We start from the raw sequence: 72,089 nt of genomic DNA on the forward strand, positions 1-72,089 counted from the left end.
TGGCGACCGCACATCGACGCGAAAAATCGTGATTCGAAGAAGAAACAATAATCTGGAGTTCATCGCTGACATACACCGTTCATACGACGCTCTCCAATATCCGCTAATTTTCTGGAAGGGACAAGACGGATATTGCATAAACATTAAACAACGAGATCCTATCACAGGTAATTCATTCATTATGAACATCATTACTCATTTTGAATTGAGAAAATGAATGGTTGATGTTTTTTTTGTTTTTATCGGCGGTCATCGTCTACAGCGCTCTATTCCTCTTTCTGTCATATATCCCATCCCCACACACTTACGATACATTCGTTATTTTTTTATTTAACAACCAAAATATTCACTAGAAATAATTTATATGGCAGAACAACGTTTTCCCGGGTCAGCTAGTTTATTTATAAAAACGTGTACATGACACCTACATCTACTAGAGAAAATAACAAAATAAAACTAAAACAAAAAAAATAAAGTAACATAGTCCCTTCATCCCTTGCCGTAATGCCAGACCAATGATTATTTTAAGATGTTTGATACATCCATATGAAAGATGGGTACATAACACCTTCATCCACGTAATAAAAAGACTTTGTCATAAAATGTAACATAACACCTTCATCCACTTGTGTCTTCAATTACTGTATTGTGTTATAACGAATACAGAGTATGTATTTATACTAAGAATTTACAGTTAATACCATGAAATACAAAAATATTCCATAATCTAAGACGAGATTTTTTAAAACCAGGGAAAACAAAAATAAGGAAGAAGGTCGCCTTCTGTGTGAGGCTATTAAAAGGTGTAATTCTCAAGTGTTGAGATACACGGGATTAACTAAAACACGTTATTTTAAATTATCACATTTGCATTTAAATTTGTTACGTACAAGGCCTGAACAAAAACGATGCATGAGTGCGAGTGAGAAAGTATTCGGCACCCTTACGATCTCTTTGACACGCGCTAGAGTAAGATAAAAGGTCTACATTTGTGTAAGCTAGTTTCCAAAAATATCGTCATCAAATCGGGGCAAAACGCTTCACACAGCGTCGATAACTTGCGAGCTCTAGTTGCTAAAATTGATATTTTTGTGTTAAACATAAAGTCAGTGGTAAATATTTTTAGTTAATTAAGTAGAAAGAATGGTTCTGTGTGTTGTCTTAAAATGTGGTAGCCGTACTGATAAGCAAGAAGATGGTATAACGTTTCATAGGTAAGTTGATACATGTTTGTGATAATTTATTTGTATTTTATTATATATTTTAATATCAGTGACCTAGTGTTTTTTTGAAATAACTTAAATTATAGATATCTTTATCTAATGGTTGCATTTTGACCGCTTAAAAATACTATATAACGTAAAAAAATAGAAAATTATATTTTAATTCTGAGCGTCTAGTGCGAGCACTTTGGGCGAGCACTAGCGAAATGGTCTATGGTCTCGAACATTTGTAGACGAATGCGTTTGCTCGCTCACAAACCAAACGCAAGGCAAACGGCTTCATTTAGCAATGCAACGGGTGGCGTCTAGATGTATCTATAGTCTAAGGTTACGTACTTGAATCGCGCATCCAATATTTTATAGAAATATTTGAGGACGCCCTGCGGGTTTTGTATTTATTGTGTGACCATCAGTAATAAACCGAAACTGTCTAGAAAGCTTTGGTCCTTGGCGACTGGCTTTCGCATTTCTATTTCATTAATCTGTTCTTAAAATTACAATACTGCAAAATGTTAAGTATTCATACACTGTATTAAATTCCGACCATCGTATTCCGCCACTGGGTGCCCCTGATAGACAGAACATTGGCCTTAAGAGAGTTATAATTTGTATAATATTTGTTCACATTTAATTGCTTAGCAACACTTAAGTTTTAAGTCTAAAAGCAATTACTTATTATTATCTATTTAAACATCTCGCATAAAACCTTTTTTTCAATTTAAAGCCTTTTTTATTCTCGTAGTAGGAAAACATTTAATTCAATTTTATGGTTAATCAAACTTTGTCAAACAGTCATAAATTAACTTATATATATTTATTTATATATATATATATATATATATGTGTGTGTGTGTGTGCCTTGGTTTATATATCTGTCAATATGTTTACCCATAGCGCATGAGAGAAAACATAATTTATGTAAATGTGTAAGAGAGAAAAAAACAGGGACAAGACGTATTAAAAGGGATAAAGGGAAAACATACACGTAAATGCAAATTCTAAATTTGAAAAATAAACTGATACGCAAATTAATGAATTATTTATTGTAATCGGGTCGTGATAGAAAAAAAAAAAAAGAAGGATATTCTCATATTAATTTGACAGATACTGACAATGAAGTACTATAAGATCTACCATGATAAATTGGCATTTCAGCGAGGGCGCTAGTATGACATTGAGAATGTTGCCATAACTAACAAAAAAATGGTTATTAATAAATTTTTATTGGTAGTAAAATTATGTATAAATATTATTAAAATAAAAAATTAACACAATCAAAATAAAAACGCGTTATTTTTTTATAACACGAGGAAGAAATGCATAGTTGGAAAAATCAGAAGTCGTCTTAGATGCTTCAATTTTAATTCGGCTAATTGTCCTACTTGATACACCTGAAATATAGAATAATAATATATAATATACCTAGGTATATCGTAATTTAATACATGTCGATAATTCTGTCGAGGTCATATTATGGAATTCGAACTTGTAAATGTCAGTTTAATTAATATACTAAATTTCTTTATAAATGCATTTACTTACACAAATAATAAGTAAGTATTAATTTATATTGCTATCCGACATTAATATTTTTTTAAATCATAACTTTGAACAAAACTAAAAAAACAAGAAATTACTTGCGTTGTAATATAAATGCAACTTGGTAACACTGAAAATAAATCTTTACCTGTCATGGTGGCTGCCCGTTGTATTGCATTGTCGGTAGGAATAATCAATTCTTTTTGTCTTTTTTCGTCATCGCAGAATTGCAATACTTTTAGAATGATGTCTCTGGCATTCCCACGAACTGTTTTATAACTACTTGCCATTATGCACTATACTTATTTCTTCTGTATTTTCAATAACACAATATATATCCCGAATTTGGCATGCTGACGTTTCACAATGTAAACATTTGACTCAGTCTGGAATACATTTGTCATAACGCCCAATCAGTAAACGCTACTGCGGAGTTATTTTCGGATTGCGCTTCGTCTGCATTCATTTCTTCGTGGAGACACATGATACAGGTATATTTTATTTATCAACACTAAATATAATGTGTTTTTGATATTTTGACGCCATGAGAGCTAGATGCAAGCGCAATCCATAATTCGAGAAACATGTTGTAAAATTAAATGGCGTTTGTGACAAATTTATCCTCGATAGACAATTTTAGTTTCAAATTCGACCGGCTGACGACTTACGATGGTAGATCTATATCCAGTAGGTTTATAGAAAGTATTAAATGTCATTACAATTCATTTATAACCGATTGAAGGAAAGGTAAAGGAAACACGATTTTGAAAATGTCAATGTCTATAACTCGATAAGAATATGATCGATGCAAATTGAAAATATTTTGGTAGTGGATAGATCGAAGTGAAAATGTTAAAAAATGAACAAAGTGGCGTTTATTGCTTGACCATAACCAGCACCATAGTTCCATTTACAAGGGCAGACTATGTATATTGATTTGCAGACAGTAGTTTCTTCACATAGCCACTGTATGTAATACGATCATTGTGTGTAATATATCAGGCATTCATATTAATTTGTGTTTATTGAACTAAGACTACAATAATTATATTTTACAGATGGTGTTGGTTAGTTTTTAAAAATCGATTAAAGCTTGCCTAAACCAAACCATAATTGTGTTGGTATGTTATGGGCGATTCGACAAAATAGTGCACACTGTTTCATTCATACTTATTTGTTTTCGTTGAATTTAGAATACATATTACACCCTGCCTAAACCAAACCATAGTAGATGAAAAACATTATTCAATCTTTATTTTATAATATCCAAAATTATGTATGGTTTAATGACATAATTTTAGATATTTTATAGATAGACGATTATTTTTTACTACTTTCTATTATGGCATGGTTTTCGCAGTGTTTAATTGGAAATTTAAAAACTAACCAACACCATCTGCAAATTGGATTATTAGCTCAATGAAAATATATACGTATGACTGACAAAGTCAAAGCATCTTCAGGCGCTGTGTACACTTACCAAAAGGCAAATAAACACTGAGCACGAATACTATTAACTCTAACTTATATAACCAAGTAATTCAATAAAGTAGGTAAAAACTCCATTAGCTACCTATCAAGTCAAGGGTCACAATAAAAAATATAACAAACAAATTATGAATAGTTGAAGTGTTAGTAAAAAAACCTCCTATCTTATTAATAATAATACATTCGATAAGCATATTAAAATAAATCGTTAAAACCCAATAATAAATCATTAGTACTTATAAACAATAAAAATACTTTACTCAAGAAGTGTAAAATCGTCCATTCTAGGTACAATGGAAACGTATTGGAAATTAATGGAGTTAGGAGTTAACTAATAACAATAAGATATTATAATATATATGATACTAGTCGTTAATGCCAGCGCTCCATTGGCGAGCCACCAGTCCGAGGATAATAAATCGTCCGATTTGTCTATGCTCTGCTACTGATCAACGAACGAATAAAAAAGTCAAGCTGTCAAAAGCGTTATAATAATGTCTTCCGATAATCCTATAATTATTTTGTATTATTCATACGTAGACTTGCATAAAATAATATAGCAGTAAAAATAACTCAAGTTTTACGTTTTCTTTTATAAATTTCATAAACACAAATAAAAAAATAATTGATAAATCTCTTATTTTCTAATGTATAAATTAACAAATTATACAATGAAAATGTTTAAAACAACTACAGATTTTTTTTCGGTCCGAATGATCGCGTATTAATGTCAAATCGAATTTGCACAGTGATCGACGGACGAAGTCTGGCAACTCGGAGAGTAAAATATCAAACATGTTTGAAATCGAACGAGCCTGGTCTGCGGATTAAAAAGTCCGCAGATCTGGGGTGCTCCACGCGAAAAAAAATCCGAAGACTGTATATCGTCTGACTTGCGTGCCAATGGAGCGCCGTCATAAAAGTTGAAACAGGCGAAACCCGGGTCGCAAAAAACGACTCAAATGTCATAGTACGAAAACTTAAATCCATTACAATTTAAATTCAAATTTCATCAAGTATGAACCATCGGTCGATAGTATTAATATTAAAAATGTTAATGTTTAAAATGCGAATTCTTCGTTTGTATTCTTTTTTTAATGTGTAGGTAAACTGGTAACTACCTCAGTCATTGAGATATTTTACATTAGTACAATGAAAAAAATATTAACAGCACTGTTTTTGCTTCAAGCTTTCGAAGCTTTCTGAAGTCATAAAAGAAACTGCGACCTACTTTTCGATCAAAAGTTCATCTAAAGAAAGGGTAACTCATGTGCCAAATAAATCGACGTCAAAAATTCAAGATAGAACTAACGTTTTCTACCAAACTATCAGTTACAAAGAATACCCGTTTCTTCCGATATCTTTATGTTCGATTATCTGAAGCCATTCTTTGTAGAAAGAATGCATTCAAACCACCTAGTCAAACTGGTACAAAGTAAAATAATAAATTATACAGGTGAAAATCTCGAATCTCTCCCAAAATTCATTCAGTGGAGTGCTATCCCGCTCTATAAAATCTAAAGGGACTGAGAATATCATTGATAATATTTTTTTTGCAAATGAATAAAAAAAAACTGTGCCTATGTGTAAATGTACTTGTGGTGTCCCCCTTAAGCGAGAAATATATTATGGTGCATATCGCGGACTATCACGTGACGTCACAGTAAGCTGCCGCTACTAGAAAAAAATGTGTAATGTCGTTTTTCATGGTGTTTAAAATGTTATCAGAATGATGGTCCGACCCGTAGCACATTTTTATTAACTTTTAAACGAACATTGTCAGTTGGAAAAATCTGCCGAAATCACCAAAAGAACAATAAGGTCACATCACGTTGAACCGCACTGCATCGACACCTGCATGACGTTTTGAGCGTTTTTATCATTTTCTAGATGTCTACACTTTTTCGAATCATGTCAAAATCACGCTTTTGTTTTTAGTGGTTGGCACTATGTATTTTCTTTAAGAATATTGTCAATTATCTATAGTTTGCAGGTTGGATTCTGTTCAAAATATTATTTATGGATATATTGCAAGTAATTTTAACGTACGCACACGTAGAAACTGTTAAAATTAATGAATAATTAATAATAATTCAAAATACTAATACATTAGAGTTGGCACTCTCTATAATTGAATTTAGAGAGGTGGTGACCGTTCAAAATATTCTGCAAAATGATGAAACCATAGACTAAATGTGTCACCATGACAGCGTGACAGTGACGTGACATGCATCTCAATTTGGTCACAATTTTAAATTCCAAAATTAGAATGTGCAGTGAAAGTAATTCGTAACAACAACTACTAACAATATACATATTGATAGACTAAGGATTGGGTCCTGACACAGAATATGTTTATTATGATTACTGCAGGACTGGTTGAATAATTAATAACTAGTTGCGGAGAAAGATATTTATTTTACGATCATGTATATAGACAGTGTATAGTAGCCACAAATTTACACAGCCGATACAGATGTTGGCCGACTCATAATGATATGGTCCGAGTGTTAAAACTGGGTAATCTTTCCAGGTAGTGTGGGAGGTCCGAATGGCAAATCTTCGCCGTAGGATCTTATAGCTGAGTACTTACGGCCTGCCTTCTCGAAATTGGGACAGGTTCCTTCAAGTAGGTAATCAATTACAAATATTACACGTCATGAGTTTGACATAAACCACCGCCATCTTTAGATTAGTAAAGTCTGAGCATAACTTTTTGCACAAGCAACAAGTGGTCCACTTTTCAGCTGTCAAAATCAGATCCCAGATTGCTTGACATATTGATTCGCCCTTTCTCGTTTCAAATTGAATTATAAAAAATTCTCAAATCAAATATATTGACTATCAGTGCTATTAATTAATAATATACATTCCTGTTATTCATCAGCTGTCAAAGTCAGACTAGTCCTTCACACAAAAACCGGTGGTAATATCGATTTCCAAAAATTATATAGCATTGATCTATGCATTACATTTGTAGAAGGTGTGTTAATGCTAGTGTATTATTTATCATGTAACTTCGTTATTCAAATCAAACCATTCCCTGTGTGAACTAGACAGACGCTTCAGTATGAGCACTCTATAGAACAATGACAGTTCAAACTCCCTGTTATAATAGAAGGATGCGAACGGCGTGGTGACATAACTTAGATCCTTCCAACTTTATCCATGAAGAATGTATCTCCACATTAGTTAAACTTGGTAGACTCCGACGGAAGGGTCATCTAGCAAAAATGGATAGTGCCCAGTCACCGAAGAACATCCTGATGAGCAGGCACGGTTGTAGGTTGGCGGCTGGCCCAAACATTGGTGATTGGCTAGTGTCAACAAGGATGCTATAGCGGCCGGGCTCGTGCAGAAACCTGGAGCAGACAGATAGAGGGATTTGGAAGAAGTTTTTGGACCCGCCCTGGTTATGGTTTGAGACTGGGAATACAATAATCTGGTTTGATTTTGGTAGCTGTATTATATAAACAGAATTTGTTGGTTGTTTTTAAAAACACGTCTACCTTTATGGGATTCCACAGTTAGACGAGATATCCCTAAGTTTGCTGACAACACCGAGTTGAGTTCCATTTAATTGAGGCTTTCCAGCGATTAGGAATGCAGAAATTATATAATTTGATTTTTACGGCGAATTGGAAATCTGTGCTATTAAAAATATAATATATATACGACAATTTCAATATTAAAAATGTTATATTTTTCCTGGAAGGTCAGAGTTCTATTTTTCGCTGTTCTGTTTTGTCACTGTTCTGTTTTATCATGTTCTGTTTTGTCCGGTTATCCCTTTGTGATTATCTATCTAATGTAATGTAATACCCCTAAGTCGCAAGGTATATTTAAGTAATAACTAATAACACTAGTCAATAATATAATTATTTATTTTACAAAAATATTATAACTATAAAAATCACAGGGTTTATTTTTTTTAAATCTGCGGACAATGATAAATAATTATACATGCCTTCGCATTTTAACACATAATATATTTTATACATTTTTTTCCCTAATCTTAATTAATTTTGAAGGCACTTAAATTTATATATCATTGTAAAATACAATTTGGGGAATATTTATTAGAAAATAATATTTTCCAATTAAAAACATTCCATTTTATATGATTGTAACATTTTCAATAGATTCATGAACGATTCAATCATTTTCTGTTCACTTTATAAGTATTTGCTTCAATATTACACAACACGTGCTTCGTTTGCATCGTTAACATTACCAAGCACGACATTATTGTGTAATTAAAATAGTCCCGTGTAGATTAGCAAAAGAAAATGATAAAAAACATTGCAATCTCCATTTAAAACGTTACAATATATTTATCTGATATTAATCACGTTCACAATGACGAACATTTTTTATTCAGTTGTTCATTAAAATATAAATTTGAATAACTTGAAATTCTTTTTATTTATATCAAATCTTATTAAGGTATGGTCACAATATTGAAGCTTGATTTGATATAAATAAAAAGTATTTCAAGTTATACACATTTATATTTTTATAACAATCGATGTTTTTTAAAATAAATATAAATAATTACAAGATAAAAAAAACTTTTTATACACAAAGTTTTTAAATTTTCAGTTGAATTATTATGCTCAATATGCTCAAACTTGTACATGATAGGAAGTAAATAAAAAAACAAACAAACAAATATAGAATACTGAAATGTCATTTTGACATTTCATTTTGATTTCCATAGTAACGCACGTATAATATTAATAATTTAGTTGCTTGGAAAATCCCCTTAGCAACCAATAGTCTATTACTTTTTACGGATTTTTCTGAAATAACTTTCCATACAAAACAGAATTAACTGAAAATGAATTCAATTCTGCTTAAAGAAGGTTAAAAAGTATTAAAAGAATGCATTGGCATCGTGTTCTGATATATTCTAAAAGTTTCAAATGTCTAGCTAGTCGGGAGTTAGTTAAAAATAGATTGCAAGATTTGTACTGGACAAACAACCACCGGACAAACAAGAATACGAGCTAATAAAAACGTTGTAAAATATTAAAACTATGAATTAGTCAAAAATCTGTACGGGGAAAAAATTAAAACTTAATAAACTCATTTTAATAATAAATATGACCATAAATAATTATGATGTAATAATAACGTAACTGTGTACGTAAATATGTAACAAATTCGTATTAGTTTATCATTGACATAAAATAATGATTTGTCTATAAAACCGAATAGAAATATTCACGAGTAAGCCCTATCTAGATTCGTATCCGGGAATTTGTACATAAACAGTTCACCGCAGGACAATTATTCGTGCGTCGCAGTACATAAAACATGAGTTCGTGTAACATCTCATCAAATGACGAGTTCTTCGTTGAACATTTCACCGTGGAGTATATTTGTACGTATGCCACAACATGTGGAGATGTCTTTACTAGGTTAGGTTAGGTTAGGGTTAATCTAATTGGAGCAGTACTATTTGCAAACTATCGCCGCATTTGTAAGATACGTACAAATGTATTCCACGGTGAAATGTTCAACGAAGAACTCGTCATTTGATAAAATGTTATACGAACTCATGTTTCACGTACTGCGGCGCACGAATAAGTGTCCCACGATGAACTGCATACGTACAACTGACATGTAACCTATTTTATTACTATAGTAAGTAATATATATAGTATAGGTAGTAACTAACCAACTAACCATCTAGCTTGCATCTTACTCTAACTTATAGTCAGGTCATGACGACTTTCTCTGTCCGCTAATACATGCATTTTTTGCAAGCTTTAGGAATAGGAGTGAACTCACATGAACAAGAATAAAATGAAAGATGGAGAATAACAGTGTGATGATACTTAAATTTGGCGAATTTCCTATTAAAATTAAATATTTAATTTACAATAACTACCAATATTTTGAAAGTAATAATTTGTTTTACCATACGCTTTGGATATCGCGTGTATCATTTATGTTAGGTACTCAGTAAACTTTAATGTTTTACTTGTACTGTCATTTTTTCATATTCATATATAATCAATTTAATAGTTTATATAACCATATATAATTATCATTATTACAATTTTTATGCCGTTATAATAAATTGTTGTATAAAATATTAAAATCAACATAACATAATTAATGGGACTTTAGAATTACTCGCAGCGCATAGAGGTGATAAAATGGACAGAAATGGAAGTGTAAATAAAATAATAAAAATATTATTATTTCCATTAAGACTTATTTTTATATTTGAAAAAATCCATTGCTTTTAATTTTTTTTTAATTATTTACCATCAATGACATTTCTATCGAAATATCGCTTTGTTTATAACAGTGTCTGCCAAGCTGTGTGTCGCGAAAAAACTGAGAGAGTACAGAAACAGTAGAAAACGTATTTGCATATTTTAAATATTTACATTTGTTAATTATTAATTAATATACGAGTGGGTCATCAATCATTTAGCAAGTTACGACACCAAAAGTAGAAGAAAATATTTAAAAGAAATAAAAAACCATTTTCTGCATTTTGGATTTCGATTTTGAGTCAATATCCTCGATTGATACTAAAGCCATGATCTATGTGATAAGTGATTACATAATATGGTAGATATAGTATCAGTGACGTCCCTAGACAAAATGCCGCCCCTGTGCAATGCCAAAATAACGCCCCACTCTTTATACAGTATTTTTTATCACCCGTGCACGTGTTGTTTCTGGTCACCATGGACGTCAAATGGCAACGGAAGTAAACTAGACATCGCGACCCCGACAAAAATACAGCCCAGTTAAACCTTTTATCTTAATTAATACATTTTGTTTCCAACCAGTGAACTGAATTTTTTTGTGGAAAGATATTTTCGTTATTAGGTACTAAGTTAGGTAGCTATTTCTATATATACATAGTAATGCCAATTAAGAGGGCAGTAACCATGTTTAATGAAATCGCTTCGGATATTGATATATTCCACTTACGTGAGGGTGAATTTAGGTGGACGTTGTTTTATGAGTTTTTAAGATAGGGTCTATCAAAGTTCACTCTGTGTGCTTCCATCTACTTTTATTTTGTTACTTATTTTATTTATTTTCTTATTTTATTACTTATTCTCTGTATTTTTATTTTTAAAAATTATTAACACTTATTTTATGTCATGTCGTGAACGCTTTGAATTTATAATTTGTTATGTTCATTATATGTAAAATAAATAAGTTTGATTTGATTTGATTAGTAAATGCCAGGCGCCCGATCGGCTGATTTCATCAAATAATTAAAAAAAAATCTATTCCAAATTGCAAGGTTACGTGGAGGGTGCTCTACGTGTTTCTTTATCTACTTTAGTGCCGAGTTTTAACATAATTCTTTCTCAAAAATAATTCTATTCTTCTCACTATATAATAAAATTATTATCAATATTATCTACCTATGCATTGTAATATTATTATATTGATAAAACAATATTATTTTATTTTTACCTATAGAAAGATTTATTTCTTATTCATATTAATAAAGTATATTTAATATTTGGGTGGATTGGGTGTGCCACGAAACAAATTCCCTTTCTCCGGTGTGCTTTCAGATAAAAAAGTTTGGCAGACACTGGATTTAATCTATCAATTCATACCTCGAAATAATTCAATATGTTTAATAAGAGAAATTTCAATAAACTATCTCTTTATTTTTTTTATCTGTCGCGAATATAAATTTGAATTTCGAATAATTTATTATAACATGTACCCAATATGATATTTTTTATTTTTATTTTTATATACTTATTATTTTTCGAGGTTATAGGGTAATTAAATAATTTTATCAAGAAGGCAATGCCCTCTGGGAGTTACATCTTGAATGGGTTAATTGGATGGTAGCATGATGTAATATTATTTAATTGCCAGCGAATTCTTTTGATAAAACTGCAAGTAAAATGTATTTTGATTCCGAGAAAACATATAATTACTTCGCTGGCTATATACTTACTTAAAGATAATTACAATCTAGCCTTGTTTTGAATTAACAAAACAAGTGACGAATTCACAAAAATATAATTTAACCCTAGTTAACCCGTCAAGGTTATTATCAAATATAAATGGGTGGTTCACAATAATTATGGATCAAGTCTAAGACTGATCTGAGACATTTGGACCTACAGCTATAACTCCTTTTGTAAAATTCAGAAATGTTTTCACTGTATAGTATATATTTACCATATTTTCATAGTACATGGATCAATTTAAATACATCGTCGAAACATTAAGTCAAAATGGACATGATTTACTTTCAATTTGATGTCTTATTAATAATACTAGTATTGCCATGTATGCGGAAAATTGGAGAGCTACGATTGTGATATTAACACACAATATATACATATATTTTATCTAGCTACTGAAACTAATTTTATGAAAATAATTGAACTTGATCCATAATTATTGTGAACCACCCCAATATACATTAAAACATTGAAAAAAACCTTATCTCTATAGACATAACCAAAACATATCGAAGTGGAATTGAAAGCCGACAATATTACATGGTAAATTAATAAGAGAATCACTTCATAGCACAAAAAATGATACTTTGGTTTCAAATATGCTATCATTGTGGGCTATTTATTTATCTTATTTATTTATTTTTAAACATGTGGACAACATGACATGAAACATTGTTATAAAGAAGAAAGAAAGAAAAGTAATAAAAAGGGATAAAAATTAAAAAAAATAAAAAGAGAACATAATATAAACATGCAAAAGCAGTGAAAACCCAATTATATATCTATAGAAGTTCAAAGAAGTACACCGAGTATACAAAGGAGACCCTATTTTAAGAATTTACAAAATAGCGTCCACCTAAACTCACCCCACGCAAGTGGTATATATTAACACCCGTAGCAATTTGGTTGAACATAGTTATCGCCCTCCCAATTGGCGTTACCAGTGGCAGGTTGGTTCTGCACCTTAGGAGAATGGCAGAGTTCACATTTATACCTCGTATAACTCGAAAAAAAATATGTAGCTAAATAAAGATCTCTTCTAAATTGTAGACTGCAGTTAGTATGTAAGCATACCTAAGAGAAAGTCAGTTGGATAAAGTGCATGAGGTACTGGTTATGTTAGAATATGAAGGCTCCGGATTCGATTCCCGGTGAGATCGCAATAATAAATTGCTGTGGTTTTCCAAAGCCTGGGTATTTATGTAATCATTTCACTCCTGCTACTGCACTACTTTCATTGAATTTTATCACAAATTGAGAATAACACATTGCCCAAAGCATAACGAATTCCCTGTAACTATCAAAAAGGCCTATAATATAACCATTCAAACAAATACTTCCCTACTAATTATTGCACATAAAAAAACTGATATGATTATGTGTAATTCGCTGCCATCTTTAATAATAATTATTTTTAGTTACAGAATGTGATTCTAAGTAAGAAAGTTAGTATTTGGAATTTATGATTTTATTTTATTTGTATCACGGGGAGAGCAGTGACGTCCCGTGGGGGTAGGCAGATTGAGCGTTGCTTGGGGGCGGCAGTTACTTGAAAGGCGGAAAATCGAGGAGAATCATTTGGTATATATAGAAATAGGTAAGTACCTAAACTTAATTACGAAAATATCTTTCCATTAAAAAAATCCGCTTACTTGTTGGACACAAAATGTATTAATTAACATTAAAATGTTTAATAGGAGTGTAATTATTTTAACGGGTTCGCGATGTCTAGTTTACTTTCGTTGCCTTTCGACGTGCTTGGTGACAATAAACGAGACCTACAGATTTTCGAATAATAACAGTCTGACTTAACGCAAAAATGCATGAAGCCACTATATTATCAACTTCAAAAAATCCCCACTTTTGGGGATAAATTTAACTTTGTATGTTTCAGTGGTAGGTACCTATAATATTTTGTTGGTAATTATTCGATATTGGAGTCACGAAAGGATGATAAACAATACTGTATAAAAAATGGGGTGGCATTTTCGTACTGCCTAGGGGCGGCATTTTATCTAGGGACGTCGCTAGGGGAGAGGCTCTAAATCAGTCAGTGCATCCGGTCGCAAATTATGTAAGCCCACTGAGATGAACAGACACCTATGTAAATTATTGCAGCAGATAAATACACCGAAACGATATACTTTTGCATATTATTTAGATGAGCATATACCAGTGGCGAAGGTTAGAGGTAGGTTTGTCGTAATATAATAATTATAGTCTCCATAAGGTCTCCATATTTTTTGTATACGCCAGTAGCGAAGGGTGGATGTAGGCTTTTAAGATCCACCATAAATCGTTCACATTAAACTTTGTTTGTAATAAGTATTTGTTTTCATTGAAATTAGACTACTCTTTACAGAAATGATGGTGTAGGTTAGTTTTTCAAATTCAATTGCACCCTGCGAAAACTAAACCATAATAGATAATAGTCAAAATATACTCGTCTACCTATAAATATCTAAATACATATCTTTTATTCTTCTTTCTTTCGACCATGTCCGATCCTAATAGGATCATATGGGCCTCCACAGAGTAGAGGTTTGTATTAACAGATTTTGCTTTTTACGAGAAATGGCTGTCAGCCACTTGCTCAACCTATTAGGTCCATACCCTGACAGACACAAATTGAAAAACAATATGTGTACTTGCCAGATCCAGGATTCGAACCTGGGACCCACGGCGTTATAGTCCAACGATTAAGCCGCGCAGCCACCGTGGGTGTTTTATAGATAGAATAATATTTTTTTATCTATTATAGTTTGGTTAGGCAGGGCTTAATGAATTAAAAAAAATGAACCAACAATATTTTATAATATCTATTTTTATTATTTTTATATTATATATTATTAATATCTATCCAACGAAAACAAATAAGTATGCATGAAAAAGTGTGCACAATTTTGTCGTATCGTCCAAAATATACCAACACTATTATGGTTTGGTTTAGGCAGAGTTTAATTGATTTATAAAAACTAACCAATACCATCTGTAAATTATTGTAGTCTTAATTCAATAAAAACAAATACGTATTACAAACAAAGTTTAATGTGCACGATTAACGGTGGATCTTGGAAGCCTACATCCACCCTTCGCTACTGGCGTATACAAAAAAATGCAAAATCAAGTCATGTATGCACTGTATCAAATATGGAGACTATAATTATTATAGCACAACAACTATGGCTGTCGAAAAATCGAAATATCGAAAAAGTATTGAAGAATCTATAAAAAAGTGTCAATACTTTTTTAACAGCCCTGGGGTCACCGTATATTTTTTCTCTGTCTACCAGTCAGTGACGTCCCTTGACAAAATGCCGCCCCTAGGTAGCACCAAAATGCCGTCACATTTTTTTTATACTTATAATTTTTTTTTATAATCCTTTCATGACTCAAATATCTAAGAAATGTGTTGTATGTATACATTACTTACAACTTCTGCTTCAATATACATTATTACAAGTCCACGCTTTCAGATACATTTAAAAATACACCTGACAACTTCCAAAACTCGTGAGTGACTGGCAAACATTTTAAACAAAATTAAATAAAGTGTGTATCTACCTATAATTCAAATATAATTCGTAAATCTGTACGTGTCATTGCCATTCACCAAGGAAGTGACATCCAAAAACAACGGAAGTAAACTAGACATCGCAAACTGGACAAAAAAGTATAGTCCGATTAAAACTTGTATAGTAATTAATACATTTTGTTTCCAACCAGTGAGCTGTTTTTTTAATAGCAAGATATTTCCGTTATTATCAAGTTTAGGTAGTTAGCTTTATATATATATTATTATGTCTAAAGATCGATTTACCGCCCTTCGTGTGACTGCCGCCCCCAAGCGACGCTCAATCTGCCTATCCCCACGTCACTGCTACCAGTGTAACTACACTTGCCATCAATAGTGTTGTAGGTATATATTTTATTTATCATAGTGTTCCCTCAAATGATAGGAAGCCCAAACTCTTTGATAGATATTAAAGATTTACTGCAGCTTTTAAAATATGCGGGTGTCGATGACATTTTCTTCGAAACGTTGATTGAAGAATATTGAAATAGATTGAATCCTTAATTGGCACAATCAGACTCGATTCGTACAACATTTATTATCTGAATGTTTTTGTTAGATACTTCGTCTGCAGACATCCAAATTAATAAATATAATATATACTATTCATACAGTGGAATGGTAGTAAAATATCCGGCTTCAAAGCCGTGGGTCGTGAGCTCTGTGACCGCCGCAAATTGACACATTGGTTTGTTAGATGCATGTTTGAGTCAGAAATTTGTAAAAATGGCTAACATGACAACCAGAGTCTTTATTACAATGTACCAAACACGAGTGGAATTTAACGCGCCAAGATTATCGAGCCAGATAATGCTATATTTGACAAATACATATAAGTAAAAATATATATCCATGAACAGAAATCGTAAGTTTAGTATGGCACACGTTCATAACCACATGCCGTTTCAGTCTATGAATGGTTTAAATGACTATGTTCAACCAAATCACTTTTAGTGTTGATATATTCCACTTGTGTTAGAATGAGTTTAGGCTAATGTGCGATGGTTTTATAAATTCTTTTCTAGTTTTTATTCGGTGTACTTCCATGTCGGTATTTCTTTAAGATCTTTATATTTTACCACGTTTTTATTAGCTCGTATTCTTGTTTGTCTAGTACAGATTTTTTCTTGAATGTCCAAGATTTATATTGGACGATTGAAGATTTTTAGCTAACTTCCCGACTAGCTAGACATTTGAAACTTTAAGAATATATCAGGACACGACGACAATGCATTCATTTAATACTTTTAGCCATTTTAAAACAGAATTGAATTCATTTTCAGTTAATTCTATTTTGGATGGAAAGTTATTTCGGAAGAAATTCGTAAAAAGTAAAACATTATTATTAGTTGCTAAGGGGTCCTAGCAACTAAATTATTAATATATTCGTGCGTTACTATGGAAATCAATATGAAATGTCAAAAGACATTTCAGTATTCTATATTTATTGAGTATTTCTATCAAGTACAAAAAAGTATTTATTAATACATAGAATTGTCAAGTTTATATAATTCAACAGAAAAATTAAAAACGTGTTATATAAAAAGCTCTTTTTGGCTTTAGTTTTTTTAGTTTAGCTAAAGTTTATATTTTGAATTTATTCTTAATTAAAATACTTACGTTCATTCGTCTCGTCCTTTGTTATATTTTATTACCACGTTTTTATTAGCTCGTATTCTTGTTTGTCCAGTACAATTTTTTTCTTGTTTGTCCAATACAAATCTTGCGATCGATTTTTCCGACTAGATAGACATTTGAAACTTTTAGAATAGGTATATCAGAACACGACGACAATGCATTCTTTTAATACTTTTAGCCATTTTTAAACAGAATTGAATTCATTTTCAATTAATTCTGTTTTGTATGGAAAGTTATTTCGGAAAAAAATTCATAAAAAGTAAAATACTATTATTGGTTGCTAAGAGGGTCCTAGCAACTAAATTATTATTATATACGTGTGTTACTATGGAAATCAATGTGAAATGTCAAAATGACATTTCAGTATTCTATATTTATTCAGTATTTCTATCAAGTACAAAAAAGTATTTATTAATACATAGAATTGTCAAGTTTATATGATTCAACAGAAAATTTAAAAACGTGGTATATAAAAAGTTCTTTTTATCTTGTAATTATTTGACTTATGTGCCTTTTCTTTTCGCACTTATTACAATAATTAATAAATGATCGCATTATGATAATACACACGGATGGCGACATGCGTATTATAATATTAATCACTGCAATATCATCAATAAAATACCCCACATTAAATTCATACTAATCTCACACACAGGCGTACAGATGAAGATTAAATGATGAAGAGGTATTAATTAAAGATTATTGAAATAATATACTAGTTTATAAGCATTCATTAAGCATTCCACTACGAGGAGGGTATTGTAGTGTCCCTCCATCAGCAGCAGTGGCTAAGGATGAAGGTAGACTGTTAAGATCCGACATAAATAGTGCATTAGACTTTGTCAGTTATACGTATTCGTTTACATAGACAATTTAGGATTGTTTTTGAAATTCCATTAAACCCTACGTAAACCAATAGATAATAATCAATAAATAAATATTCGCCTATCTATAAAATATTTAAAATTATGCTATTAAATTAAATATAATTTTAGATAGTTTATAGATATAAGAATAGTTTTATCTTTGCTTTAAGTAGGTCTTAATGAATTAAAAAAAAATAACTAACATCATAACGTCTCTGTTCTGGCAGAACACACTAACTGGAGAATACTAGTTTTGAGTAATTTGACTTTGAAGTTGTTAAAATGTTTGAAATGGTCTGTCATGTGAGTTTATTAAGTAATCGTAAAAAGGATGACTTTAAAATAAAGACTGTGTATTTATTAAGAAGGTTTCCAGACGGTAAAGTTTGAAATAAGGAACATTTTGGTATAACTAACTCGATATGTTATTTTTTCGGATTAGTGTTTTCTGCCAGAACATTGACGATAATATTAATTCTTAATTCAACGAAAACAAATAAGTGTGTACTATTTTCACATTTAAATTCAATTACATATTATTGTGAACCTAACGAATTATAAATTCAAGACGTTCACAACGTGACATATAAATTGTGTTGAAACAGTATTAAAAAACAAAGAAAAAATTGTAGAAAGAGTAAATACAAAAAGGAGCATAGAGGTACGTCGAATTAGCTTAGTACACCCTATTTTAAGTATTAATAAAACATCATCCACCTAAACTCATCCTCACGACGTAGATGGAATACATCAATATCCGTAATTTGATTAAACAGAGTTATTGCTCTTCCAATGTCGAGAGAACAGACAACACTAATGCTTCGGATTTCTAAAATAGTTGTCTATGGGTCTGTGGGTCTATTCTATACCTACACAAGGCGGCTATCGGTGACCATCGACGGTAGTTTATCATATTTGTGTACTGTGGCGGCTAATTATTACAATAAGTTAACCGTCTAAACTGTCATAAAGTGCTATGTTTTAACAGCACCTTTCTTGGCTGTGTTAACGTTTAGAGCGAGATCATTGACGGATAGCTTAAATGACACAGCACTCGCCCGGAAAGTGAAAGATGTGATCTTGAGTCCCAATTAGCATATTTCTGAGGTTTTTATTTTTTTATATAAGTATATAAAAAGGAATCTGACATTCTAAAATCTTATAATGTTCAGAATTGAATAACTATTAAAAAAATACTTACTTCGATGTTAAAAAAACATCATATTTAGAGATAATAGAGAGAGATAGACAATTTAGACGGCTAAATTATTGTAACAATTATAATACCTACTTCAATACATAAACATGATAAACTACCATCGATATCCGCATTGTGTATAGAATAGACCCACAGGGACACATACCTCAATAGTACCAAAAACTGATATATATTTGCGTTTAGACTACATTATATAAACATAGCTAGTTTGATAAAACCATGGATAGTACCTATCCTATTAGCTATTGTAGATAAATTTGCTATTATATGTTGTTAACTGTAATTAATATATACGGCATCAAGGTGGCAAATGCATAGTTGTCCCGACGTGCAGATCACTGTATCACCAAACAATCCTAGATCCAATAGAAACAATAGAAGGAAGGGTAGTAATTGTTATAGTATTAATTCATATAAAAGACAACATGCAGGTTGAAAAATTGTATTTTCAATAACAATCAACAGTTCATGAAGTAGTAGGTAAAATTATTATTAATTATAGATTCACAAAGATTGTCTACTCGCACAGAATATGGGTTATTAACATATTATTATTATCTATGTACATGCACGCATGAAACAATGCCAAGTTTAGTTATCTAAAGTTTACAGATAAGGTTTAAGGTTTTTCAATTAAAAAAAAATTATGATGTCAAGAGCAGTACACTTTACAACTCACTTTAACGACTCCTCGATGCGTAAAATCAAGTACAATAGGGTATCCAAGTTTTAGTTTTTTTTTTTTACACTTTTTTTTATAACATTGAATAAGAAAATTAATATTCCAGTATTTACAAAATATAAACATGACGTCTTATTTTACGATCGGTTCACACAAAGTTTTTTTATCTTAATCATCCTTTGGATACCTGAAGCCCTGGACCGTTGACTGGTTTGGAGACCCCCTCTGTGACAATATTTTTTTCATCGCAATTTAGGTATTAAAAATATATAGTTAGTTAAAATGCGACAAGTTTGACTTGATGCGCCTTGGCGGCGGCGCTAATATTATAGCTCGTTATTTAAGTATTATGAGAGTAATTCCAGGATTGGTAGATAATATTATTATTCCCCACTTCCTTGACAAAAATGGAATAATAATATTATAATACCTACAATGACATGAGGTATTTTTTCTTATTGAGTTGGGATATTTTTAGTTATATGGCAATATTGAAATGTCAAATGATTCGTCATGTCATCGCCGCGATTCTTTCGTCAAAATTAATTACTTAGCTCTTTTTGTCATTTTTTTTTCTTTTCAGTATGACTTATAATCTTCCTACCATCATTTTACATTTTTTTTGCATTATTAACACATCTAAATGATGTATATCAAATGCTTTATTGGCGAGGGGGATGAGTTTTAATACACCAAATAGCCGCGCATCAAGTTAAACATTTTGCATTCTCAGTTTCCAAGGATTTGATTATTTACAATTTACATGTGTGAAAAATACACTTTTGTGCTTTATGGCGTAGCAACCGCCTCGCCTGCTTCATGAAAACACTCACTGAAAACAGTCACTGATTCACTGCTTTATAAAGACCTCCCCTAAATCATATTACACTAATTTTGGTTGTTAGCTTTTTGCAATTCGTCGATATACGAGGTTTTCATCCAATCATGCGACACCGTTCCTGCGGTTTGGCGATATCTATCCTTTCGTTACATCGATTTGTACGTACAACACGCATCTGTATTTTTCATTAACTGTTTTTGTTTTGCACATCGGTTGAACACTTTTAGAAGGAAGTACTATTCGGGATCTATTCCAATAACAACTGCGAGAATCCTCGTCACATATACGATACGTACATCAAGTATCAATAATATTCTTCTTCGTGAGGTGCGATGGCGAGGATCACTTTTGAATCACCGAATCAGTTTAATAACCAATCATTTACTTAGTTAAATAATAGTCTTTATAAATATATAACATATAAACATGGTAGGTAGCTACATCGGTGCTGGTCACCGAGTAAATTGATTTCAAATTTAAATATGCCATTTTAAATTCTTTATAAAAGCTGTTTTTAACATTATGTAAATTAGGTATAGTTTTCAAATGATCCATTATTACTATTTCAAGAAAATCTGCATATTTATTAATAAAATATTGAAGGTCTAAAAATCCGACCAAAACATTAAAATTTCATACTTTGTTACTTGTTTTTAAACATTGTTAACATAATGTACACCATGATCATAGGATATAATCCAATGCTAGGAATAAAATGTTTATAACTTTTCATAGAAAGCAGTTAGGTAAGCGTTTTAATTTTGTTTCTAATATAAATGGCTCCAAACTAGATTTTAATTATATCACAAACACTATAGTACTGCTAACTATTATTTAAAAGTATATTACATTTGTTTACTATATACATAGTTTATTTTAATTAACGTTTTTCTGGTTTTAGGCAGTCATCATTTTATGTACTTATTGAAAATAAAATAAATGATTAATTATTATTTAATGATAAGTATATCATTGCATTGATAACAAAATTATAAATGTAATAGTAATACTGTTTTAAGTAGGATATTTTTAAGGCGATAGTTGTGACTAAATGTCACGAACTTTGACTCCCTAGTGCTTATTATCTCTGAATGTTGTTGTAATTTGAATCAGCAGAATACTGCGCATCAGTTAATGATTGCATATATCTTAATTTGACAATGATTCCTCCGACTGAATGGCTCCTCCAAACTGATTCAGCAATTCCAAAATAACTCCATTCGTCCACCCAAATCCACTTTGAACAACATACTCTCCACCGCCTCCGAATTCACCAGGCTTTTCTGCATCATATTTTTCAAACATCTCTTCGTTCTTCTTAAATCCTTTATAATTAGCCCTAACCCAGCGTTGAGCTAAATCTTTTGCCATGGTTTTGCCTTCAGTGACTCCAGACGAATCCAAAGCTTGGATCACCATCGATTGAAGAGGAGGCCAGGCATTTGGGAAGTCCCATTGTTCTCCTGTATGGTCTAAAGATGTAGGAATACCTCCTGGGAAACCAAGTCCTGGAGATTTTTTAAGATACTTAATAATCTTTGGTCCGTACGTCAGTAGCTTGTCTTTGTCTACACATTTCGCCCATAATGGCGCTACATTTGTTGGGTAAAAGTGCTTTCTCTGTTTTCCATGCACCACATCGTAGTCATACCAAATACCGTCTTCGTTATTCCACAGAATGGAATCTATGGAATCCCTCCAATACCTAGCGAGAGACCACCATTTTTTGGCACTTTTAAAATTATCAACTTGATTACTCAGATCTCCCAATGTCTGAAGAGCTGCAGCATACATGGAATTGAGATCAACCGGTATTATCTGTCGTGTATGGATATCAGTAAGGTTTCCTTCGTTGGATCCATCTGGTTTAACAAACCATCTGGCTGAGAAATCCCATCCGCTTTCAGCGGCACTTTTAATATCTGTATAAAATTCCTGCTTTAGTTCATCAGTTTTCATGAAATTGGCATTAGCAAAATCTTCTGCATACGATTCGGGTCTAGGTCCTGAACTTGGTGCGTTATATCTCAACAAATGACACGTCTTTCCATCTTTGTTTATTTCGACCGTTTTTTTATCCATCCAGTATTCCAACTCTTTTTCTAAAGTTGGCAACTGTTTCTTGACCCAACCAATATCACCTGTTGCAGCGAGATATTTTGAAACCATCGCTGTCAGAAGTGGAGGTTGACTTCTTTCTGTGTAATATACTCTACTTCCATTAGGAATATGTCCGAATTTCTTAATTAAAAACAGGAAGTTTTCTATCATACCTCTTGCCGTATCAGTCATACCGCTTAAAATAATTCCTTCAATTATCCAAAAAGAATCCCAATAATAAATTTCTTTAAATCTACCCCCAGGGATAATGAATCCGTTGGGTAACGAAATAAGACTATATCTTTCAGGGTTCTCCGCGACTTCCGGACTAACTTTACGTGCAAGTGTGGGCCAAATACCGACTAAATCCTTTGCAAACTTTTTAAAAGTGGCATCCTGAATTCTTTCCAGGAAAGGAGGATCAGATTCAAAATCAGTCGGCGTCCATTGCATGAGCTCATTGCCTGCGACAAAATGTTGATTGACGAAAATCTCCAATTGGTCCCGTGTAGGGTTTAGATTCTTTCTATTGAATTCTTCAAAATCTTGCAGCGTTTCATTTTCAGACTTGAGCATCTTGAGATCAACAAACGATTTGGAATCTGGGAAGATTCTGGCGACCTGAACGGCGTGCAGAAGTGGGCCTTGGCAGTAAATGTTGCTGGAGCATGCTGGAGGAATCGCAGACTGGGCGTGGGAGTGCGCGATGCACGCAGACACCAGCCCGAGCATCCGCAGCAGCGACGCTATCCTAGACGACATCGTATTCTAAAGTGTTTTCAGTCGATCTGTTTCTCGGACGTCGTGTAGTCTTGATCCCACCTTGAGAAAAAGAATAATTTATTACCGCTGTGATAACATTCTGTTTAGTATTCAATAATTGACATCAGAACACATTTTCATTGACAGAGACTGCAATATTTCAACAATCGGATTTCCGTACGCGAATAAAAATTGGCCTTGAATAATCAATTTATTATTACTGTATTTTACACGGCACGAATAAAATGCGAACACTGCGAGTGGAATATTTCCCGCGACTCTTGCTTCGCGCGAAAAAACTAATAATTTATTCTTCTTTTTATCGCGCTTTTTTTATAATTTGAATTTTTGATAGATTGGCGCGAAATGGACCGTCCATTCGTGTCTGTCTTGCGTCGCGGAATAAATAATTGATGAGCAACCGCCAGATCGGCCGATCCAACGTCAACTGAATGAAATTTCAATATATTGTCAGTTTATAAGTACTATAATAATTATTATTATGTTATTATCACTGAAACGTGTACAATAAATAATAGTTATCAGCGACCGTTTGCTCAAAACGTAGTTTACATTTCGTACATTGCATACTTTTTTTCCAAAACGTATTAACTTAAATCACAAACAATATTTTTGATCTCGGTGTCATGTAGAAACATATTTATGAAGTTTAGTTTTGTTTTAAAAAGTCTTAAAGTTTTAAATTATATTTAGTTCCGATCCTGAGATTTTAAAGAAAATCGAAAGTAATGTCAAAATTCATTATCAAACGTCGTTATTGTCTTATAAACGTCGTAAATCCAAAAAAAAACTTTTCAAAAGACAAAAGTAGCAGCGTCCAATTTTTGTTTGAAATATAATTACGATTTTTTTCTAAAATAATTAGTTATGACTTTGTAATTTGTGCATAAAAAATATACAAATGTAAATACTGAAAATACGAACATACAATAATGGTAATATAACTTAGGTATATTAAATTCTACAAGATGTTTTAGGTAGTCTTGATAATTATTGCGATAAAACCGAAATAGCTATCGACTTATATATATATAAATATAATTTATATTGTCATTTTTAAAATGGAATTAAATGCAGACTCGATTAATAATAAGTGACTTATTCAATATAAATCTATTTGTTTAACAAAATTTGATTTACGAGTTTTAAAACATAATAAGGTTACTTACGCCTTTTTATGACAACATTCAAAGACACGTGTGCCGTGTATCGGAAATAAAGAATTTAGAGTAGCTTTGAGAGCTATGTCTGAACAATCTGTAGATTGTGTATATATATATGGATATATATATATATATATATTTATGTCATTATGATACATTGCATTGTCTCATCATGATCACATTAAATGTATTATTAGTATAAATGCTAAATGGATATTAATTCACCTAATCAATTATATAATCAGTATAGCCATATTTTATTCGATTAATCTAGTTATACATATAATATTATATATTAAAATATAGTCGGTAAAACTTATCATTGGAGTTGGCAGTTTTCTCGTAATTGTGGGTAAATTGAGACGTTTTGGGATATGTATTTTCCACAATATAGTATATTATATTATGATAATTATATATATATAATAATATATTTATGTCAAAATTCATTAGCTTTTATTAACCAATATACTCTTATCCTGAGAGTGAACATTTCGTGGTAACAAATAATAAAAAATGACAACCATCCAACTATTATGAGATGGATCCACAAAAAAAATTAAATAAAATTGTTTTGGCACATGTTATTCTCAAAAATAGAATTTATTGTATTTAAAGTAGATACACGACGTCGAAAATTTGTTTTATATGTTTTTTAAATATCCGACAATATTTTTCAAGACCCTACTAGGACAATACAATTATTTGTTTTCGTTACTAATACATTTAAAATCAGAGTAAAAATTGAAAAAAACATATTTACTAATATCCACCGGTATAAGTTGTCAGCTGAATGAGGGCGCCATATGGCATATGCTAACGTTTGACATAAATATCATTCAATACTTTTTTATACTGTGGTGAACTTAGTTCTAAATTCGAACACCGGACGATTTATGATAATTCTATATATACATGTCATGACATAAAAATAAAACATCGGAAACATACCCACAATGTCATTTACCTAAATTGATTTCAAAGCAGATCGTATTTTGATTGGCGGAATTTGAATTAGGTACCTCAGATAAAAGATGCACGGAAATTGAATCAATCTGAGTTCGACTCCCACTCGGTCCGACCTTTTTTCCTAAGATATTTTTTAATATTCTCGTTTAAAATTATGTAGGTAGGTATTCTAATACAAAAAAATAATAATGACAAATTTTTAAAAACTGTCCTCAATTCTTTCGCCGTATATAATTACTATCTACATACCTGTTCATAGTTTTATCCCTATCACTACCGCGGTATCATACTCATTAATTATTAATAGACAAAATGCTGTTATTATAGTTATAATCGTGATGTAGGTGCTATTATTGTTAAATATGTGCATATTATAGCCAGCAGCGTACTGATAAATAAAATAATGCCGGAGTAAATATTATTTTACAATAATATCATTGAGCCGAATGTAGTTTCTTTATCAAAATCATTGAATCGTGTGACAATTCACTTTCTATAGTAGCAACATGAGCAGAGCAAAAGCAATTGGTATTGCCTGCTGGCCATGGCCCCCACAAGGGGGGGGGGGCTGACAGGTCTCTAGCCTGGGGCCCCGGCGAGGCGAGATGACCAGATAAGTGAGATAAACACACATAAAAAATTTGCTTAAATAGTAAAAAAAGTAAAAAAAAGCGCTATTTTCCTTCAATAATATTATTATTTAAAGTTATGTGATTGTACGATACAATTTTTAATTGTGTATCAATACTTGAAATCTCCATAATTCAAATGGATGTATTAAAATATACAATAAAACACTAAACATACACATTAATTTTACCGCATACACCATTTGGAAAACGCTAGTGTAAAGCGTCACACTGCCTTTATCCTTAGCCATAGGTAGAGGGGGCCCGCCAAAGATCCTAGCCTGGGGGCCCGCTTCACGATGTGGGGCCCATGCTGCAGGCATTGATAATAGCAGTGTAGCAAATAATACTAATACACTTGCGAATCGCACATAGTGACACTGTAGAATGATTCACGTATACTATTCTAGGTTTTCATTATTCCCCGTTGCTTTAATTAGAACTAAGCTCATCCCAGTTTAAAAAGTATTGTCAAATATTAGCATGTGGCGCCCTCACTCAGCGGACAACTTGTACTAGTGCATATATATGAAAATAACAAAAGAATGTATTTGACGTTTCAATTAGTTACCCCATGAAAATTCGTTGCAGGACCGAACTCATCAAAATTATATTCAAATTTTCAGCACTTTTTAATGTAAATATAAAATAATGAATAATTTATTTACATTAAATAATACCTATATTAAATATTATTATTATATGTAAAATTACTGTTGAATTTTAGATTAAAAAAATATTAATAACGTTTTTCGGTACTGTTCGGTTAAAGCGGATACAGCGGAAAACGCATTTTGAAAATAGCCGATAAACTGGATTATTTGTTAGTTTGGGTTAGTTTAGGTTAGGTTAGGTTGGGTTAGGTTAGGTTAGGTTAGGTTAGGTTAGGTTAGGTTAGGTTAGGTTTGGTTTGGTTTGGTTAACCTAACAAATAAATCAGTTTATCGGCTATTTTCAAAATGCGTTTCCCGCTGTATCCGCTTTAACCGAACTGTACCCGCTTTTCTTCTAATTTATACAATTCCATAAAGACCGCTTTCGGCGACATGGATCTTTAATGTCATCATCTTCAAGCTCTAAATATATATATATTAAATATACAATATTACATAATACTTTTTTAATAATATTTATTTGTTTCTAAATGTCATGTTGTGAACGTCTTAAACTTATAATTTGTAATGTCCACAATATGTAAAATAAATTAAAATTGAATTGAAATTAAAATTGAATATTTCATAGGTAGCTATAAAACCGGAAGATGCCAAAAAAAGAAGAATCCTGGTTCAATAAAACCAATACAAGTAACTACAACATTATATTGTAAACTATTAATAATATATATTAGTATATCTATATTATAATATATTAGTATATAGTATAATATTATATAGAAAATATTATATTATAAACTTACTTAAATTCAAAAATGGTTTGCGTAGGTACTAAGTAAGCGTAAGTAACTAGGTAAGCGTCAGTGTTGGCATCTTTTCAAGTGGAATTATAGTACAGAGCCTCCAAACTTGTAGTATTTGGGGGAAAAATATAGTACGCGTTGTCATCTGTTGAAAATGTATAGGTTTTTTGTTTCTCAGAAAAAAAAATAACGGAGAATTTGAGAAACTCCGAGACCCCCTTTTATTTAGGTACCTCTTCCGATCTAAAATGCTTAAAGAATTCAAAAAAAAAATATTTTAAAGCAGTCAAGGGATTTTTTACGTTTTTCGAGCAATTTTTTTTCCAAATTCTCCAAATCTTCTTATATTGCAAAATTATAGTACTTTGCACCAATTTATCGAACGGAAATATCTAAATTATAGTACTTTTTACATATTTTTTCCGATATTCAAAAGTATAGTATTTTGGGCGTACTATTCCTTTTTTTATATCGTACATAGTACGCAGCCGAAAATTATAGTACAGCTACTATAATTATAGTACGGTTGGCAACACTGGTAAGCGTACTTAGTTCCGATTGAAAAAAAAACCTAAATGTGTTAAGTCCAATTTTGCCGAAAATGAGTAAAGTACAGATTTCGTACTTCAATATTATTATTATAAATAATGAAGAAACAATAAATTATTTATGTGCATTGATATTAACATGGAAGTGTTATTATTGGATTTAATGTAGTCTACCTCTCAGGCACAGTTATAATGTAAATAATCAAATTACAATAGTTACTCTCAAATGCTGCAACTGGGATTGAATGTCGTGTACGCCACTGACGTTTGTCCGTCAAATGCACAAATATTAATATGTTAAGATAGCTAAGTAATTTATTCGTAACCAGTTTTATACTAGAAACCCATTAGTAATATTGTATTAATTATGTTTGTGATAGTATACAATTATTTATATGTGCCTACTTGAAATCGAAAATAAACCTGTCGGTACATCGTACAGGTAACTTTGGCCAGTTGGTCTAACTTTACCCCATATTTATATCGTGTCATTGCATACCCACTAACAGGGCCGTCTCTAGGCAGGACCGCGCTAAATTTCCGGTGGGGTACCAATCCAAAATTGTAACCACCCTCTAATAAAAAGATGCAATAATAATTATTATAAAAAAGTCATAGCATGGTATTTTTCTTTACATTATGTAAACAATTCATGAGGCATATAACGCCCTTTATCGTAAAAAAAATACATTTTTGCAGAAACTTTTTATCTTGTTTGTCCTTGGTTGTAACTTGAAGAAAAAAAATTTCTTGTTTGTCCAAGATTTGTATTGGACGATTGAATATTTTTAACTAACTTCCCGACTAACTAGACATTTGAAAGTTTTAGAATATATCGGAACACGACGACAATGCATTCATTTAATACTTTTAGCCATTTTTAAGCAGAATTGAATTCATTTTCAATTATTTCTGTTTTGTATAGAAAGTTATTTCGGAAAAAAAATCGTAAAAAGTAAAACACTATTATTGGTTGTAAAAGGGGTCCTAGCAACTAAATTACGTGCGTTACTATGGAAATCAATATGAAATGTCAAAATGACATTTCAGTATTCTATATTTATTCAGTATTTCTATCAAATACAATAGAAAGTTTATTAATACATAGAATTGTCAAGTTTATATTATGATTCAACAGAAAATTTAAAAACGTGGTTAGTATATAAAAACTTCTTTTTATCTTGTAATCATTTGTATATATCTTAATGTTACGCCACGACGCCCAATAACATTAGTGAAGGCAGTAAAACATTGCAGTAGTATTTAGGTAATAGTTATGCAATCACAAAATCAACTAGACTTGAAGCAATCACAATAAATATAATTGTTGTAACCTCGCCAGTTATCAAACCCGGAATGGGTAGTAAATGATTAAGGATTGGGATCATCCACATTACGTGTTATTAAGATCCGACGAAACTGTCAACCGACTTAAGGTCATTTAAGAAAGTTTATTCACCTTTTTTGTTCACTGTCATGGCGAAGACGTGTATTTTCCAATAATTAAACACACTAATGCAGGTCTGCGCCTTTTTAGATAAAGAGCCAAATTAGGAATATAAAATACTATTTTTCGACATACATTATTTATTATCATGAAAAGGGGATTTCAACATTAAAAAAATGATTGTCTAATAGCCAACAATTTAATGAGAATAATGCTTTAATTTTTTCAATATTTTTTTTAATTTCAGGTGTTAATTTTCTGGTTGAGATTCTTAAAACTGCTTGTAAATGTTCATCGATGATGCTTTATTGATATTCATAATTGAATATTTTTGTTCACATAATAAAATATAGGTTGATCCAAAAACATTTTTCGAGCAGATTTTATTTTCAGATTTCTGCTCGACGGTGGAATACATTTATATTAAAATTTATTTTTAAAAGGGCGTCAAAATGTAGAAAAATGTTATTTTTTCAGAAATATGATTAAAGCTCGCTGGCCCCACAGAAATACTTGGCCCAGGCCTGCACTAATGTATAAATATTTAGATACTCTATTTCTGAAGGCCATATAAATACTAAGTAAATATTGACTCATTTACGCCTATTTTTGCGATTTAAAATGTATCATATTGCGTTCAAACGTTTTTTAAATGCACTGTTTAGCATAAACAGTTACGCCTGTCGTTTATTCTTTGTAAAATATGATTAAACCCATGGCGAGTATTTTTAACTATTTTTTTAATTGACAAGTTTTAATTATTACATATTTATTTATAAATAATATTTGATGGTCGGAAATATACTTAGCTCAGTGCAACGAGAGGTATAGGTTATTTATTACAGATGATATTTGCGGTTAAATATAAAAAATAGTAGAAGGTACTTAAAAAAAAATATTTTAACATTGAATTCTATACATGTTATGAGTTTATTCTTCTATTGTACTTTATATAATATCAAAGTGTATATAAGAAGCTTTAATTTTTGTATTTTACAACGTTTTTATTAGATCGTATTCTTATATGTCCGATACAAGTCTTACAATCGATTGTTAATGAACTTCCCGACTTGCTAGACATTTGAAACTTTTAGAATAAATCAGAACACGATGCCAATGCATTTTTTTAATACTTTTAGCCATTTTTAAGTAGAATTAAATTCATTTTCAGTTAATTCTGTTTTCTATGAAAAGTTATTTCGGAAGAAATCCGTAATACAATCCACTATTATTGGCTGCTAGGGTCCTAACAACTAAATTATTAATATATACGTGCCGACGTGCGTTACTATGGAAATCAATATGAGTGTCAAAATGACATTTCAGTACTATTTCTATCAAATACATTTTTTTTTGATCGTTTAAGCTAGTCAAGTCAAGTTTATATGATTTAACAGAAAATTAAAAAAAACGTTGTATATGAAAAGTTCTTTTTATGTTGTAATTATTTTAAAGATAGCCTATTGTAGGGAAAATATTCGGTACTATCCAAAATTAAAAAAATATTGTCGGCCAAAAATAAAATTGTTTTAAACCACCCCTTTATCACCAGTTCTCACAACAATACCATAGTTTTTCAAAAAGTGTAAGAGTTACCTAGTAGCGAGTGATTTAAAACCCTGTACCAATTAATTATTTACACGGTACTTCAGTGAAACGACAAATAATTTTCAACTATAGGTGCCACGAAATTTTGGACTTTGGGCAATCGGAGAGCGAAAGTCGAGCTGTGAATACGTCAATTTGTTTCGTGATGGCGACGGGGGTATTAATTCTTAAATCGTGTAAAGATGTCTAAAAAACGTTACCCATTTACTTTAAAAAGAAAACATACAAATTAATATATTATTATTGTTACTAATAGAACAATAAACAGAACATTAAATGGACGCATTTTGGATTTACATGACAAATTATATTTCGTTCGCGCACGCGTCATTTGCACAACCGCGCATCGCCTAGCCACGATCTTTTTAGACCATGCCTCAACTGAGGTATTATAGCCTTAATGACACTGTCGACTTCTCTGGAATATTCAATTTTATGAATCTATTCCAGAATTGCTACAGATGCGCTGTGTCAATTATTATTCAACTATCATTTTTGTATACGGTATAAATATTAATAATTATTATTCTACTTTCTAAAATACGGAACCAAAGCAGGTAAGAACTTATTGCAATTTTCACTGATTTTTAATAGCGATTCTTGTCAGTGCTGTCAAGATAACCCATCACTATGAAGGTCTGTATGCTTCACTACGAATATATATTATAAATTATAATATAGTAAGTTACCTCTTACGCGTCTCGATTTACGGTAAATCCCACATAACACAGTTATTTTATTTATAATATTCCACAAGCAAAAACCCAATTAATGGGGGAAAACAAAAATTTAAGTAAGACGTATGAGGTGATAATATACTACAGTGCTCCGCAACCGGTGTGCCGCGAGACGATGCTAGGTGTGCCGCGGAGCATTGCTTAAAAAAAAAACACAAATAATTTTGTATAATGTTGTTTTTATTTAATAAAACGCAATTTTTTTGTAGTACTTATTCCACTTTTAATCAAGAGATTAGGACCGGTTTTGTCCGCCTCAGAGGGACATTTTCAACTTTGAGTTGAAACCTGAGTTGAGCTGAAACCCTCTGAGGCGGACGAAACTGGTCCTAATCTCTTGATTAAAAGTGGAATAAGTACTACAAAAAAATTGCGTTTCATTAAATAAAAACAACAATACAATGCAGTTCCACCATGAATTGACAGTTAACAAAATAAAAGAAATTAATTTCGTATATAATACAATACTTACTTTATAGCCAAATTTGCGTACATGTCTGGTAATAAATACATTTGAGCACCTGCATGAACTTAATAAAACAATGCAAGGTCAGAATGAAAATATATTGACGTGATCTGATAAATTAGAAAGATTTAAGACAAGAATCTCTTCAAATGTACCAAAAGATCTACCAGACCACCAATGAAAATAAGCAATTAATTTTGGATCCGTCTCAAAAACATTTAACTTTGCTTCAAAAGAAATTTCATCACTACTTTCATACAATCAATACGACTGGATTCGAAGCCCTTTTGCAACCAATGTCAAAAATTCTATAGAACCTCTTATTGTATTTTCTGGATTTCAGTTTACGAGGATTTCAGAATATCCTCGTATTTCTGACAAGGCTACCAAACTAACTAAGTAAGACTAAAAACTTGTACGATCATTGAAACAAGCTATTTATTGATAATACCAATACATGGGAATAATAATGTACATTTGGTTCTTCGTCGTGTGTTATGTTTATTTAATTATTTATCAAATAATTAGGTATGTAATGTAATTTCGGCACCCTGGGGGCCCAAGCTCAGGGGGGGGTGGCGTGGCAGGTCAAGCAGATAAGTGAGATAAACACAAATTACAAATTTGCTATAATTGCAAAAAAAAGTCGATATAGTATACGAGATAGTCATACGATTGTGGCATACAGTTTATTATTATTGTGTCAATACTCGACAAATAATTATTGATCACCGGACAACTAACCGTAGTTCAGGTGGATGAATTAATAAATACAAAAAATCGTTAAACATAGAATCAATACGATTTATTTTACTTCGAACATCATTTGAAAAACGATATTTTAAAGTATCACACTGTCTTTAACCTTAGTTTGGTGTATAAATTATTTTACGTGTGTGTACCGCGGAATTTTGGGAAGACCTTTTGTGTGCCGTGGGTGAGAAAAGGTTGCGGAGTACTGATATACTAGATAAAATTCTTAACATGATTACACAACAAAATAAACAGTAAATCAATTATTTCAAGTAATACAACAGTAAAATTGATTCATAAGCAAAAACACAGCATTACTATCGATTTGCTGTAATTTTGCTTAAAAACAGTGGCTTAATGCTTTTTTGTCTATGATTCTAGAATTTTTACACAAACTGCAACACAATAATATGATATATAGTATGAGTAAATATTATAATAGTGACATCGACATGCTTCAAAAATGTGTGCATTTTTTTAACAACCGTGGGATACCATAGGAAAAATAATTACAAGATAAAAAGAACTTTTTATATACAACGTTTTTAAATTTTCTGTTGAATCATATAAACTTGACTTGACTAGCATAAACGATCAAAAAAAAAATTGTATTTGATAGAAATAATGCTGAAATGTCATTTTGACACTCATTGATTTCCATAGTAACGCACGTATATATTAATAATTTCCTAGCAACCAATAATAGTGGATTATATTACGGATTTCTTCCGAAACAACTTTTCATACAAAAAGAGAATTAACTGAAAATTAATTTAATTCTACTTAAAGATGGCTAAAAGTATTAAAAAATGCATTGGCATCGTGTTCTGATATATTCTAAAAGTTTCAAATGTCCAGCTAGTCGAGAAGTTAATTAAAAATCGATTTCAAGATTTGTATCGGACAAACAACCACCAGACAAATAAGAATACGACCTAATAAAATCGTTGTAATGACTCTTTTTGTATTCGGTACGACGTGTTTTGTACAGAATATTGAGAAAATCTCAAATTTCTACTCATATTGAACTATTTCACTGTAACTTTTTGTTTATAGAAATATAAGAAATGAAGACAAATTTCACTAAATTGGGACATGATGAATGTGAGCAATGTCAACTATATTTATATCTCATTGGCGAGGGTGACTTTTGGAAAGAGGTAGGTTGTGGAAATATGAGAAAAAAATACACTTGTCCGACATACTTACGGGCAATAAGAAGATAATCCGATATTACTACTGATTAATAGGTACACACTAATGAGTAATGACAACGACACACTAAATCGATGAAATTTCAATAGCTCACTGACGATGTAAAATTGAACGGTGAGTTTAAACTATGTATTTGCCTAAACATTCATACACGCACCATACCGCTTTTAATAATATATTATATAATATTAATATATATGATATCATCTTTAAGAAAAACTCATCGTTATGCATCTGTTCCACAACAATAATTTACAATTTAACTAGATATTTTAAAATACTTATTCATTAAAAATACTGATGAATGACTTAGGTACAATATCAGATAATTTATTCACATATCCGCTGAATTTAGATCACAAATCAAAATAACGTTCATCAATATCTCAAGTCTCAACTGACTTAACTAATTGAATAAATTTCGTTAGTCTGACTGAACTAACTGATAAATAAAAATCACGAGATACAATCATTTTTTTATTTTTAAAAACAATTTATAATTATATCTGATTGAACACAATAGAAACTGTTTTTAAATCATCTCATTTATTTATTATTTGCTTAAAGCGGCAGCAATTGACAATAAACATTTGCATACAGAGTATAAGCTGAATCTGAGGCGCTTACAAATCCAGACCAAATTTGCAGATATGCCTGAAAAGATGTGACGCTATAGAAAACTCACGTTGGATTATTACTTTGATAATTCAGTCATTCAGTTGAAAACAGAGGCGCTTGTGGGCAATTATTTTTGATTCGAAACTTAACTAAATGAACGGTATTCTAAATTCTGACGATATATGACTCACAATATTTTTAGATTTTGCAAATTTTATTTATAAATTAAATTAAATACTTGAATATATAGTTTTCTTAGAAAGTTGGCTTTAAATAATCGCCTAGTATGGAGCTTTCGCCACTGTGACATTTCATAATTAAGAACACAAGAAAAATTATTCTTTGGATGTAATTCTGAATGCGACATTTATAACGAAAATGTATTTAAAAATTTTAAATTTTTATAGTCCGAGGGACTGACGAGCTATCAATACTTTTGTATGAGTGTCTCATGTGCAAACCATCCTAAATTCAATATCAGACAGACGACTTAATACGATGTGTGATAACGTCTAGCTGTCGTAATGTACGGAGAGCCTAATGTTAATTACGTGACTAATATAGCTCGAATTGATTTATTATTTCATCCGTAAGTAATAAAATTACAACGTGTAAAACTCACTATACCTTTAAAAATGCTATAAAATGATTAGTTATGTGATCGTAACAAATGTTTGTATTAACATTTGTATAATTAGTACCGCATTTGAACGAGAACCTTCAGTTTATTTATAAAAATAATATTTAAAATTATGTATTTGCATTCAGTTTATTCTAAAATTGTCGATTTAAGCCGAATAAATCCTGTTTCATATGCTGCGAATATTTTCGCGCGACCATTGACCGCCTACGTGTAATGCGAAAGCTATCGAACAGTCAAGCGCTTGAAATGGAAAATTTTACAAACTGGAGAGCTCAATAATTTGCCGAAATATATTTATCTAAATATATAAAAAATAATGTTTGTTTGTTTGTCTGTCCCGTATGCGTTCCTATACCATCCATCCGATTGCAATGAACCGTTGGTGAGTTGTTAGACGCACACCCGCAACGGTTTCTGAATTATAAAAACTATCTTATTCTTCTTCTTCTTCATTCTATCTTCTTTTATTCGTATGGTTCCTATACAATTCAATCGATTGCAATGAAACTTTGGTGAGTTGTTATGCACATGCCCGCAAAGGTTTCTGAATTAGTACAATCATCTTTTTCTTCTCTTCTTCTATTCGTATGCGTTCCTATACCAAATTAGGAAAATCCATGTTCTTACAAGGACAGCTGTATGTGGCCTGCTCACGCGTTGGATACCCTCAGATTTATTTGTGTACGCACCAGACGAAAAACAAAAAATATTGTGTATCCAAAAACACTTCAATAAACAGAATTAAAATACAAACACTTTCTTTCTTTGAGTGGCATTCCAACACATGCCGGGTACTCGCTAGTGTTTTATAAAAACAACTGTGATAGATTTTTTGATATATTCTTGCTTATCTAGCTCAGATGGTCAAATCATTTTTCCATGAGACGAAGCGATAATTTTCGTGATTTCATGAACCGGAACGACGTTTCGGTGCGCTCCGGCCATGAACCATATAAACTTGACTTGATTAGCTTAAACGATCAAAAAAAATGTATTTGACATGTCATATTGATTTCCATAGTATCGCACGTATATATTAATAATTTAGTTGCTAGGACCCAGACCCCTAGCAACCAATAATGGTGTCGAAATAACTTTTCATACAAAACAGAAATGACTGAAAATGAATTCAAATCTACTTAAAGATGGCAAAAAATGCATTGGCATCGTGTTCTGATATATTCTAAAGGTTTCAAATGTCTAGCTAGTCCGGAAGTTAGTTAAAAATCGACTGCAAGATTTGTACCGGACAAATAAAAATACGAGCTAAGAAAAACATTGTAAAATGAAATGTTTATTAAAAAACACTTCATAAATTGATATTGCAAAAATTATCTCAAAATACCTCTCGTAGTAATATTTTTTTTCTAGATTTTTTAAATAATTAATCATTGAAATCAGTTTGCTCGTCTAAATTATTTAAAACAACAACATTTAAAACATTAAGCCAATGGTTCCCAAAGTTGACTGGGCTCCGACCCATCTAACAAAAATTTCCAATCTTGGGACCCACCTCTTAGCTGTCTTAGAGAAAAGAGGGCATAAATATTGATAATGCTCAGATTCCCTAGTGGCGAGTCGTGGAACTACTTAATGCTGTCTTATTTGTTCTAATTGAAATATAAAAAATATTTTAAGTGTTACCAATATGAATGAAAGACTGTTGAAATAAGAAACACAACTTAAATAAAAAAAATATTACTTAAATACCTACACCTGCAAGGTTTTTTACAAAGTTATTTCAATGGGAAGGTTGTATTTGTTTCTTATTTTTCTTCATTACAGTTTTAGCATCAACTTCAACTTTAGTTACTTTTAATCGCAAAAATCGAAAAAAATCGAATGGTGACATTCTATTAGTCGCGTGAAGAAGAAGAGCATGGCCTTTTTCACATTACACGGCGACAGTTAAAAACTGAAACGGCGTCGTGTAGAAGCTGTCCATATCAGTGTAAGCACGGCGGCTGGACGGTCACCTATGACTCAGTGTTATACGTGACCATTCACGCTTTCATATTAGACGATTTTTAATCGTACGGTCAGTCGATTCATTATAATAACCAAACAGCACCACTGAGCTTGTGCCGAAAAAACCGTGCATAAACCGTACAGTGAGAAAAGAACGTGAACTTATTGCCGATTCGGATTTTTACCGTTCGATTTTTTCCGTACGGTCAAAACCGTATAATGTGAAAGGAGGGTAAGTATTATGTTTTTTCCGACGACTTTTCGGAATGACGCGTGTCTATTGCTTGTCTCCGCCAATTTTCTTACCGAGCTTCGTTGCTTCCGCAGCGGGTATATCGTAATTATTCTTCATATCCAGACAGTCCGTACAATGAAAAAATAACACGAAATGAACAAAAAACCCTCACAAACCATTTAATTGGGGTCATAAAAAATTAAGAAATAAATAACGGAACGGTAATTGCTACTGACATCATCTAAAATTTTTAAAACGTGTTAAGTAAATGTGCCATTTATGAATAAATACTACTCTATAATAGTATTTTCCACTTGACCTAGTGTTATAATAATTGCTGTCAAAAAAATCAAAATATATACAATATAACTTAACTCATTTACTAGATCCCATCCCACTTAAATATACGTTCAACAACAAATTCAGCATTGTCCACCTAAACTAATGTTAGTTCATAATTATATCAAAGTAAAACTCGATATTCCAATATAATAATTGTATTACACTTGAACCACGTTGTAAGCAAAAACACCGATTACGGTTGATAATTAGTAATAAAAAATAAACACCTGCCTTGCGACCTCTCGCACCCACAAATGGCTATCATGTGCGAGCAGCCCAAATGTCGGGCTAATAGTAATTTAAAACCCTTTAGCTGCTATGATGTTTTTCAAAATCCCAACAAGAAATAGTACTTATAATAATTTATAAGTATTATTCTTGATAAAAAATAAACGTAGTATTATTTTTAAACATCTAACCATTATTACTGATTTGTTTTATATAGAATTATTAATAACCATGTCCTTGCTTTTTCGTACAAGGTGGTTGTTAGTAATTTTGAACAATCACAAACACCCAGGCTTTGAGAAAAACACATAAATATTGTGTACCCTGACCGGGATCGAACCCAGGAACTCTCGGGTGGAAGGCAAGCGCTTTACGCACTGCACCACGAGAGCCGCCCATTATTACTGATTGTGCGACACCGAGCGTGTGGGAGACTAATAACAACAACTCGCGGTGGGTTGAATAATTTGAATAGAAGTTAGATTGTACAGAAGATTGTCCGATTACATGAATATATATTACATGTTCACACCTTATGCTGTTTTTATAATTTTTGTAGAGGTTTTACCCAACTCTACAACTGCCACGCCATTGTCTATGCTCATGTTTAGAGCATAGACAGTCGAAAATAAGAATCTGACGGTTGTCTAGATACCTCGTTCCTATGTAGAGGTTAGTGATATAATATAATTGGTAATTGTGCCGCAGAGGTGGACACGAGCTTTTATATATATATTTTTTACGAAAACAGTTTATTATATGTAGACAACTATAATAAATACCTTTTTCTGTCGGCGCATCGGCTTTTCGATCCAATAATCGTTAATTGAAAATTTCAAATTTTCATACATTTTAATACACCATTATCACAAACTAAGATTATAATTGAGATAATATTAGGTTGGGGTGATAGATTAGGTTAAGTTAGGTTTGGTTTGGTCTAAAAAGAAAGATGTAAAATCTCATGTCCGTCTCCGTGGCACATTTACCATATAATTTAACACCATGTTATTTGCCATGTAATAATAAACAAGTTAATGTGCGCCATAATATAATCGATATAAAACACCAGCTCGTGTATTATTCACATCTGCCTGGCACACACGAGCAACATATCTGATACCAAACGAATAACGGATGTAGTTGGAACGAAGTAAGTAACGAAACTACATCCCTTATATATTCGTCAAACACGTATTTTTTCATTGCTCGACTCGGAAAGTTTCTAAACTTAAAAATAAATTCCTAGGAGTATAATTCGGATCATTATATTAATTAGATAATAACTAATAATCTCAGATTATTTTTACTCAATCACGTTATTTCTTTATGTTTTTATTGTATTATATTCAGAATACAACACAATAATAATAATAATAATTATAGGAATGACGTAAAACTTATGAACACTAATGGTAAATTAATTGCACGTAATTAATTGTATTGTGTTTATGTCAATTAGAAGTTGTATCACGATGTAGGTACAAATATGGATTTAATATCTTTAATTTAAAAATATTTTAATGTTAAAACAAATATAATAAAAACCGAATTGATAATGGTACAGTTTTACAGTATGAAGTTCTCAAATATTATCATTCTGATTTGTGTCAAAAACAGTTAGCATTTCTCGATGATATTATGAACAAACGATATATCATTGTTAAGCATTCATAGGGTTATCAGATGCTACATAATTTCCCGATATAATTTAATCAACATACATTTTAGTTTATTGGCATTAGATAATGATTATTGCAAAATAATATATTTACATAATCAAGTAGTGCCATTAAAATTGTACCTACATACTTATTGATAATATATTAATATTTCACTGTTTATTCACAATATTAATTATTCGTAGACTATAACATGAATGGATGCATACTTAAAACCGGTCATTCAAGTTTTGACGAATTCGATAATAATTCGAAATTACAGAAACTAGGAAATACCAGAATTCCTTTATTTATAAAATTAGTATCAGTTATAATTTTATTTATTATTATTGCAATAAGTGGGTTAATATTTTCTTGGAAGAATTAAATTTTACAAAATGATACATAATTCCTGAGAATCTCATCGTCATTAGTGCGTTACATGTTACGTGGCGTTTATCAAAATATTTAATATTTAATAAATAATATTATAATTGATTGAGTCCAACTTACTATGTACTTACATAATATCTACCTATTCATATCGTCATTATCATCACCAGGGGCGGCTCTACCTTAAGGGCTCGTAGGGACCATCCCCACATCGTTATTATGTCAAAAATACACATCCTAATTTTTATCATTGTCAATATATACCTACTTAATTAAATGTTTAAATGAACTATTATCCAACTAAACCCGTCCCAATTTTATAGAGATATTTATTATTATTATACAAATAAATAGAGCAATGATTCTAAATTGTGTAATAACATAATGACGATTATGTGGTATCAAAGTAATTAATTAAATTAAGTACGCCCTACTTCACGGTGACACCTATGTACAAATTAAGAAATCTAAGGCGTACATTTTTCGATGACCGGGGTCACTCAGTCCCAGCCCGTCACCGCGGTACAAATCTCGTTCTACAAAGTATGGGGAGCGAATCAAATAATCCCTAGGTGAGTAAAAACGCTCGCTGTATTTCGTTGTTCAAAACTTTACTGATAATGGTAAGTGTATGCTTATTATTTCCTCATTAATAAAATCATTTATTATAATTAGCTTGGTACATAATGTATAATATTATGAGAAAGTAGGTAGGTATGTATATTTAATAAGTAATTGCTAAACCCCACCACAAAGAAAGTAAAAGAGCCGCCACTGATCATCACCAACTAGGATCAATCCACTGCTGGATCAAGATTATCCCGACCTGATTCTACTCCGCTTGGTCAGATGAATAATTTCTATATTTATCAAAATCGGTGTTAGTAGAATATACCCTATCTTTTTATAACGCTATTATCATCATCAACCCACGGCTAGATGAAGGCCTCTCTAAGTTGATTGTATTCCTGCCGATCATCTGAATTGCTTTATCAACATATATTATTTCAATATGACCGACACAAAACGGGTACCTAACGTTTATTGTTTTTACAATAATCATGGCGCACCCTGGGAATAATAGAGGCACAACTCGAAAGACCTGTTTTTGCAGGAGAGCAGTTTGGATATTTTATTTTGGTATGTTAAATCAGTTTTTTTTTTAAATTTACTTTATAATAGCGTGAAGTTGGCACACTTGAGTCATCTCATTTTGAATGTTATCCGCAATAATAATGTCACAATGATCATTGTGCCACTATTTCTGCTTGAATTCAAGTAAAATTTTATAATATGATAATGACAAAAATGCTTTTAAGCCCACCATTATATTTTTAAGAATTATGCCGCTATTTGTGCAGATAGAAATGATATCTTGGAAAATTTCTGTATATTTAACTCAAAAATGACAAATTTGGACTTGTGCTACTATTATTCCCCGGGTGCGAATTGTGATCAAGGACTAAATTTTATTTCAAATTTGATCTTTTAAAAATATTTTATAGCTACAAGCAGTTGTTTCTGTCATAGACAATGAAATAATGCAATGTTTAAATTTATCTTTTCTTTTCCATTGGGTCTATTCTATACTTATCGAACACTAAATTGATAAATAGTATCAAACTTAGGGTAGGTTTGTATCAAAATATTAGCACTTATTGTAACAATTACACGAAGCTGGTTTTTATTGTTGCAATAAGTGCAATATTTTAACAGCAGCAAGATAGGTGCTGTTAAAATATAGCACTTATTGCAACAATAAAAATCAACTTCGTGTAATTGTTACAATAAGTGCTAATATTTTGATACAAACCTACCCTAAGTTTGATAATATTTATCACTTTATAACTTTAGCGGTCGATAAGCATAGAATTGACCCACAGGGCTAACTCTCTTCTTTTACCTAAATGAAACACGCTGGAGATTAATTCACTTTATATTGGATTAAGATTTATGATAATCACATTATTTATGTATTGCATTATATTCGAATGATTTAGATGTATAATATATCATATTTAAATGCACGTACTTTAACGAAAGATTTATATTATACATACAAATAGATTGTAATAAAATGTCAGTGGTAGCAATAGGTGATAATCACCTGTTCTACTAGGCCCAGCAGCCTGTGGTGGTATTGAACGACAATATGCTGTAGGGCTGTAGGCCGAAATCGCGAATAGCTAATAGGCTAAGCATATGACCCCAACTTCACATTGGCAGTAATGACTTACAAATCAGCGAAATCCTATAATAAATTAAGCATGTCGGATTTTAAAATAAGATACAATTTTGCTCCTAAGCAAAGCATATGGACTCCACCCCTTTAGTGTTGTAATTATTTTAAAAGACCGTTTATGAGAAATAACTTTTAGTATTTATTTTTTTCAATCTAATGGGATATAATAAACAAAACGTATTATTTGTACTGCAATAATCTAAATGTTTGAAAAATAAGACTATCCTGTCAATTAAAATCCATTCTAATATAAAACTATGACTATATCCAAACTAACTATTATATAAAGTAACTAGCGTACGTATGTATGTTCAAAATAAATATAACACGCTTGTTAATGCTGAAGAATGACTGTGTGGGTGTGGTATTAATTACAATAATTGCTAGTTTTGATACTTGGATGGTAAATCAGAACCTAATTGAAGTTGGACATACCTACTCATTATATTATAGAATTGAAGTAAAAACATGGTACTTACTAATGATAAAAATAAACAGTCAATATATAATACACAATATTTAAAAATACCTATTTTATTTGTTTGATTTCTTCAATTAAAAATATGGTGCCCTACGAGAACGTTTTCTATCTACCTTGACACTTGACTCCACTAAGTGCAACGTAAAAATTACCCATCTGTGACAGATTTAACCTACATTTTGCTTTAGTATTAAAATAAGACATTTTCAATAAAATAAATAGTATATAATGTTATTATAGAAGTATGACCATGAATACTATGTTCCGCGAAATTAAACCCTGTCTGATCCAAGCCATAGTAGATAATATTAAAAACATATTCATCTATCTATAAAATATCGAAAAGCCATTACACCATACATAATTTTTGATATTTTTAAGATAGAAGAATATTTGGTACTGTTCTGTTATCAGGAATACAGCGGAAAACACATTTTGAAAATAGCCGATAAACTGGATTTTTTGATAAGTTAAGTTAACCTAACCTAACCTAACCTAACCTAACCTAACCTAAACTAACCCAAACTAACAAATAATCCAGTATATCGGGTATTTTTTAAATGTGTTTTCCGCTGTATTCCTGATAACCGAACAGTACCGAATATTTTATTATCGATTATGCAGGGTTTCCCAAACTTTTGAACATTTTGCAAATTCTGACATTTTAATGGAACACCTTGCTTACTTTGTAGATTAGGTAAATAATACATACTATTTTTTTTAAATGAGACAACAATAATTATTTATTTAGTAATTATTTTTAAAACATAACACATAGTGAATGAAGTTCTTCATGACTATGATGATTTTAAGTCCTTGAATTGCAAATCTTCTTGATATCAGGCTAAAGTTTAATAATTATTCTATCTGGTGTGGCATCGAGCTTGGACTTTGACTTCTATAAAAACTTCTTAAATATGTTGCTTGTTTTGACACGCTGGTGTATTCTTCCGATAAATTTGCGGAACACCTATTAACGTTCCACAGAACACCAGTGTTCCGCGTAACATAGTTTGGGAAACCCTGGAGTATAGCTTGGTTTAGGCAGAACTTAATGTATTTTTAAAAACTAATCAAAACCAACGGTAATAATATGTATTCTTAATTCAACGAAAACAAATTAGTATGACTGGAAATGTGTGCACTATTTTTGTCGGATCGTTAATATTACATTTAAACTATTATAGTTTGATTTAAGCAGGGTTTAATTGAATTTTCAAAACTAACCAGCACCATCTCCAAATCGTATACTTAGTTAAATGAAAACAAATACGTATGAATGACAAAGTTCAGTGTGAATTATTTATGTCGAATCTTAACAGCCTACCTCCACTCCTCGCCACTGGATAATTATTAGTTGCATTGATTAGAAACCTGTAATGGGATACTGATTAAAACATGTTCACGGCTTCCAGAAATAATGAAAAAACTATAATCAACACAGTCACGTCCACGAGCTTTACCAATGCATTTGCTATCCGTGCCGAATTTTCCGGATGTTATTATAAATTGAACACCCAGTTAAACGGGGTGGTGAATAGGAACAGTTCCCGGGGAAAAGATTCAGATTGATACAATTCCTAAAATGCTACTGTTTGCATTCTAATGTGTATGTTATTTTACAGAGATAATTATTATTTTTTCTGCCTTATGGCAACTTCAATAGGACAGGAAATGCGACCATTTTGTTATCCATCAGACGTGGAAAAAAAATATTGCGATCCGCATGTTTTGCATGTCTGATAATACTTTGTATGACGTGTCTAGGCCAAGACTGAACTCAACGCCATTAATTAGAATAAATAGACAACTACTTTTGTTGCAGTTAATCCACTGATTAAAGAAATAATACAATTTTTATTTTCTAAATAAATGTTTCTTTATCTAAATTCCAATGGATTTAAGTTTTGTACTTTTCCATTTAAGTCGTTTTTTGCGACCCGGGTTTCGCCTTTCGGCATCTTCAGGCACTGTGTACATACACTCACCATAAGGCAAATAAACACTGTCTACAAATACTATTAATTCTAACTTATATAACCAATCAATACAATAAAGTAGGTAAAAACTCCATTACCTACCTATCACGTCAGGGATCATAATAAAAAATATAACAAACAAATTATGAATACATAATTTTGTAAAACACTTCTGACGTCGGTTAGTAATTAAAGTAGTAGGTACCTACTTTCATTTAATAAACAAAAACCGATTCCCAATAGTAGCTTGATTTGGAAGAGCGCTGATGAGCAGGTATTTAAAGGCCAATAGTTAAAATTTGTCGTAATTAGTATGTCACCTAGTACAATAGATGACAATGCGCACGGGGCGTAAACCCAAGAGATGCAGGTTCGATTCCTGCCGGGTGTCTTACTTTTTTCAAAAAGATTTTTCATATTGGTTATAATATATTTTCTCAGAAGCGTTTTTCAAAATTATTTATGTTCAATAATTAGAATGGTACATTCTTAAATCTTGTGAATTATTCGTTGAATAAAAAAAATAGTTAATTAAAAATTATGAATTGTTGAAGTGTTAGTAAAGCCCCCTATCTTATTATTAATAATACACTCGATAAGCATATTATAATAAACCGTCAAACCTAATAAAATAGATCATTAGTAGTAAAAAAAAATACTACACTCAAGAGGTGTAAAATCGTACATTCTAGGAACAATGATAACATATTGGAAATTAATGGAGTTAACTAATGATAATAATATCTATGATATCAGTCTTTAAAAGCTATTAGTTAAACAATTAATATTCAATAATATTATAACATGATACCTACCTACTCTTTAATTTTTTATAATATTATTTTCTTTAAATATAACAAATCCACAAATAAATTATATTCATCATCTAATTAGGTATGTTTTATAATCATCTAATTATGTTAACATTTGCAGTTTTCTCTTGCCGTTCCTATTGACCCCGTTTCGCTGGTAAATAGGAACAGACCATAATTTTGGGAAAATATTGATGGCGAATGAATAATGAGTATAATTTCCATTCACCAAACAATACTGCGAAATTGCAAACACAACTTTGGCAAGTAAATTTAGCTTTTCCGTCATCCAGCATAGGGTTTAAATAATTGAATAATAATTATGAAATCTGAAAACATTTTATATTCACCCCGTTTTACCGGCAACCATTATTTATACAGACGTGGCGAACTATTTTATACTTTGGTGATAAAAAAACAAAAATAATATTTTTAATTATGGGTGGTGAGTCTACGTTTTTCTTTTTAATTCAAATGTCCAGAATTTTCTTTGGGCGAAATTTTCAATGTCCAAATTTGTTATGTCTGGAATAATCGCCAAACCAAAATAGTATATTATAAAAATATATACTTAAGTAATATTGTTACGTTGAATGGGTCGGTTACATGTAAATTGTACGCAAAACATTTCACCGTGAGCTTTCTTATCGGAAAGAGATGACCGTATGCTATACGGTCTCCAGTTTTGTTAGATTCAATTTACAACATTAATTCAATTTTCTGCTGATTTTGGCAAAATTCATGAATTTAAGAATGAAAACTTAACCTAATGTTACACTCCCAAATGCTCCCCATTTGGGGATGTCTCTGTGAATCTGGCGAGGCCCTAATCGGTACCAAGCCAACAAATAGTAAGGGTTGATTACGAAAATAAATAATAATAAAGCCGGCAATGCTGTAAATCCCGGCCGTTTAAAAATATCTGCAACGTCGCCATTGTCGCCGTTTTCGAAAACGCTTCTCGCTGAGAGCAAAACATAAAATGGCAGACAATACGCGGCAGACGGCCAGACAGTAAACATTGTTAACTCACGCTACGCATAAAATAAATTATAAAAAATGTAACCATTAGTAGATATTAACGTAAATAAATCTCGTCGTTTCCACCACAATTCCGGTGTATTTTTTGTCCACCTCCAAGTCCCGAATCCAGACGAAAAACCATAAAAGAATAAAAGTGACAGCGTGTTTTCACTTTCGAAAATGGAGGGAAATGACACTAACCTAACACTTGATCCAGTATATCGGCTATTTTCAAAATTTGTTTACTGCTGGCTTCCTGTAAGTGTAAAGTGTAAACCGACAAGAAACATGTTTTATTTAGAAATGAATTGTATGTCAGTACCATACTACCCAAAGAGGTTGGACGGTCATTAATATACGGCCATATATTTCCGTTACAACATTTCACAGTGAAGTGTGATACGTCAAACTGCATACGTACAAGTTTCCGGACACGGAATGGGTAACCATCCCGCAGAGCCTTATCGTGTAAGCTACATTATGCACTAATAAATTAATCATGACGATATTTCCTTACAATTAATATGTTATTTCAAAATCTAAGAAATAGGTACCTACGTTTTTATTATCTATACTCAGGAAAAATCCCATTCATAAATCTTGCGTATTGTAAATTTTAATTAAACAATAGTTTTATTACACAGTCATATATATCGTTTTATTAGATTTATTAAATTGTCATTCCTCAAATAATTATTATTGACAATGAACGTCATTCTCATTACAGAGTTGATAAGGATAATAATGTGTATTTTAAATGTGTACCAAACGTGTATAACTATCTATCATAATTCATAATAATTCTTAACCGGTTTTTGTTAGAAGATAGTTAACTTATGATCATTTTATCAGTTCATAAACAACTGACAATCATTAATAATATGTCAAATAATCACAATATACACATTAATAATATTATAATGTTATCTAAATTGTTTTCTGAACGTTTTAGGGCATCTTTAAACTTACTTGTATTAGTTATTATTATGCCGGGTCCACACCGAAAATAAGTCGCGCGACAACTCGTTAAATTTTACGATAAGCATGATAATTATCGTAAAATTTCTTAAGCAATTATGATAATTATCGTAAAATTTAACGAGTTGTCGCGCGACTTGTTGCCGGTGTGGCCCCACTTTTACAATAGATTTTAGATGTATGACAACACCTAATAAAAAGACATCCATTATCCGATTGTTGAATAAACACTATAAGAAATATTTAGATAATGTAAAATGTTACGAGAATGGTTGATTTTGCTTCATTCACCTGACGTTTGCTAAAAAGTTTCGTATACCTAGCTTTATTAGTTTCTCTAGCAGTTTAAAATAATTAATAGTACAGTTTTTTTTAAATATCTGTTATAATATAATATATTTAGTCTCTCAGAATATAATAAGCAGTCGCTTCTCTGTGGATGCTGAAAGGATTTGCAGGGCTATTTTAACATTATTTATCACTTAATTCATTATTCTTCCTCATTTTTCCCATGTAATTTCTTTATATTTATGTTATTCTTACTCTCTATCTTGTTAGGCTTAACTATATTATAATGTATACATGGAAACTTTTCTGGTTGCAATAACTTTTCATTATTATATTTAATTTTTTTGTAACAATGTGTAACTGTTTGTTTCCTTAATAAATAAAATTTAAAAAAATTAACACCAAATTCAATAAAAAGGTGATAAATGATAATATTATGTTGTATCGAATTCAGACAGTTAATAATAAATTATCCCGAGATGTGAACTGTCTCGCTTGATGTTTTTGAACAGCGAGATAGAGTACGATAAATACATATTGAGAATTGAGATGCAGCGATTTTAAAAATTAATATTTCGTAATGAGTAGTACTGCAACATATTTTTTAAATACGTCATACTGCAATGGTGATGTTTTACTTGATTCCAAATGCATCCGATTAGAATCTGTGTTGCCGATTATTGTTGATACCTGTCTAGTAGGTATACTAAATTTCCCCGGGTGATATCCGTGTTATAACCAGTTAGAATAACCCTGGCCACAGGAAAATATCAAATGGACAATAATTAATTATACGTATAGACTACTTGCTTACCCAAGATCCAAAAATAATAATTATCAATCACGTACGTACCTAATTGAACAATTTAAACTTCCATACATGAAGCGCCTCGTTTTAAAAGCCCCTAAAACGGTTTTTGAAAATTTTTGAGTTAGATATGTAGTTAGATGGATATATTTGTGGCCTATATAATGGCCAAAGATTGAACTTTAAAAAACGCCAAAATTTCTAAATACGTTTGATCAAAAATTAGAGTAAATTTCAAAATCCGCTAATATGGTTGGGTGTGCTTTTCAAATACAGCTAAAATGGAAAGCCAAAATACTCCTTAGAATAATAACGAATTAAAAAATAATTACATAAAGTTCACAGATTTAATAGTTATGATTTGTTCTCATTTTTCTCAAAACTACCTAAAATCGTTTTTCTCATTTTTCTCAGAACTACCTAAAATCGTTTTAGGGACTTTTCAAACTAGGCGCTTCACATATCGTATAGTTTTAATAATATTTATAATATTAAATACTATGATAAAAATGATAAACCTGTATATTATAATCCTTGTAGTCTTCTCACCAGCCGGAAAAAAACAAATTTTACAACGATACTACAAATTATAATTCTTGTAGTGATATAACAATATGTAAAATGACAACTTAATTGAAATGTTAAAGTGTTGAATAAGTGATGCTTTTTATTCTATAAATGTACTTGTCATAGCCATGTATGATAAGCAATTATCTATTACCGGGTGTTCCAAATGAACAATAATTTATTATAATATAATATTAATGTAAATAAAAACTGCCAACATTGTACGTATATATTCCTATTTTGTACCAGCCCCTATCGGAAGTTGGCCACCACAAAGGCGCTCTTCGTTTTATCATTAAATATGGAGTTTTCTTCCCTCAATAGTGACCCCGGGAATGCTGTATTTTGCCTTCTCACGATACAGCTGAGGTACTGTAGTTTTCTAATTTTGATGCTACGTCAAGAGTAAATAGGTATGTACTTTATTTTTATAATTAAATTCGCAACTGAGAACTGGTTTCATCCGCATAGAATGACATTATCATTTGATACAAATATACTTTTTTTGCAGTTAGTCTTACAACAAATACTGATTACAATTATTTAACAATACATGAATGCGATAGGTTGACTGATTTTTTTCCTGATAATTTATTATTGACCCAGTCGCTGACCAATTATGTTGGTAATAATATAGATGCACGAATTGGGTTCAAGAGAAAAAATCCTCAAACTCTGCCATATAATAGACTTCGTTGGTGTTGACATTGGCAAACTCCGTTTTGCACTGGTATCATATTATTGATTTTAAATCAACATAATATTTCGAGTGTTGTCAGACAAACAAAACCTCATAAAATTATTCATATATTATGTGTAGGTACATAGAGAATATTTTTTTTCCGACCATGTCCGATCCTAATAAGATCATAATATGGGCCTCCACAAAGTGGAGATTTGTTTTAACAGGTTTTGTTTTTTACGAGAAATGGATGTTAGCCACTTGCTCAACCTATTAGGTTCATACTCTGACTCAAACACAAATTGAAAAATAATAAATGAGTATTTTTTCAGATCCAGGATTTGAACCTGGGACCCATGACACTATAGGCTGACGCTTTAGCAGCGCAGCCATCGAATAATACTGATTATTTAATTATGATCCCATATAACAGCGATTTACATGGTTAATTAATAAAAAAAAAACAGAATAGACTATGTACGTAAAGTACAATATAATTCATAACTTTGCACTCCGGCTAGGTATGTTCTAAAAATATATTTTTGACATATATTATCCATTTATTTAATTATTACGACATGTATTAATACAAGTGAGTATCATTTGATCTAATTTTATGTGAGGTAATCAGGCAATGAGGCGTATCAGTGTAGTAAAAAGTGCAAAAATGTGCAAAGTTATAAAACGTATACCATGGCCCCCACAAGGGGGGGCTGACAGGTATCTAGCCTAGGGGCCCGGGCTCAGGGGGGGCCGGCATGACGGGTCGATCAGATATGTGAGATAAACACCCGTCACAAATTTGCTCTAATAGTAAAAAAAGTCACATGCGGCGCAATTTCACGAAAGGAGTATTAACATTAAAAAAATGAAGTTGTAAGATGCAGTTTTCAATTATTTTGTGTTGATACTCGAATTTCATAATTCAAGTAGATGTAATAAATTACAAAAAAAAATCGCTAAAAATAAACTAAAGGCCCTTACTTTTACCTCTAACACAATTATGAAATCGCTTCTGTTGTGTGTCACATATGCCATTAAATTTAGCGATAGATAGGGGACCCGCCAAAGACCCTGGCCGAGAGGCCCACCTTAGGATGGGGGGGCCATGACGTATACACTACTGACTACATGGAGTAAACTAGCACGTTTTATATAATCGTCACTGTACATGCCGAGTAGCGTAACCCTCGCTTTTCACCCAAAGTGGCATTTTGATGGTAATGGACTTATTGCACACTCTTACACAAACTGGCCAAGTATCATAAATTTCAAAAAAATATTTCAAGTCAAAATAATTCAAAACTATTTTTAAAGCCATTTGTAACATGACAAAAATTATTCCAGCCAAATGCTGTAACCCTCTCTAAACATTAGCCGCAGGGTACGCACAGAGTAAGCCACTCAATTTGTAATAAAATAATATAAGTATATAAAATATTAAATAAATATTATATAAAATAATAAATAAATCCAATGCCCACAGTTTTTTTCACTTGCTGAACAATTTGACATTCGAGGGTTACGCTACTTGGCCTGTACAGTGACGTAATATAAAGAGTGTGATCACTTACGCTATACTGCGTGTCGGTAGTTCTGGAGGGCGATTCCCGACTGAAGCATTATGAAGCACAAGTGACCAGTTGCGCAAACATTTACACAACATACTTCAACTGTAGCATATTAAAAGTCAACCGCTGGGTGTCACTAGGCCAGGCTTTGGTAGTACACATACTTTGACGGTAGAGGCGCTCGCAACTCTCCGTTTGACATAATAAACGTCAGATTTCGTATCGTACGTAATATTGGAGAAAGCTGTTGATCTATTGTTTTACATTTACCACTTATTACCACATATTACCGCTAAAATTATTATTTCGTGTTTCAATTCTCATTTAAGGATGTATTTATTGTGATTTTGTAATACAGAAACACACATGTTTGTTTGCAAAATACAACGGAAATTCCGTGTTGTAATCTTGTTGTAATATTGTTATATTGGAGACGTAACTAGCGTGTTTAAAGATTAATTGGTTACGTACTTCAACAATGAATGATTTAATCATGCAACGTTAACGGTAAGTACTGATTAAATATGAAGTCATTGCCAAAATGGATAAAAATGTTATTTAATTTCATGACATTGACAATAGTGCCGTCTTGACATGTTTACTTTCTATCTTACTCTAACGCATGGACATGAGGTATAAGCATGTTGAATGCTTTCTCACTCGCACTTATATGCCGTTTAACCGTTTCACTCGAAGCTCTATACACATAATATCTACTGTAAACCTAAAAATTTTATGAGCTTCAGTTGAAGCGGTTCGGTGACGTTTTTTGCACTGCTTCATTCAGGAATCGCCGTCCTGGGGGATGACAATACTTCTCCAAGTTACTAGCTATTGATCGACATCGGATGATTTAGCACCTACCATATACCATGTATTCAGCATCAGACAGTTTTGTATCAGAGAAAACTGAGAATATTTTACCAAGGTCTCTAACCTCTCCCATTTCATCTAGACACATTTGAAGAAACTTTTGACAGAATGTATTACTTTTTCTTCACTCTATAGATATTCTAACTACGCATAATATATAAAAAATATTATACGATTCAAGATTATAATATTATATGTACATAATATTATCATCGATAGTATAGAAAAGACATATCGCTAATAGATCTATAGAATCAGATCAGATTATCTAATCCGCAAATCATTACATATTATCCTCATAATAAATCTAATATTAACACATGCTATGTAACTCCATATACGCAGTGCAGAAGTGACCTCTCGATACGAAACAATATAATCTAACATTTAACTATTTCTTTTATTCAACGACAGTTAAAAAACGCAATTAAGCATGGCAGTCGTAGCACAGTGGTAATGTCAGTCGTAGCACAGTAAATAAAAAACGCAGTTTCGATTCCTGCCGAATGTCTTACTTTATTCGAAAAAGATTTTTTCTACTGGCTATATTTTCTAATAGTTGTTTTCAGACTTATCTATGTTCAATATTATTTAATATTTAACTTGACTCGTAAATAAATAATTTAGTCACCTACCAGCTTAGACTATAGATGTTACAAGTATTTGTTTACCAAAATATAGAATTATCGCCACAAATAATGCAAGTTAGTTTTTTTAATTAGGCGCGGTGCGAATATACCAGCGACATCTATATAAGCTCAATAATGTCAAGCTCAGCTCTCTATGAATTGCAAATCGCAATTGAGAGAGAAGATATGGGCTAATTATTGTTTTTTTTTTTAAATGCCACTGACGACTTGATTTCAGGTTTTTGTTGTATATTTATTTTAATCGTTATACTATTTAATGCAAGCGGTGATTTTTTTAAATAACTTTGATCGTCAGTTATCGCAATATCATAATAAATATATCTGATAGCCAGTGTATCTTAAGTCCAAAGATAACACTTTCGGAAAAACGCAACTTAAGATTTGCATGCCATTAATGTTATTGTACTTACGACCTTATGGTTTTAAGGATTTCGAGTTTTTACCATGGCGAAACATAAAATGAGAGTAATTGACCCTGAAAATGTGATAATTTAGGTACATAGAGTCACACTAGCTATAGGATACAGGTATTATTACTTTTGACAGCTTCTGAAGTTTCGTAAGTATAACTTAACTTAAGTGTAAACCTACTGTTATTCGGTTAATCGATCGTTCATCCCCTTCAACAGGGATTCTGCAGCACTACGCAGTACCTACTAATAACAGCGTCTTTCAATTATTAATAATGTCAAAAAACGCGCAAAAAATACATCATATTATTGTAAAACCTCAGATTCCTACATATTTGAAAAAAGCGTGATTCTTCTTTCACTGTCCGGGTGAGCGCTCTTATCCTTTAAGCTATCGAATAAGTGTGTTCGATTTTCTATTATATGACCAATCTAGCTCAGATGGTCAAAATATTTTTTCCACGAGACGGAGCGATAATTTTACCAATTTCACGAACTGGAACGACGCTCCGGTGCGCTCTGGTTCATTTCGAGCCCTGGGTATTAATGATGTGCTTGCACTTGTGAATAACTGTGAATAAATTATTATTTTTATGTTCAACAATATATATTTTTTTTTAATTTACGTTTATCGTTGACTTTAAATAAGAAAATATGTTTCTTTTTAATGTTTTTAGATACATATAAATTAATTTAAATACTTTAAAATGGAAATGATCAAAAAAAAGACTCTAATTACAAGGTTCGTATTTTCCGCTGGGTGCCTCTGGTATGGTATTAACTTTCGTATCCGGAAATTTGTACGTAAACAGTTCACCGCAGGACACTTATTCGTGCGTCGCAGTACGTGAAACATGAGTTCGTGTAACATTTAATCAAATTCTTCAAATCAAAGTTCTTCGTTGAACATTTCACCGTGGAGTATATTTGTACGTATGCTACAACATGTGGAGATGTCTTTACTAGGTTAGGTTAGGTTAGGGTTAATCTAATTGGAACAGTACTATTTGCAAACTATCGGCGCATTTTGTAAGATACCTACAAATGTATTCCACAGTGAAATGTTCAACGAAGAACTCGTCATTTGATAAAATGTTATACGAACTCATGTTTCACGTACTGCGGCGCACGAATAAGTGTCCCACGAAGAACTGCACACGTGCAACTTACATGTAACCATTCACTTTGAGAATTTTAGATTCGTGTTATTCAAAATAAATAGTTTAAAGAAATCTTAATTATGTAATTATGACGTGTAAAATGATAAATTGATAATAAAAAATATAAGATAAAACAGTGCATAAATCAACATTGAAGTTTTTTATTATCTTAGAATTGACTAGGAAATGCTTTAAATATGATAATATTATATTATATATTATGTATTATGTATGCAGTACGCACAATGTACGTTTTTTATCTTATTAGATTACAAATCAAATATGTATATGGATTCAGTAATTATTCTTCTTCCTTCTTATAATATTTATATTACTATGTTGTTTATTTACCTACCTGGAGATTACTTAAATATAAATTATATATTATTACTATGTATGTATATTATGCCGCCATAGCAAAAAAAAAATTAACTATCCACTGCATGTCATGCAATGTGTGTCTTTAATTATCTCAGAAAGCAGATTGACGGCATACATTTTATATCTTGAAACCAACTACAAAATAAATAATCTATTGACGAAGATTTCAGATCTGCCTTCGTGGTTCATAGGAATCATCGCCACATCCTTTTGATACCTGAAATACATTTCTCATATATATATTTTTTATTATTCGATAGAATATATTATACTAATTCATTAAATAAACGAATCAATTGACAAAAATATATTTTAGGTACTCTTTTCCAATATTTAATGAGAAAGTTGAGCCGTTTTAGTTAGTCAGTGTTCGGTATGACTAGGGACCAGTGGCGAAGGGTGGAAATAGGCCGTTAAGATCATCCATAAATATAAATAGTGCACACTAAACTAATACGTATTTATTTTCATTGAAATAAAACTACAATTTACAGATGTGTAGGTTAGTTTTTTTAAATTCAATTAAACACTGCGAAACCAAGCCATAATAGATAATAGTCAAAAAATACTCGTCTATCTATAAAATTATGCAAATAAATCATACATAACTTTGAATATTTTATAGATAGAATGATATTTTTATCTATTATAGTTTGGTTAAGGCAGGGTTTCAGCGCTCGAAATGGAAAAATTTTGCGAACCGGAGCGCTCGAGAGTTTTCTGAAGATTTTTACATAGTAAAGTTATCAAAGTGTATGTGTTTTTTTTTCATAAAAATAAGTGTGTTAGATTTTCTATTATATGGCATATCCAGCTCAGACGGTCAAATTATTTATTCCACGAGACGGAGCGATAATTTTACCGATTTCACGAACAGGAACGGCGCTCCGGTGCGTTCCGGTCCATTTCGAGCCCTGCAGGGTTTAATTGATTTCTAAAAACTAGCCAATACCATCTGTAAATAAAATTGTAGTCTTAGTTCAATAAAAACAAATACGTATCACTAACAAAGTTTAATGTGCACTATGTATGGCGGATCTTAACAGCCTACCTCCACTCTTCGCTACTGCTAGGGACGTCAAATCTAAAGAAAAGATATCGACACCTAACTGATATGGCATCTAAAGAAAGTATTGATAAATTTTTGACATCCCTACGTATGACTAATTTTTAACACACAAAAAACCATTTGTGTCCCTTTAGTCACAATCTTTAGTGTCATAATATTTTCAACGTTGTCCATCCAAGAGAACGTTCTCTTTTCAAAAACTTATTCCATAAACAATATTGTGAGTAATAGATTAAAATGATAATAAAGAATACTTTTTACACAGTGTGTACACTGAACAACAATCGATAGTGTGCATACTTAATAATGCAATTGCCTGTCATGACGATTATTTGCATACTACCTGCATCGGTATCTCAAAGAGGAAGCAATAAATTTCGAAATTACAGTAAAACAGATGCTCTTCATATTATACCAAGTGCATCTATTTCAGGGGAAGTAATATCTTGGTATGTGAGAGGCATAGATTAAATTAATATAAGTGAGAGGACATTTTTTTTACATTACTATGGCCGAATGAAAGGGCGGCTGCAAGGTGTCACGTATATTATCTACCAAGGTGTCTGCATATTAAACGTGCGAAGTTCGTATAGGTACGACTGATTAAAACTACATGAGTCAGAGCCTGTAATCATGCACCAACTTCTACGCGAAAACGTCATGACTGACTCGTGACGTCATTGCTAAAAGCTACGTTTCCATAGTCAAAGTCAAAGGCTGTCTGTGAAACAGTCACCAGGTTTTATGTTCATGGCGTCATAAACAAGTTTTCATGATTCTAGACTTGATATTATTATGATTGTTTCTTCGAGAATAGTGAGACGACATGAATCTTCTTCTTAATGTGCCATTCAGCCATTCCCTAGCAGAGGTCGGCCACCATCAAGGCGATCTTAAATTTGTCGTCTGCTATCCGGAACAGTTCAGCGGAGCTGCACTTGTACCAATCACGGAGGTTCTTAAGCCACGTAATGCGGCACCGTCCTCTGCTACGTTTACCTACCATTGATCTTTCCTTGAATGACAAGTTGGGGAATGCTGTACTTTTGTCCTGTCATAATGTGGCCGATTTTGACCGTACGGAAAAAAATCGATCGGTAAAAATCAGAATCGGCAACAAGTTCTCGCTCTTTTCTCGGTTATACGGTTTATGCACGGTTTTTTTCCCGTCACTAGCTCAGTTTGTTCTTGGGTGTTGTATTGTTTGTATGAAACGTCTAATATGAAAGCGTGCATTAGGTTGCGTACACCACTAAAGAAGTCATCGGTGACCGTCCGGCCATCGTGCATACGGTGGAAATAGACGGCTGCTATAGGCGCCGTTTAAGTTTTTAACCGTCGGCGTGTAGTGTGAAAGGGGCCATGCTCTTTTTCGTGCCACGAAAAGAATGTCGCCGTTCGATTTTTGCCGTACCGTCAAAACCGTACAATGTGAAAGGAGCGTCACTCACTCAGATACTTTTATGAGCATGTAACGCGCAGACGGGCTACACATCTATTCCGTTTTAAGGAATGACTCCAATTAGCTATAATTTGATTGTAAGATACCGATGTTAGTGCAATTACTTCATCGTACCTGATGCCTGAGCGTATAAAACTGGCTATACACGTTGCATGTAGTAAGATTTGTATTTCTAACTTCTGTCTTCAGTTTTTCCACACACAGGTGACTGTATCGATTAGGTACGGCGGCCTTACAGTGATATGGCCAGAATCCTGATGCATAACCAAAAATATGACGTACCTAACCAAATTTGGCCGAAATCCAAAAATCCAATTGATGCGGGTTCGAGTCCAGCTTTTTTTATTTAAGTAAGTATTTCAAATAGTCAATATTTTTCGGTTTACGGGTTTACAGATCGCTACACTACCCAAGGACGTGCCCAGCCCGTTCTCAGAAGTACGTAAAGTCGTTTTAGGGGCTTTTGAAACTAGGCGCTTGATTTATTGTTTTAAAAAAGTCGCTTCATGACATTAAATATTCATTTATAAAATATGCTTCCGTGCTCCATCGGTACATATTTACCGATTTAATATTTTGATGATAATAAAATAATTGTTTCAACTTTTTTTCTGTCATGTTTCCAATAAGAAATGGTTTTTATTTGGGGGGCGGCAATTTTGGGCTGGCACACGGGCTGCAGCAATCCTTGACGCGTCCCTGACACCACCCATCGATGAGAAACCATTACTTTATCTGATGGACGACTTTTAAGCTCGTTGTATACCCCTGACATTATAATATTATGCCTCCCATAATATGTGTTATATTATTTATGAGATTGTCTAAACGCAAATCAAACTTGAAATAGATTTACCATTTTCCTTGTATAAACCAATGAATTATACAACAAACTGGAATTTCCTCGAACACCTGTCACCTACCATTATGATTTGCCTTTGTGGGTTAATCTTTAATTGAGAATGCATTCAAATTCGCGCGTGAGGACTCCAATTACCTACTAGGGTTCCCATATTTGGTTACATGTAAATTGTACGTAAAAAATTTCACCGTAGCACAGTTCGCCGTGAGATTTATATCGGAAAGAGATGACCTTATACTATACGATCTCCAATTGTATTACATTCAATATGAACATTAATTCAATTTTCATAGCCAATTTTGGCAAAATTCATGAATTATTCAAGAAAGAATCCAGTATCGTCTATTTTAAATATTTTTTTGCCGCTGGCTTCCTGTAAACCGACAAGAACCGTGTTTTATTTAGTATTTTAGAATAATTGTATCTCAGTACTTTACGACCCAAAGAGGTTGGACGGTCTTTAATATACGACCATATATTTCGGATACAACATTTCCACGGTCTAGTGTGATACGGCGAACTGCATAAGTACAAATTTCTGGGCAAGCCCATATTTGGGGAATAGGACGACTGGACTCCGGGAATTGGACGCCGCACTGTCGTAGACACGTATACAGAGCGTAGACGAGGTATTTTAATCAGTTTCTATCTACTACTTAGTAGTTTTAATTCATTTTATTCTTAACATAATGTATTCTTTATTGCGCATTGAGAATTACCATGCCTAAGGCTTTATATAAAATAAAAAACTCTTTTTTCGTTGGAACTTAAACATATTATGCACGATTAAATCATTATTTACATCTGCATATTTACATTCTCACCAACTATTAAATCATAATATAATCATTTAAATATAAATAATAATATTAAATATTTTTTTAAAGTACCTATAAGTACCTAACGTCTATTTATTTTCGAATTCCGTGGCGTCCAGTTGTCCGGTGCCAAATCGTCCTAGACCCCATATTTGACGATGATAATCAGCAGCCGCCCCGTGTCCAATGCCTTACGGTGTCTTCGGGTTCGATCCCGGTGATCTCACAATACAGTGGCGCACCCAGGGGGGGCGCAAGGGGCCCTGGCACCCCCCAAATATGAAAATTATCAGAATGATTTTAAACATTGAAATTGAAAGCCAATAAACTATACCTTTGGGCTTAGACAAATAAAAACACGGCAAAAAAATGATTTGTAATAATTCTCCAGCACCCTTTTTAGAAAAATTTCTTAGATTTTAATTTCTAACACAAAAATTTCGAAACACTAATGTCAGGTTTTCTTAGAAACCAATCCCTAATGGAACTGTCAAAAAATTCTCGGTGTCCACCCGAATTCCGGAGTGGAGTAAGTCATGGCTGGGGAGGGCTGACAGGGCTCTAGTCTGGGGGCCCGGCGTGTCGGGTTGACCAGATAAGTGAGATAAACACAGATCATAAATTAGCTTTAATAGTAAAAAAAGTCGCCTGCGGCGCTATTATACTTCATGGCTATGAACATTTTTAATTACTTATATAATTGTGCAATATATTTTTTGATTATTATGACGTGTCAATACTCGACAGCTCCATTATTAAAGTAGATGTATTAAAAATCGCCAATAATTCACTGTATAAGTACCATTAATTTGAACTAAAACACAATTTGAAAAACTTTAATGTAGTGTTTCACACTGCCTTTAATCTCAGCGGTAGGTAGGGGGGCCCCCAAATATCCTATCCTGAGGGCCCGCTTCAGGATGTGGGGACCATGGTGTAGGTACACCGAGTGCAATAGACAAAAGACCGATAAACGAGAAATTAGGCTGTGAAGAAGAAAAAGAACCTATAGGACTAATTTACATTCTCCTCCATGGGCCCCCCCAATATTAAATCCTGGGTGCGCCACTGTCACAATACATAGGTACATGTGATTTTCTCAATTCTGAGTGTTTCTGTGATGTATTTTGCCACAGTAATTGAACCCGTGGTATGCCAATAATTGCTACATCTCGATAATTTACCCCGAAATGTAAGAATTTTACAATCATGTATTTTCACAATCATATTTATTAACAAACTTAACAAAATTAAGAAATAATTAATATCAAATAAATATTGCTATTAAGAAATATAGTAAGGTACTTACCACAATTAAGTAATTCAAATAAAAATGAATGAAAAAACATGAACATAAATTATTATTTTTTAATGAACATTTTTTTTTATTCAACGAATAAGTCACAAGATTTAAGAATGTAACATTCTAATTATTGAACATACATTATTTTGAAAATTCTTCTGAGAAAATATTATATTATAAACCAATAGATCTTTTTGAAAAAGTAAGACACCCCCGCAAGTATCGAACCTGCATCTCTCGGGTATCGCGCCCACGCACATTGACCACAATGCTAAAGGTTTCATACTTAATTACGACAAATTTTAACTAATGGCTTTTAATACTGACTGAAGCGCTTTCTAAATTGAGCTACATTGGCGTTCGGATTTTGTATTTTAAATCAAAGTAGGCATTACTTTAATTACTAACCGACGTTACGGATCACTCCAAGATTTTTTGTTGTAACTTACTTGAACTAGCCAATAATTCTTAATTTTTAATTTTCTACGGGTGTCTTACTTTTTTCAAAAAGATTTTTTCTATTGGTTATAATATATCTTCTCAGAAGTGTTTTCAAAATTATGTATGTTCAATAAATAATTATTAATGTTCATAGCGGAAAGACATGTTACGCATTATTCGATAAAAATTAAAAACGATACCTACCGGACACGGACATTGACCTCAAAAAAGAGGAAGTCCGGGTAAAAGATGACGTCTGGGAACTCTGCTAAGTATGTACTTATGTATATTATTATGGCGCCCCTGAATAATATGTAACATGCGTGTACACAAAGGGGGCGGAGTGCTCGATCCAACCCACAGACCCCCGGGATCGAAAACATTACAAAGTACCTAACGAAATCATAGAGCGAGGTATGGCGTCATCTTGTACTTACAGAAAGACGATTTATAAAATACCTACATATTGTTATTTAAATAAAAATACTAACAATATCAAGAAAAAAATACAACAATCGTGTTATTAAATTTAATATGTGCGAACATAAAAAAAATTAAATGACATAATTGACAAATTAAATAAAATTGCAATCTATGTCAAACAAAATTACAATACAATGTTTTATATTATTTAAATATTTACCAAGCACTTAAGGACGTATGTTTATAAAGTAGCTATATAATCAATTTAAAAAAATATACGCCACATAATAACATGTTATCAATCATTAGAAGTATTAATCAATTCTCAGAGTACTTTAGAATTTAGATTATTTCAATAACCAAGTCAGGGTAAAAGACATGAATAATGTTTCCGGAAAAACTGAAATAAACAATAATTGTGAATAGATTATAAAAGCTAGAGGCAAATAAAATTGACCTGGCGGGACAACGGGAGAGATCTCACTAGGCCAGGGGTGGCGAACCTAATTATGTACGAATTATGTACCTAACGTTTGTTGGACTTCCGTGTTTGTGGAATTATTATAATGGCTTATTAACTATTTTCTTAGAGCATAAGCATCGTAAAAGGGACGTCCGTTGTTTATGCACTAAAGTTAATTGGACTTCAGCGTTTTTTTAACTAGTTATATCGGGTAATTTATTACTTATGGTTAGTGTTTCATTCATTTGTGTAATAAAATAAAAGAAAATTTTGTGCATATTTAACTCAGAAACGGTTAAAACTGGACCTCCGTCCTTTATCCTCTAATGTACAGGTTAATAAATGTGTAACAATATTTGTAATACAAATAGTGATGGTATAGAATAGGAATAGATAATATACAGAATGAAGATATAGATTGATTCCATTTGATTTTTTTCCAAATCGATGAGATACCTATACCTACAAAGTTGGATGTAGGCACGCGTTTTTCTACGTCTACACAGCCGTTATATTTACATTACTATCCAGTCACTGCAATCAGATCGTCTCCGGAAATTTGTACGTATGCAGTTCGCCGTATCACACTTAATCGTGAAATTTTGTATCGGAAATATATGGCCGTATATTAAAGACCGTCCAACCTCTTTGGGTCGTATAGTACCTACTGACATAAAATTCATGTCTAAATAAAACACGGTTCTTGTCAGTTTACACTTTACATGAAGTCAGCAGCAAACAAATGTAGTAAAATAAAATTAAAATAGCCGATATACTGGATCATTCGTTAGGTTCAGTTAGCTTCTTGAATTCGTGAATTTGGCCAAAATCAGCTATGAAAATTGAATTAATGTTCATATTGAATCTAATAAAATTGGAGACCGTATAGTATACGGCCATCTCTTTCCGACAAGAAAGCTCACGGCGGACTGTGCAACGGTGAAATGTTTTACATACAATTTACATGTAACCCAATCAGATACGTACGCCAGCATTACACTCTATTAAGAGCTTGATTGAGTCTGCACGATTTACAGCGGTTGGATTTAGGCGCGTGCCTCACACCACCACTCTACCGTTGCATTTATTATATGTTATCCCCTGGAGCGCTATGTATTATTACTTACCTACCTAATTATTCTGCACACGAACTATGTCAAATAGAGTAACAAGTGGCATTTTGAGCGTATTTTTAATTTTCTTTTCTGGGCTAGTTTTGCGATCAGTGTTGCCAACCGTACTATAATTATAGTATTTGTACTATCATTTTGGTCCGAGTACTATGTAGGTACGATATAAAACAGGTACAGTACGCCCAAAATACTAAACTTTCGATATTTCCGTTCGATAAATTGGTGAAAAGTACTATAATTTCGCAATATAAGAAGATTTGGAGAACTTTGAAAAAAAAATCCCTTGACTTTGGTTAAAAATTAAATTTTTAGGATTCTTCTAAAGCATTTTTGGTCGGAAGAGGTACCTTAATAAAAAGGGGTCTCGGAGTTTTTCAAATTCTCCGTTACTTTCTTTCAGAGAAACAAAAAACCTGTACATTTTCAACAGAATATGACAACGCGTACTATATATTTTCCCCAAATACTATAATTTTGGAGGCTCTGTACTATAATTCCACTTTGAAAAGATGGCAACACTGTATGCGATACAAAATATTTCAATGGTTCCGTCAGTGGTGTCCTTAGGCAAAGTGCCGCCCTCAAGCACACTCTTGTCTTAGAATGCCGACTCCTTCCATTTTTAAATTCAAATTTTCTGATTCGTGTGGTACCTACATACCTACCTACCTATTTTTATCTTAATCTTAAACTGACAAATAGGTACCTACACCAAAAATATTTCAATTTTAAATTGACATAGTACACTCCTTGAATTAGAGGATTTACACAAAACCTACTCTCAGACAGTGGTAACTTCAGGTACGTGGATAACTGTGGCGCTGACAGGCTTCGAGGCACCCTTGTGAAAATGTTGCCTGTGCGATAAACTGTCATTAAAATATATATTATCTAATTACAATTGGTAATAAGTATAATACAACACTAGTTATATTGTCAGGAATTTGTATTTAAAATACTTACTTTCTAATTAAGCGACAACATTATCTACTTCATCGAAAACCGCCACCGCTCTCAAAAGTTGTAATATGTGTATTTGTTCCTTCATTCGCCGCCCCTATCCAATGCATGACGTGCCTGCCCCCACTGAATGTCACTGGGTTCCGCCATACAAAAAAAATGTGAATCAATTACCTGTTGTAGGTATAGTTAGATATGTAATGTAAATTTTTAATCTGATGTTTTGGAGGACATTGTACATATTATATAGCAGTACAATGACCTAAATATGAACAACACAGTGTAGGTACAGCTGCGAATTACGGATATCTTTGAGAATGTCAACGAATTGAAAGGTGCCCTGGCGATGGGTAGAACGGAAGAGCTCGGTAGAATTGTAAAGTTCTTTAACAGAATTGGAGTGAGGTCCTGATCGGCGGATCCTCTTCCAAATGAGAAGAGTCGCAGTAAAATCATAAAAAAAATGTAAATTTACATCCATTATCAACTGCGTTTATTATAAAAATAAATATTGATCCGCTTTATATAAAATGTAATCATGATTTTATTTTTTTGCACAGCTCCGAATTCGCTGACATGTCATGCATAAATAAAACTGACATTTTACATTACATGCCAAAAATATAGCCCGGCAAATTTACGGAGTGTTAATTGACATTTTAAATTGGACGTGACTGCAGCTAACAACTGACAGTTCAAATTATAACGAAACTTTTTGACAAATTTGTTATTATTATCATCAATCATAACACTATTCATTTACTATTAAAATAATATGTATTCAATACAACAGCTCATGATTCTCGGTGAAATTCTATAAATTTTATATTATCTGGGTCAATATCATACAGTTGTTATTAGGTTATTACATACACTAAAATATCAAGCAATGAACTTGATTCAATTAAAAAATATTGAGTCCAATATTATTAATACTCCCATACATCGTGCGTGTAGGTATAGATAGTAGGTATTATGATTACATGGTATATTAAACAGTAAATTGTGTTTCCAAAATATGGCATCACAGTTTATGGTACTTACGAGTAGGGATTCCAATCCCGGGATCCCGAGCTATTTTCGATACCTATGAAACCCGGGATTGATAAACATAATCCCGAGACTGCCCATGTGTAAGTTGCCGATTCATTTTATTTTTTTACATAAATTAATAAAAATGAGAAAGGTTGGATAAAAACAATGCTTCGAACTATTAACAAAGTAATTCCACCATGATCTCATACGTTTTACGGCAGTTTCATATTTGGCTGACTAATTAGATTTATGAAGCGGAAAGGCCATAAGTACAACACAGGGCTCGAAATGGACCGGAACGCACCGGAGCGCCGTTCCGGTTCATAAACTCCACAAAATTATCGCTCCGTCTCGTGGAAATATTAATTTGACCGTCTAAGCTAGATATTTCATATAATAAAAAAAATAACATACTTTTTTTTATAAATCACTTTTACAATTAATCTATTATGGTATAATATACCTAGTTGATATTTTCGTAAAATTATCGAGCGCTCCGGTTCGTAAAATTTTCTATTTCGAGCGCTGGTACAACATGATTTGCTTTACTATTTTAAATCTCGCTAACCCATGCATTAAGTCTTTACTATCAAAAACAGCAATCTCATATTAAATTCACATTATTATTTATATTACAATATTATTTACTCCATTAAACTTATGTATTTCCGAGATTGAACGTATACAATATTAACAATAAATGTCTGTAAATAGTATAAATTATACTAGATTTATTTTTGACCGATTTTATCAATGTTATTTGTAAATATAAAAATCTTATATCAACAATCAAATGGAAAAAAATGCCAATCCCGGGATTTTCAAATTGTAATCTTGAAATCCCGGGATCATAATTTTGGCTCGGGATTGGATTCCCTACTTACAAGTCTGTTTACTGAAAGTCAGGAGGAAACAGTAGCAATATTCTTAACCATTTTCGGTAAAATTGATGAATTTAAGAATGATAACCTAGCCTAACCTAACAAATAATCCAGTATAGGTATCGGCTATTTTCAAAATTTGTTTACCGCTGGCTTCTACTAAACAGACAAAAACCCAATTTATAAATTATCAGTCATCTAATCCCATGGCTAAGGCTTGTGCCCCGGATAGGCTCCACCTCTCTGTATACCAAACTTTAAGTTCGAATTCACTATGAACTCAGTTCGCCCATTTGTATAATCAAAACTATTGAAATTATTACAATATGTTTTTGATTGTTAGTTTAATGTTGCAGTTTAATTTTTGAGATTATAGGTATAAATTTAAGTTTCTATGTTTATAATATGCAGATGTATATAATACTTAATCATAATAAATTTAGGGAAGCTGGTGGGCGACATTTTCTATGAGTTTCTATGAATTTTACAATAACCGTGTCAATCAGTTGTAAATAAATTTGTAAATGGGTTTTACCCTGGTTTTATCTTTGCTATAAAATACAAAATTATTATTTCATAAAATGTTCATGAACTAATACTAATCATGAACTAATAAACTTAATATCTCTGCGCATCTATTCTATATACAAGACTGCTATATGCCGCTATCGGCAGCTATCAAGGATAGTTTTTCATTTTTTGTATCGAAGTATTATCGCATATTTTATTAGGTTAACACTGGCCACATATTCGAGTGCTTAGATGATTTATTATTAACACAGTGATACTAAGAGATACACTTATAAGGAACTAATAATTCGCCATCGTAACTATATGGGATACCGTTATTGAAATACGTGGTTTTGTAGCGGGGGAAAACGCGGGATACCGTGGAACATGCCACCCGCCAGGGAGTGACGTGTCATGATATTTATTTATTTAAGAATGCAAAACATTGTGGATATTAAAAATCTAAATCCAAGACGTACACAACATAAGATTTACAATATAACAAAATAATACCCTCACAAGAGAGAAGACAATAATATAAAATAATAATAATAAAATAAAAACATACTTAAGTACCTACAATTTTATACATAAAAATAAAATTTCTAATACAAAATACATAGCACGTCACCGAAAATATCTACATCTTTGGTGAGCGCATTGACTAGTCTTGCACCCATCGTTAATGGTGCCTGATAGGCTTGACACGAGGAAACGGTTCCGATTCAGAATAAATCATGGGAGCGACCACGTAGGTAATTGACAGGCGCATGGCGCATGCAAATTCAAATTCATTAGGACACAATTTTATACTGATAGGCTTGACACGAGGAAACGGTCCGATCCAGAATAAATCATGGCTGCGACCACGTAGGTAATTGACAGGCGCATGGAAATTCAAATTTATCAGGACACCACGATTGGAAACCATCTCTCGCGATAACAGGCAAAAGTGTTTCAAGAGCAGAAGAGATCTACGAGATTCAAGAGAGTGAAAAGTAAGCATGCCTTGTAGAAAGGCAGTCGGAAAATAATCATTTGACGAATTAACGAAAGGAAAATAGTTATATGTCTTAAAATAAAGACATCGGAAAAATGTCTTCTGATATGAAAAAATTGAAAGAAACAATGACATCTCCAGTATCCCGACATTTTTTAAGACTCCGGTTCGAGGTTCTCAAGGTTCGGAATTAAGAGGTCTGACTCCAAATAAGTAAGGGGTTCTCAATGTTCCGGGGTTTAGAGATTCAGTTCCCGTTCCAGTTGTTGTAGTGCTATTGCTTGCTAGCATTGAAACGCATTTTGCAGAAAACAATCCAATACATCTGTGAATCGCATATGGTGCCACTTTATACTGATTTACCCTTACTAACACCATTCCAAAGTGATTTCGTCATGGCCACAATGCCAGAAGAATCTGTCTTCCTGGCATTATAGCCATGCTGGTATAGCTGGCTGCAGTGATGTCCCGAGCGAGATCGTGCGTTGTTTGGAGGTTAAAAATTATGAAGGAATGCAAATAATATAACCTTTTAAAAGACATTCGGTGAATCGACAACATTGTTGCCTACGGTGCAAACGATCTGTGTATATATTTAAAACATCTTTGCGTGTATTTATTAAAAATGGCACCTACAATAATTCAGTAGAATTAGGTACATACTTAATGATTTTACATAAAATTTGAAACTATAATTAATTTGGGGTACCTAGCATTTAAATCTACTAAATAGCGGCTCTTGGTCTAAAGCAGTGATCGCCAAACGGTAGCTCGCGGCGGCATTTTCGGTACCTAGCTCGCGTAGGATATTTTATCATATTTATAAATGTGCCAAAAAAAGAAATACACCGTGAAAGCTACAAAGGAGAAAATCATCTCCAGATCCTTTCAAGCTTGCGAAAACAGTTTGATCTGTGGTTTAGAGACTTCAAAAAAGTTCAGCTGCTTGGACAATTTGTTTCAGCTCCTTTTATAAGTTTTGACATTGAAAAACTATCCAGCTATATCGTCTAAAATTTTCAGGAAGATGGCCCTTCATCAGAAATGGAATTGATAGAATTTCAATGTGATTTGTCGCTTAAGAGTGTTGCCTCGACTGTAGAATATGTATGGCCGTTCGTTCCAACAGAAAAGTATCCGATTTTAGTTCAAATTGCGCTCAAAATGAAGGCATTGTTTTGTCAACGTTTTCCACTATGAAGGTGTTTTTTTTTTTTTTGGTGGTTAAAAGTAAATATAGAAACATACTCACAGATGTACATCAATTGCATTAGAATGGGAGTGACAAGGTCCTCCAAAATATGGAGGAAAGTGAATGCAGTGACGTCCCTAGACAAAATGCCGCCCCTAATCAGCGTCAAAATGCCGCGTCATTTTTTATAAGGACCTACAGTAATTTAACATCCTTTCATCAGTCCAATATCTAAGAAATGTGTTGTATGGATACATTACTAACAAAATATCAGACTAATTATTCGCAAATGTGCACGTGTCGTTTCTGGTCACCAAGGACATCGAAGGGCAACGGAAGTAAACTAGATATCGTGAACCTGACAAAACCAGTGAGTTGAAATTACTAAGTTTAAGTAGCTATTTCTATATATTCCAAATGATTTTCCACAATTTGCCGCCCATTGAGTAACTGCGGCCCCCAAGCGACGCTCAATCTGCCTACCCCCACGGGACGACGTCACTGAGTGAATGCCATTCTTTTCACTAATTATTTTTACTTTTACTCACACTTACTTCAAAATATTTTTCAATTATTATTTTGTTTATAAATAAATACTTAAAGTACGCATTTTGTGTTTTATTGGAAGTCCGATGTCCTAATTATTTATTTTAAGTAATATAATAATATTATGTATGGTTCGATAAAGGACGATGATAAAAAATTATAAAGAAGGAATGTGTAGAAGTAGCTCATTAAACAATTTTAATTTCTGAAAGTAGCTCACATCCTTATTGAGTTTTGAGACCACTGATCTAAATACTATATCATTTGGGTAGCTGTGTATTATAGCCTGCGTATACAAAGATTTGAGAAACTACGTCGAGAACAGAAGGCTCATACATACTAGTTCTTTATTTTAGTGCGCATTGAACAAATCTTCAGACACGAAGGTCGCCGTAAGACAAAATATTTGAAAACTACTGGACTAGATAATATGAGTTGGGTTGGAATGTAAGAACCAAAAACAATTAATTTACCTGAATAAGAAGGGTAGGGTAGCCCCCAGGGCGTTGGACATGCGACATCAAAAGGATTGCTTCGGTGGATGCAAGCTGGATGGGACAGACCAGAGTGAAGAGAAATAGGATTTTCCGTTATGCAGCAGACGACAAAGGTCTCAAAAGTAGGGGTTGAAGTGGGTTGTATGTAATGATAAACAAATGATATCCAAAAGGAGGACGTTTCCTCTTTTTAAATTGAAATATTATATCCCCATTTTTTGTTTGTTTACACAACTTCACATGCAGACAACTCAATTGCTTTTCATAGCCATATAAATGTGTGAATTTTGTGTTTATATTTCTGCTTATAATGTAAATAAAACGTTGAGAGGGGTTGTCACAATTTGTCCAATTACGGGATCCCGAGCTATTTTTGATACCTATGAATCCCTGGATTGATAAGCATAATCCCGAAACTTTCGGGATTGATTTTTTTTATCAATTTTTATGGAAAATAAAATAAAAACGAAAATATAACAGAAAAAATACTTTTAATAATAAATAACTACATTAGAAATAAACTGAGTTTAAATGAGGTTTGATTTATACCCATGTGTAAGTTGCCGATTCATTTTATTTTTCCATATAAGTTAATAAAAATGAGAAAGATTGGAAAAAACAATGCTTAGCACTATTAACAAAGTAATTCCACCATGATCTCATACGTTTTACGGCAATTTCATATTTGGCTGACTAATTTGATTTATGAAGCGGAAAGGCCATAAGCACACCATGATTTGCTTTACTATTTTAAATCTCGCTAACCCATTCATTAAGTCTTTACTATCAGAAACAGCAATCTCATATTAAATTCACATTATTATTTATATTACAATATTATTTACTCCATTAAACTTATGTATTTCCAAGATTGAACGTATACAATATTCAATAAATGTCTTAAATAGTATAAATTATACTAGATTTATTTTTGACCGATTTTATCAACGTTATTTTTTGTACCTATATATAGAAATCTTATATTAATTATTGAAAAAAATCCAATCTCGGGATCGTCAAATCGTAATCCCGAAATCCCGGGATCAAGATTTTGGCTCGGGATTGGATTCACTAGTTGTCACTGATAAATTCTCACAGGACCAAAGAATGAAATATTCTCAGAAGTCAGTAAAAGCTTTTACACCACAAAGGATATTAATAATTCGTGTTTTTTATAGTAAATTATTATCTGTTCACCAGCTCTCGAAATAGAAAATTTTACGAACCGGAGCGTTGTATAATTTTTCGAAAATATTAAAGCTTGCTCTTTTTTATTATCATTACTTGGAAGATAAAATGTAATAACAGTCTTTAAACTTCTGACATGCATAATATACCGAAGATTCTGGCATGAAAGTATGTCAATGCTGCAGTCGAAAAAACTCTCCTTTCTTCTAAATATACCGTCAAAGTGATGTTTTTATCTTTTATTCCGCCACCCATAAGCAGTGCAGTGAATCCGGCTGATCTGTAACGAAACGCCGCGACGATTAACTCGTCGACATGATTGATTCCTTTACTTTTTTTTTACTACCAAGCGCGCACGCTGCCGATTTCGCTATTCTGACCACCAGAGCATCTTTTATAAACATAAGTGTACGTCCTGAGTGGCAGCGTTTG

At 32.2% G+C, this 72,089-nt stretch overlaps 1 protein-coding gene across 1 annotated transcript; it reads right to left on the reverse strand.

The window, feature by feature from the left end:
- Positions 1–19,951: 19,951 nt before the first annotated feature.
- Positions 19,952–50,227, reverse strand: LOC147070036 (trehalase-like). Its single transcript, XM_085949320.1, has 2 exons — positions 50,099–50,227; positions 19,952–23,968 (listed from the first exon to the last, which is right to left on the reverse strand). The coding sequence occupies exon 2, from the start codon at positions 23,906–23,908 to the stop codon at positions 22,196–22,198; it is 1,713 nt and encodes a 570-aa protein (XP_085805446.1). The 5' UTR covers positions 23,909–23,968; positions 50,099–50,227; the 3' UTR covers positions 19,952–22,195.
- Between the last annotated feature and the right edge of the window lie 21,862 nt (positions 50,228–72,089).

The sequence above is a fragment of the Rhyacophila brunnea genome, unplaced genomic scaffold, assembly GCF_057557595.1.
Source record: "Rhyacophila brunnea isolate RB1 unplaced genomic scaffold, BYU_Rbru_1.0 scaffold_22, whole genome shotgun sequence".
NCBI classification, from domain to species: Eukaryota; Metazoa; Arthropoda; class Insecta; order Trichoptera; family Rhyacophilidae; genus Rhyacophila; species Rhyacophila brunnea.

Bases quoted from the DNA above. Each gene is read 5' to 3' on its own strand.
- LOC147070036 (XM_085949320.1), bottom strand. From the start codon at position 23,908: ATGTCGTCTAGGATAGCGTCGCTGCTGCGGATGCTCGGGCTGGTGTCT.